The sequence below is a fragment of the Crocodylus siamensis genome, chromosome 1 (genome assembly GCF_052110815.1).
Source record: "Crocodylus siamensis isolate JL-2025a chromosome 1, ASM5211081v1, whole genome shotgun sequence".
Lineage (NCBI taxonomy): Eukaryota > Metazoa > Chordata > Crocodylia > Crocodylidae > Crocodylus > Crocodylus siamensis.
This window is the reverse complement of record NC_143395.1, coordinates 414,628,333-414,700,054: the sequence shown is the minus strand read 5'-3', so window position 1 is coordinate 414,700,054 and position 71,722 is coordinate 414,628,333. Positions and strand designations below refer to the sequence as shown.

Genomic DNA, 71,722 nt, shown 5'->3' with positions numbered 1-71,722 from the left:
CCTACTGGCAGGAAGTGTTTGATGACAGAGGACTGAATATGAGACAGGAACTAAGTCTCGGTAGCTGGCTCTTTCTCTCTCCTGCCTCATGCTTCAGCTCTGTCCACCACAGAGATCAGATCTGGAAGGAATGAGGTTGTGGTGCAGAGATTGTTGCAGCCGGGCAATGGCATCCTTGATACCCCGAGACAAGGGTTATTGGGTGAACTTCCCTGAACTCTCCCACTGCACAACAGCACTTTTGTCGTTGCTGTAGGGGGCAAGTTTTGGGCTAGTCCCATAGTGTCTGTCGGTCACCAAATCTTTGTATTTAAACTTCAAACTCTTTGCTCACTTGGTCAGAATGCAGTAGGGTGGAAAACGATGGTATACAATGACTTTACATCACCATGAATAACGCTCTTATTTTTTCCCCGGTCTGTTAGACTCAGGGGGGGAGCAGAGCAGACATCAGCTCAGCAAGCTGAGCTGTGGGTCTAACAGTAATGGAGCATAAAATGCATTTGGGAGTCACCTGTTGAGAAAGGACAGATAAAATCCCCCTTCAAAGATGTCGGATTTTACAAACAGCTAAATCCTTCCTGGCCAGGATACGTGAAGACATTCCCTCCCCCTGTTCCCCAGCATGAGGATTATGCAGCTGGGATTAGCTCCAGTGATAAATACTGTGCTACGAACATCCTTCTCTGCAGGGCGGTGTATGTTTTATCCACAAAAGGGACCGAGTCCAAGGTTTCCGTAAGTGACTGGTGATTTTGGATGTCCAGCTTTGAGACACTTGTCAGGGTCCCGGTTTTTGGAGGCTGGGAAAAAGATGTCTCAAACTTGGGCAACTGAAGAGAGTAGTTTTCTGAATCACTTGCTGCTTTTTGAAAATCTTGGCTCTGTTAACCTGAAGCAATGATTATGTCCAAGGGCATTTGGAATACGTTTCTTCATCTCAGCTGCTGGAAGAGTCCTGCTGCTTCCACAAGCTATGATGGTCCAATTTTGCTGTTAGGCCCAGGAGAATTTGCGTGAAACCCTGGCTCTTAGCAAAGTGATGGCAAGACTTTCACTGGTTTCAGTGGACCCAAGGATTTCCACCCCCCAAGATGTCCATTAGCTGCTGTGCCACTGATCTGCTATGGAGTTTGGGCAAGTCCCTTTGCCACAGCTTCACCTCCCTGCCCTTAGTGTCTCACCTGTAAGTCTTTGGGGCAAGGTGCTTGAACAGCAGTGGGCACCACGGGCCCCTGATCTTGGTGTCTGTAAAACTGATAGGGGGTTCCTCCCAAACCTCCCAAGCACAGATGCTCGCACTACGATGGGCATCTATGCTACTGGAGAAATGCAGCTACTCTTGTTCTCAGATGTACCAGATCATTAAAGAGGAAACTCTGGGTATGCCTGTGCTGCTCTCCAGCGTGCCAGGGGAGCATCTCTGTGAAGCTCATCCCACTCCTCTGTTCCTGTTTGCACATGTCAAACCAGAAATAAAGCAGGGAAGTCAGTCTGGAGACAGCCATTGTCACCACCCTTCACAGATCAAGGGCAAACTTTCCCGGGCAGTACTAAGTCAGTGCCTTGCAGCAGGGCAACACACTTGGGAAGGTTATAGTTTAGCTGTTATGCATGGTGCGGTACAAATTAGCAACCTGGGGATGAATATTACTTTTGTTCCCCACACCTCTGCTGTGCAAGTTACTTAAAAATGACAGTTCCACATTCACAGCCTTAGCAAAACCAGAGAAAGCTTTGTCAGTGTGACAAAGAGCTATGCTCCAAAACCTTGAACAGCAGCTAAAAGTACCCCAGCATTCGGTATTTCTGGGTGCACACACGTACATACACATGCATCTCTTCTTGAGCATGCCTGTACAAGACAAAGTCAAGAGGCGCTTTCTGAGTTAAGCCACTGACTATGGAAGACGAGGCCAACTTCCCTAGCCTTCCAGCCACCAGACCAGTCTGGTGAAACCAGCCTTATTTTTCCTGCTTTCTTGACTATTAACCCATGAATGAAAAAATAAAATAACTGGAATGGGCCAGTTTCTACTGTCCCAACTGGGCTGACTTAAGTGTTGCTCCATCTATTTAAACCACTTCCTACCAGTATAACTGCAAAGGGTGCATAGACCTCCACCGCTTCTCCTTTTGTTTCTAGCCCTTGAACATATGTGTAACCATTGGCAATGGGGGATGTCAGAAGTATAATAAGCAAATGGATGAAAGCTAGTAATAACGCAGGTGGGTGATGACACCCCATGTTCTGTGACCAAAGCCCTCCTTTACTTATTTCGGACAACGATAGTAATTTTTATTTATGGATAGGCAGTGTTCAAAAAGGACGAGGAACAATGAGGTCAGCTTGGGCTCTGATTCAGCTGTCTGGGGACAAAGGAATCCACGCTAAATGGGTTCCATCCCCACAACTGTTAGTGTAAATTAAGCAGTTTCTTGCTTAAGTGCCCTGAAATGCATCTGCTTGTCAGATACTAATAGTTTTAAATAAATGATGACCCCTGTATGACTGTGTAAGCTCTATCCAAACCCTAACATGTCTCAGAATCAGTCAGGCCTTGATCTAAGATCCACTAATTGGAATAGTCTTTCTGACAGACTAAATATTTGCAGATTCTCTTTCCCTGGCGTTGGAGTCAAACTCTGGAATCTGTAGCACTGACATCCTGCTGGCACTGTGTATTAGGTACAGTCCCCAGGGAAGGGGATATTGAACTTGGAAATTATTTGGAATTGATTAGCATCAGCCCTCTGGCTTCGATCCCAGCCTTTCTCTCCATATATCTTCTGTTCTCCCTCTTTTTATTTTTTAAATAAAAGGAATATTTTGACTAACATCAGATCGGGAGAGAGTGAAGCATGTCCGAAGCTGTTTGAACGCCGCAGGAGAGATGGTTGAGAGTAGTCCTTTTCCCTCCCCAGTTACACTTTGTTGGAGGTTTTCTTTCTTTCTTTTGCTTTTAAATGATGTTTCCATGATGTTAGTGCTAGTAAAGGCATCCGGCTGACAAACCTACCAGCTGAAGTTGTGTGTCCAGCAAAGGAAGGGTGATTTTGGTAGTAGCATGCTGGAATTAGACTCTGGAGAGCTGTTGAATCCCCAGCTTTTTCATAGCGTTCCTATGTGGCATTAAGCCAATCACATAGGCTCTCTATGCCTCAGTTCCCCAGTTCCAAAACTGTGCCAATACATCCTTTCCTCCAACCTTTTTTTGACTATTTACTGTGCACTCTTCACAGCAACTCCGCTTACCATGGATGTGTGAACTTCCCATCATCTGCTAGCCCCACCAAACCTCATTCAGTGGGAGCGATGTAGAAAATCATTTATCTTCCATGTCTGCTCTGCTGTCAATGAGATTGGAGACTGAGGCAACAGTTAGTGTCAGATATAATGCTATTTCAGAGGTGTGAAGACCCAGAGGAACTGGGTGGAGAAGATGCACAGTTTAGTTCAGTTCAATTTAATGAGGATTAAATGCCGTGGTGTGTACAAGCACCCAACAATGGCATTGGAAGAGAGCCATTCTCAGTTAGGACTCTCTTCAAATGCAGAAAGCCCTTGTGGCCATCATAAGGCCTCTGACTCCCCCAGGCTACATTTTGTGGGGCTGTGTCTAGCTTCTAGTAAAATAACTAAGGGCAAACAGTACCTGCAGCATATCAGCGAGACTCCAAAGTGGGGAAAAATGTATCTGTTCAGCTTCTACTTTCTTTGTCAGCCAAAGCAGCTCAGATGTGTGTCTCTGAAATCCTTCGTATCCCTCTATTCCGAGATGGTAAGGCTACAAGAAGGCTTTAGATCATCTAGTCTGACCTCTTCTCTCTAACACAGGCCATAAAATATCTCCTCCATACCCCTCTATTGAAGCCAGTAACTTCTGTCTGGCTCAAGCAACTCTTCCTGCAAGGCATCCAGCCTTCAAATAAAGACATAAGAAACCCACCACAGGGTCAGATTTTGATCTTTGTTACACCAGAGCCACAGATTCACAGAAGTTTAGGGCTGGAAGGGACCTCATGGGATCATTGGGTCCAGCCCCCCTGCTCTGGACAGCAAAGATGGCTAGGGTCAAATAACCCCAGCAAGGTCCAGTCTCCTTGTGAATCAGACTTCAAAAGGAGGAAGAAAAGGCTTTCTCTCTTTTCTGAGTGAGTTCCTGTTTATCTACGGTAGACAGCGCACAGACTGTAGCGAACACCGGGGATCTGTGGTGTTGGATGGTGGTCGGATGAGTTCTGAGACCGTTGTCTTTGCCCCTCCGCGTGATATACAGTATGTGGTTGCTGACTCTTCAGGAGCTCTGCTTGTCTACCTTATACATCACTTGACCTCCAGGGCCTGCACAGGGCTTTATCTTAGCTTGTGGTTTTATTAAGCGTGCCACTGAAATTTGTCCCCGTTCCCCAATCTCTGTAGCACACGCACTCGGAGCATCACCTAATGTCTGTAGGAAATTTTCCATCAGGGTCCTTGTGCATTTGGTTTTTGACAACATGCCTCACCTGCAATTTAGACACAGCATTTCTCTCAAGATGCCTTACATCCACCTCTTGCTGAAGGAGCGTGTGTTCCTGTTTCCAACTTACCAACACCTCCCTCAGCATTAACACTTTTTCCCTGTGTAATTTCAGCACTGACCAACCTGGCTGCATGATGGATGTTCCAGGGGCCTACCTACAGGTCTGTGCAATACCCGCACATGCACATATGCAGAGCCATGTGCACTGTCTGGCTCTGTGTCAACTAGCAGAAAATAAAAAGTGGGAACTTCTGGTCTTATCCTGGAGGGACAGGATTCCTGAATTAATAAGTCACCAGCATCTAATTCACTTCCCTGTCCTTAGGAGCAAATGTAACAATTCCCTCTTTGCCTCTAAGAAAATCAATAAAAAAAGGCCCTGAACAATGTATTTGCACTACTAAAACCAATAAGGCAAGGCACTTCCCTGCTCTTGACAATTAAAACAATCCAGGCTAACAATATGTCGAGATCTGCCCTGCTTCCTGGTGCAATTATTCCCAATGTTTGGCCCCAGATCAGAGGCAGCAGCAATCGCTGCAAATATGACAGTGGAACAGAGAGCGACTTCCAGCAGGAACGCCTCCCAAATCATGTCAGGAATTTATAAGCCTGAGATTGGGCCAAGATTGAAATATGGTCGGGATCAAATGGCAATGTCTAGGTGGCTCTGACGGGGTTTGGCAGCACTGGGCTGAAGGAGGACTCCTCCAGCTGGGATACTTATAGGTTTAAAAAGAAATAAAGATAAAAGTGACAAGGAAAAGGCATCCGGGCTTTAAAACTCCAGCTCTGACAGATGGGGCTAGTAAGGAAATAGCGTTAGCAAGCCTAGATCCCTTTCCTCCTTTTATGATTTGCCCGGCCAGAGACCCCAAAGCCCCCAGCTGACATCAGGACCTCATTGCACTGGGCACGTTGGAGGAGGCTCTGAAGTCTTTATTGTCAAAGCCAGGGGTGCTCAAACCCCAGCCGGCAGGCCAGCTGCTACCCACGGAGCCAGTGGGGCTCCCCCAGGTCTGGAAATTTGGCGGTGGGAGAGGGTGACAGCAATCGCTGCTCTGTTGCTGCCAAATTTCTAAACCTATGAGAAGCCTTGAGGGCTGGATATTGTAGCTACAGGATCCGGCTTGCAGGCTGAGACCACACCATTCATCCGGCCTGCAGGGCAGAGCACTACTGGTCCAAGCAGTAGCGTAACTCGACGTAGGTGACCAGGGCATCAGCACTAGGCGCTTATTTAGAGGGGACATAAAAAATAGCCACAGCCACTGCTGTTGGCTCAGCTGTTGGCCCCATCCCTGCCATAGCTGCCAGCCAGGACACAGAACCTGGTTGCAGGAGGGAAAACAGGGATGCAAAGCCTGTCGTCTCCCTTCATTTCTCGCAGCCCTTCTTTCAATTCAAGTTATAAACTCCTCTGCAGCAGCAGCTGCACTTGCTGGCTTTGAGAATCGTGACCCTGCCATGTCCCTGAGTGAGAAACAGGCTCAGAAATCAGGCTCCCCACTACCTCTCCCCTGCAAATCCCCTCCTCATTCAGGGCTTGGTTCTGTAGCCTCCCACCTCATTAGCCCGTAGCTGGAGGTTGACAGTGCTGTGAATGAGGGGGACCTGGTCCCCCACCTGTGACCTCTGCATGGTTTTAGTTTGCGAACGGCGCGGGTTGAGACAGACAGAGAGCAGATTCCCACCGCTGACAACTGCTGCCAGGAGCAACCTGTTAACATAAAACAGCAGCTGGCAGTTCAGAGCAACTCCTGCCCCGCAGCTCGTGCTGAGGTGGGGAGATGGTCAATGTAATACTAAGGTTGGAGGCTTCCTCTTAATGTGCCGGGGCCATTTCTGCAGCTCCCAGGTGCTACAAGAGACTGGTGAGCTGCCAGCCTGCTTTTTTTTTGCAGGGGTTGCAGTGAGGACTAAGAGCCAGACCCCGCAGCCTTTGCTCATTCAGGTCGTTCGGCAGATGTCAGCAGAGGGGAGTTGTTTTCACGCGTTTTGCCCTGGGCCAGGCTTCATCAAGCAAGGAAAAAGATCCCTGCAGTGACCTGATTTTCAGCAGTTTCTGCTTGTGTGCTCACTGCTCTCATCAGGCGCATGCACCACCATTGCTGCTTGTTGCACAAACTTATAAGCGTGCATGGTGAAGCGTTTGCATATGCAAATGTATCGCTTTCTTTTTTTTCTTCCCCCCCCCTGTACAATTATCTCTAAACAGATCATTACAGATAACAGGTCATCATTGGGGGGTTTTAAGATCTGGCTAGATAAAGTCTTGGTCGGGATGATGTAGTGGGGGCTGGTCCTGCTTTGAGCAGGGGGTTGGACTAGGTGTGACCTCCTGAGGTCCCTTCCAGCCCTCGTTGTCTATGATTCTATGATGCCTATTCATGCATTATGAATTTTTATGGCATTTTTATAGCCGTAATAATCGTCTTCACCACTATTATTATTAGCACGGTTATTATCATTTTTATTTTATTTTCATTGTTGGCATGTGGTGATGAATGACTAAGAATCATTTGGCCTAGAGTCCCCAGCCCAAATCATAGCAAGACACACAGCAGGACAGTGTCTCTGTGCCATGCCATAGATTTTACAATTTAAACCAGCCAAGCTGGAAACTCCTCACAGCGAGACAGCTGCAGCTTTGCAGAAGGGATCTAAGGCAGTTCTTGTTGGAGAGCTCTATTTGAAAGCCCTAAAAGAGGCCTGTCTTGCAGAATATTCTGAGCCACCATCTCCATCTCAGACTATCAGACCCCAATAAGGACAGCCTGACTGGGACTAAGGGCTGAATTTGGGCTGGTAGTTTTTCACTGGGCTCTGTTTTAAGTTGGAAACTCAAGTTGCACCCAAGTTTGGGATGAGGAGTGGTTTCTGCCTTCAGCCAGCTTCTCCAAGCCTTCCAGCCCAGTTCATTAGGAGTTAATCATGTTCTGTTGCATGGAGAGATGGATTAGCTTGAAGGCAAAACCATTGCCTGATCTCATACCTAAGTCAGTCCAGGCCAGTGGGGCTGCATAAGCAACTTATGCCTTCTCCAGGCCCTTCAGCATGCAAGCCACACACACTTAGATCCCTTGGCTAATGCTTCCCAGTGTATAACCAGGGCTGGCTCACAATTTTTTGGGGCCCCCTGCAAGAAATAGTTCTGGGACCCCCGATGCAAAGAACTGGGGGGTTGTGGGGGGTTGAGCAGCTGGACGTGAAGGCGGCGGCAGTGGTGGTGGCAGCAAGGTGGGAAGGTCGCGACCGGCTGGACATCATGAAGGCAGCACTGGCGGCATCAGCAGCAGGGGGCGGGGAGGGGAGCGGCTGGACACAGGGAGCCCCTTGGCCGTGGGGCCCTCTGCGGCCACAGGTATAGCAGTATAGGATGGGTCGGCCCTGCGTATAACTCCCACCTCTCTGGGCATCACCTCTGAAGCTGGTCCATCACCTTGCGAGCTTGTATCCCATTACTGAATTCCTGCCCTGTAATTCTTGGGGCTGTCCTTGACTTTTATCACCAGGCACGTTCTCCCTTGTGCTCCCATCTTTTTCCAATATTAGTCCAAGCAGTAATTTTATTTGTGGGCCCAGTACTCGGTGTGTAATGTTCTTCCCATATGTCTGCCAGGTAGATCTTTATTAGTTTTGTTACTGGAGTTAGATCACTGCTTGAACTGTTGCATGACTGAACCCTGGACAACATGATGATTTCAGGTGCTAGGTCATGTTTCAGTCATTTTTTTTCTAGCATTGAAAGTTCCTTAATTTAAAGGAAAAATAAATCAGCTGTTGCCTTGGGCTTGCAAACCTGTTTCATAGCATGATAATGCCTTTGACTTCAGATATTACAACCCATGCTCTGTAAGTTTTGTTAACTTTGACAATACTTTATTGCTGTTTCCTTCAACACTAGTCAATATTTGCATAATAAAGATTGCTTGATGCTGGAGGTCAGCCCATGCCTTGGAAAAGAGCCCTTATTCAGATAGGAATTCCTCATAGAATGAGAGAAGTATTTAAATTTCCTTAATTGGAGCAGGGATTTCCCATTCAGTAGTTTTGGCCAGGCCTAGTGGAACATGAGCCAGAGAAGATGCTGTGCCCTGGTATTTTATTCCCTGTCTTCATTCTTTATGCTAAGGGTCAAGGCTGTACAAGCTGCAGGCTTGCTAAACAGAGGGGAAAGCCTTGAGATAATTGCCATAGAGGAACAATGCAAGACTCATCTGGATTTGTGTCAGAGAAGCAACAGCAGGATTTGCTCTGAATGGATAGGATTTAGAGGGACTTCTCAAAGCCTGGGAGAGTGTGTGGCATTTCTAAGATACAGTATAGGCTAAGCATTCATTTGTGTTACAGTGGACGCATCTATATGTGCATTTGCACATGTGAGTAAATTACTTGCAAGTAAACAGTGCTGGGCAGGTGTCTACACGTGCAGGGAAGAGGGAGTATACTTGTTGCCAATTTGCTCCTGCTTCCCGGGGTCCTGCAAGGGGCCCCTGCTGCCACTGGGTGGAGCTCCAGGCTCCAGCTGCAGATGCCAGCAGCCACAGCTCCCTTCAAAAGCCAGCCCTGCTCCCTGGCCAGCCACTTCCCCAGGCCAGAAGCAGTGTGTGCAGCACAGGGACAGCATGCAGCAGCACTCTTCTTGCTGTTTATGCCTCCTCACGCTATGGCTGCTCCAGCCCCTGCCCTCGGCAGTGATAATCAATGTCCTGCACTCCTGCTGGCTGCCACGCTGGCCTTGCTGGCTCACTGTGCTGACTGCCTACTGGCCCATGGCTGTCTCGCCCCTCCCAGGTCCCCCACACATAGCATCTGCCTGCCATGCACCATCCCAGGGCCACCATCGTGCCAGGGGCCTGACATGGGACTCACAGCCACGTGACTGAGGCAATGACCCTACAGGCTCAGGGCAGGCTGCTGGGGGTGGGCCCTGGAAGCCAGAAGCTGCCTGCGGCTGGGCCTTGGGGCTGGCAGGCCTGGCTGGAGCCTGCAGCATGCTGCAGACCTGGATAGCACAGGCCTGGCAGCTGTGCAGCATTACAGTGCTAGGCAGCTGCGCCGGGGTGCAGGCAGGCTGGTGAGGCTAGTCTGCGGCTTGCCCAGGTGGAGCAGACCCCCTGGACCAAGGCTAGCCTGCCCGCCCTACAAGGCAGAGTTTGCTGGGTAGGTGCAAAGCATCCTGGGATGTTGGATGAATGTGAGTTAATGTGAATCTGGAGGGGATCTGGGACAGAAGTTCAATAAACCAATTTAGCCTAAATCAGTTAAGTCTGATACTACAAGTATGCAACTTTATCTTAAACCAGCTTCAGCCATTTTGAAAGCAGTTTATGTGCATTGAACTTCTGTTGTGCTGGTTTTGAACTTCTGATTTGAACTGGTTTCCAATCACTTATACCAGTTTATGTATAATTTCTGTCCCTAGTTGATGAGTTGGTGACTGATGACCTGTTTGAACACAGCCCCAAGAGAGAGATGCATGGAAGTATGTTCTTGTGCTTAAAGCAGTAGGCTAGGGCCTACTTCCTCCCATTGCTAGCAAAACCCTACCTGACTGGGAACACATTTCTCCCTGGAAGACCTATCCAGACTATTTACACCATAGGTATTTTGGGGCCTGGATAGTCTCATAAGAACTGCCATTTACTGGATCATTTATCTTGCCCAGTCTTCTATGTCACACGGTGGCAGGGAGTGGATGCTGAAAAGGAGATTGAATAGGGGATAACCAGGGCTTTTTTGCACTGTTCCTCTCTTACTTGCAATCTCCAACATTCAAGGTCTAGGGATTTCTGATTCAAAGGTGGTATCCTCAACTCCCATGTTCAACAGCTACTGATACCCCTTTCCTCCAAAAATGTGTCCAATCTCTTTTTAGTTTCCTGCTAAACATGCATACTGTAGGCCCTGGGGAGCTTCTGGGCACTGCTGCAATAAAAATAGCAATATCAGGGTATTCCTAGAAACTAAAAAATCCACTCATGGATTAAAAACAAAAGTAGGGCTTTCTGTCCCAAAGAGTGATCACCTTAGCAAGCCTTTCTCCCAAGAGACAGACTCCATCATTTTTCAGATATAGTTTCATAGTTTCTAGGGGACCTGAGCAGATCATCTAGTCCGACCCCCTGCCATGACAGGAAGTACTGGGGTCAAACGACCCCAGCAAGATGTTCATCCAACCTCCTCTTAAACACCCCCAGGGTAGGAGCCAGCACCACTTCTCTTGGAAGTTGGTTCCAGACCCTAGCCGCCCTGACCATGAAGTCGCGCCTCCTGATATCTAACCTAAACCTACCCTCTGCCAGCTTGTGACCTTTATTCCTGGTCACTCCTGGCGGTGCTCGGGGGAACAGGGACTCCCCCAATGCCTGCTGGTCCCCTCTGACTAGTTTATAACAGGCCACAAGATCCCCCCTCAGCCTTCTCTTGTGGAGGCTGAACAGGTTCAGGTCCCATCGCCTCTCCTCGTAGGGCCTGCCCTGTAGTCCCCAGATCATGCGAGTGGCCTCCTCTGGACCCTCTCCATGCTGTCCACATCCCTCCTGAAGTGCGGTGCCCAGAACTGGACGCAGTACTCCAGCTGCAGCCTGACCAGTGCCGCATAGAGGGGGAGGATCACCTCCTTGGACCTGCTCGAGATGCATCTGTGGATGCACGACAAGGTGCGGTTGGCCTTCCTGACTGCGTCCCCACACTGCCGGCCCACGTTCATCCTGGAGTCAATGATGACCCCCAGATCCCTTTCTGCCTCCGTGCTGACAAGAGGGGAGTTCCCCAGCCTGTAGGTATGGTGCCGGTTGTTCCTCCCCAGATGCATCACTTTGCACTGGTCTGTGTTGAAACCCATCCTATTCTCATCCACCCACCCCTGTAACCTGTCCAGGTCTAATTGTAGCCTGTTGCATCCTTCCAGTGTGCCCACGTCCCCCCACATCTTAGTGTCGTCAGCAAATTTGAACAGGTGCTTTTTACCCCCTCGTCTAAGTCACTGATGAAGATGTTGGACAGTGCAGGTCCGAGGACCGAGCCCTGGGGGACCCCACTGCCCACGTCCTGAAATATAAAGCAATTAACTGTATCACATGGTAGAAAATGATTCAGCGTAGTTAAACAAGGCTATGTGAGGATACCTGATTAAGTTGGTTCTTGGACATATCCATCGGTCCAGCACTAGTATTACATTCAGGGGCAAAGAGGAAGTTTTCCCTGGGGCATGTTGGCAGGGAGTTTCCCTTTGAATTGGAGAATCACCAGATACAGCCCTGATGATGGATGTCCTGTGATTGCTGTGGTATTGGTAAGTATTTGGTCTTTCTAGTCTTTTGTGGGCGTGTCAAAAATCCTCTTATCACTTCACACTTGGCCTGTCTCTTTGGGTCAACTTCAGCAAGACAACCGAAGAGAACCAAATCCAAGCCACAAAAGACAGTAGTAGGCCAGATATATCTCACATACTAATATGGCCCTCATCCCCCAGAGTGATGGGGTAATCCTGTGAGGTAGGGAAATGCTGTTATCTGCATTTTATAGATAGGCAACTGAAAGAGTGACAACCCAAATGATTTGCTTAAGGTCCTGCAAGAAGTCCATGGCATTGAATGGGAGTCTCCAGCTTGTACCCCAGCTCATACTGGGTTGCCCTTTGTATTTAAGAGCTGCCAATGGTGTGAGAACATTTTCTTAATAATCAACAGCAATTATCTTTATTATACACCAGATAATCTGGCCTCCGCTGTGGTTCAAAAGTGGACTAATATGTCTCATATATCCTGGCTTGTTCCTGACCATGTATCCATTAGCTGGCTAGTGAGCACTCAGACAAAGATTGTTAGTGAGCCCTTTGCCAGTTTTTTTTCAGACTCAGGCATTAAACAACCTTGTCCATCCAGATCATAAAAAGTTGTCTTCACCCTGCAGGCTGTTTAAAAGTGTGTCTGCAGAGATATACTGTCACATCTGGATAAGCCGAAGCTACCTTAATGACTGCAGCACAGATTTCATCATAAGACATGGAAATGAAGCTGCATTCAGCAAATCCTCTGCAAGCTATTCTGCATAAGGCAAACTGCCCTTGTTCTTCGGGGACTGTATGAGGGGGCTGTACAAAGCCTCTGGTGTTTGGCTGGAGTTGCAAATGGGTCTCTGGGGTTGGCACTGGATCAAGCTTGTTGACTTGCAGTGAGGTTTGGGATTTTGTGGCTCTCCTGCATTCCTGGAGCCCCCTCACTTCTTACCCCATCCTTTTCTTGGGCTCCTAAATGCCCTCAGACTTGCTATTGTCCTCAGTAGACTGAAGAATACTCTCCCCTCTGATAGTTGCTGAAGCTACCTGCTGATGGTTTTCTGGAGAAACCCCTGGCTGGACCACTGCCCTATAAACTAACAGAGATTGCCCGGCTGAGGAAACAGTTCTTGCGCGCACTCTTGGCAGTTCTTCCAAGGACTCTGCAATCCTTTGGGCTGAGATGCCCCACAATGCATTGTAAAGCCATGCCATTTCCTAGCTATCCTATGCTGGCATGATGTAAATGACTTCAAGGGAAGACCGTGGGGAGGAGGTTGTGGCGGGTCTAACAAGCTATAGGAGAGGTCCCCCACTCAAGGCTCAGTTTCGAATGTGTTCCAGGGGTACCTGCTCCCTTGATATGATAAGAGGTCTAGCACTCCAGAGTCAGTGGGATGGGGTGAGGAAAAGCCCTGTTGTTCCCCAGTATGGGTGCTGGGGGTCAGATGCCCTGGGAGATCAATTCTCAATTGCATTAGGGACACAACGGGGAACTTTATGGAAAGCTGAGGCTAGGCAGAGTCATCATCAGAGAAGGTGACTTACGATCTTGACTCCAGCCAGATGCCGCAGAGGGAAAAGCAGGCCACATGGCCAGTTGAAGCAGTCTGTGAAGTCCAACAAGGGAAAAGACCTCTTTACACGTGGTTGCTAAAACAAATGTGGGGCCAGAAGCTGCCCTCAGTTGCTTTGGTTCCCTGCAGACCTTCCCATCAGCCCGATCTGGAGTTAGACCCTTGATTAGTGCCTTGCTGTTCCAACGTGAGAGCAAAAGGCTGTGATGTAATTAGGCTGCTGGACATTGTCCAGAAAGGGCATCTTATGGAGCCATGGAGGGATCATCAGGAACAGTTTTGTCCCATTCCCAGCCTCTGCAACTGATGCCAATGCTACGACACAAAGGAAAGCATCCATCATCTACTGCAAGCCAAATTGCAGCCTGGGCCTCACCCTCTTTCTAATCTCAGAATCAGGGCTAGCAGAATAAGACCCTGTCTGGTGCGTCTAAGTAAGTTGTTAAGGGGAGCTTGTCGTCAAAGTATTTCCATTTTGTTATCCTTGCATGATTCATGTGTTTTGCAGCTTGAGGGCAGCCTTTTTCTTTTGCCAACTTTAAGCTTTACCTTTTGGTCCAACGCAGGCTCCCAGATTCTCTATCCAGGAGCAGGATAACAGTAATACTGGCTGTAAGGAAGACGGCAATTCACATATGTCTTTCTAGACAGTGTTTACTGTTAAGGAGATTGCAAGAGAAAGCTGGAAGCCTACACACAGTGTTTTAACCACACAGCGATGTGGTCCTTGAAGTATCCAGGGTTCGAAGCAGACACAGACACCTGGTGCCAGAGAAGTCAATTATATGCCTGGGCTGAGGTCTCATTGCAGAAGAATGTTAATACGAGATGAAAGTAGCCCTGTGATCTCTCCGTGTCGGGAGTCAGGATATGAGGTAGCAAATGGTATCTAGCAAAGCTACCTTTTCCACAGCTCCCAGGGACAGTACAAAAGATAGCAATGAGGAACCGTTTATGGGTTTCTTACTAATGATGCTATGGCTCTCCAGCCTGATTAACCTCGCAGTGGCTTTTTGGCTCTTCGGCTGCATCTGCCTTGCAGAGAGGGCCTTCTGTTACAAGCCTTTCAGCTGAGACTCAGCAAGTTGAGAATGGACCCGTGGGTGAAGGGATAATTGACCTCGTGGCATCCAAAAGAGAAGTCAACCAATTTTTCCAGCTGATACAAAGTCCATAGTTTTACTATTAGGTTAAACAAGTAGGACATAGTGGTTGCTAGAACCACAAGAGTGCCTCCTGGAGGGTTTTATTGTGGTATATACCAAGGCTCAAGCAAGAAGGGAAAAGTCTCTGTAGTATCCAACTTGTTTGCAGCAAGTTAAAGGAACGGGTGTTTGTACAGATCCGAACATCAAAGGTTCCCTGCAAGCACCACCCGTATTTCAGTCTTGCAAAGTCACAGAGCAGGATGATGGAACAGCTGTCTTCTCCTTGCAACGTTATGCACAGTGAATCTCTGCAGAAGGTGTTATGACATAATGGAAATGGACTGGAGAGCCTGGAAGGGCTGGGACTGTTCACCTGGAAAGAGAGGACTGAGGCAAAGGGTATAAGATCTTAAATGGCAAAGAAAAAGTGGACAGAGAATTGCTATTTACTGTCTCGTGACTCAAGAACCCAATGCAATGATTAGGCAGGTGGTTTAGCATAAACATAAGGAAGTATTTTTTTTTTTTTAATGCACATAATGAACCTGTGGGACTCATTGCCATAGGGTGCTGTAGGAGCCACTAGTATAAGTGGCTTCAAAAAGTCATCAGATGAATTTAGAGAGGGTTCATCCATCAGGGGTATTAAACACAATAGTCAGGGATGAAACCTGCTGTGTGGGCTGGGAGAGTCTGACGGGATGACTTTATACTTTTCCTCTAAGGCATCTTAGAGACGAAATGCTGGACTAGATAACCATAGTCCTTCTCATGGTGCCTATTCCCAGTCAGATGAGTTTTATTTGAAGTTGGAAGATTTTTCTCATAAGACTCAATATTTTACTTTCCATTCAGTGCAACATCCATTCAGGATGTAAATTCAAGGAGTATTCCTCCTTCAGTTATGTATCCCCATCCAGTTCATAGACCTGACAGTCTCCAGGCACCGCGGTCATGTCTTCTGTATTGAGACCTGGTAGACAGTAGCAAAGTCCATTTCCTTTCTTTTGACAGAAGTCTTCTTGCAATTTAATACCCATAGAAAGATGGAGGAGGTATTTATTTACATTACCTCACTTTGGATGAATAGATGTGTCAATTTGGAAAATCTGTCTATGAATAACTTATGAGTTCCAGTTTAATTTTATGAACTGTCTGTAGCTGTATGTCTGTCTTTTGGCTGACATCACACTTCTTGGGCTTCTTGGGTCTTACCCAGACAGAATAAAGAAGTGACTGCATCCTAAATAAAAGTAGTTTCCTCCTACTTCACTGCAGAGGGCTAGGGCTTGAAGACAGGGGGTTTCCTCAAGAAAAGGAGTAAAGAGGTGAGGTATTGGTACAATGTAAAAGCACATGGGTCCAGTGCTTGGACCTGACCCTAGCAGCCTGAGCATTCAGAAAGGCGAGTTTGACCAGAGCTGTAACACCATGTTTAAAGGCTGATTCTGCTTCCTACCTGGGAGGCACGCTCCTATGGATATATAATGGATCTGTGGACTTTCAAGTCAAGTCAGTCCCAAGGCCACTGCCACCATTGGGGCACCATAGATGCTATGCATCATTGGTGATTCTTCGGGCAAAATGACCTGGTGGCGCCCATCTTTTCTCCAGGTAGGGATGGCCATTGGCTTGCAGGAAGCTCATCCGCCCTTTGACAGGTCTTGTTTTTAGTCCTGCTGGGTGTCCTCACCCATGCTAGTCTAGGCGGGGGCACTAGTTTAGTTGCCGACAACCCAACTATGGAACAAGCTGTACTGGTTTACGCGGTCCCAGATAGCCGACCAAAAGAGGCCTGGCCTGACAGGATCCACGGACTTTAACATGAAGAAAAACAGGAAGCTTTATCTATGCTTACCTGAGAGCTTCCTTTCTTCATGTAATAAGGTCAACAAATCCAACCCATCCTAGAGACAAATGGACCACCATTCAGAGATAGAGACTGAAACGGAAGGGCTTGGGCTTGTTGTCCACACCTTGAGTACTGTGCCCGGTTTGGTCTCCACACCTCAAATAGGATATAGAAGAACAAGATAAGACACATAGAAAGGCAGCAAGGATGCTAGTGGTACAGAGGGGCTTTCATATAGACACTAGTGAGGCCTATTCAGTTTAGAGTGGGGCCATGACAAGGGTTTACAAAATACTAAGTGGTCAAGGGAAAGTGAATAGGGATTCATAATTTACTGTCTATCATAATACAAGAACTAGGGGTCATAACATGAAACTAGTAGGCAGGAAGTTTTAAATGAACAAAAACCAGGTTTTTTTCACCCACCATGTCATTACATTGTGGAACTCATTGCCACCAGACGCTGTGGAAATGAGCGTTTTGCCACGGTCAGAAAGGAGCTGGACAGATTTGTGAAGGAAAAGGGGCATCAGTAGCTATTGAGCATGGGGGTCAGGGACAGCCTCTGAATCACAGCTCCCTAGACCTTAAAAACTGGATGCTGCAAGTGGGAGAGGAACAGGGGTAAACCCTGGTACACCGTACCTTTCAGCATCCACTCTCTGCCACTCTGTGATACAAGATACTGGGCAAGATATGATGATGCAAGATACTGGGCATCCACTTTCTGCCACTCTGAATTATCCTGGCTGTGAGGGTTGTGCTGCAGCTGGAAGGCCCTTCAGGAGGTAGGGCATTGCCCCCCTCCCCAAAGTTGCAGACTATAGTACCTCTTTCAGTGGCTTTCTGGACATTATTATGCAACGAAAGCATGTTTTTAGGTTATCCCAGATCCATTTTTATCACCTCCACTCACTTGCAATTGATCTCTTCTCTGTACAGGCTAGCCTTCAGTGGTTAGAGCCTTTCTTTTTACGTCCTCCCACTTCATACAGTCACAAGAGGTTCTGGTGCTTCAGAGATGCCCCGAACTACCCCTGGCTGTCGTGGGAGCTGAGGACCCTTAAAGCCCCCTAAGAAATGTTTAGCACCACAGGGGTAAACCCTTTCCCATTCTCTATTAGGAAGTTTGAAGGAGTATCATCCAAGTCCCAAGCCAGTGTCTTACCCACAAGACCAAGCTTCCTGCCATGCTGTTTATCTCCATAAAGGATGGTGACTTACAGGGCGTACAGAGAGTGCTACACTAAATAAAATATATTGCTCTATTCCGTGTAGCTAATATAATACTGTGGTTTTAAAACCACAGAAAAACAGATCTTGAGCTCGTGAAAATCATCTCTGCTGATTTATGCCAGCTGAGGTTGAGGTCACTTGTGTCCTAATTAAAACAGCTTCCTTTGAACAAGAAAAAATCCCCACAAATCCTAAAGCACCGCTGTGGATAATTGTCCATCATTAGATTAAGTGTTTCCAAAAAAAAAAAAAAAAAGGAAAGAAAAGAAGGACTTAGATTGAATATAGGAGCTTGGTTTTTTTCATTTTTATACGGGCAGCGAAAACTAAATCACTCAGAACGATAACAGGGTGATACCCAGAGCAGTAAAGCTAATTTATTGGGCTGAGTTTATCTGATCCCAAGGAAAGCGAATATGGCCGAACGCAAAGCTGATTGCATGTGCCTGACAAGATACACAGTTCAAATGCAAAATTACATGAAGCAGATGTAGCCCATTAAGAAGCAGAGTCTGAAAATGTACTTTACCCTGTCATGGCAAATCCTAGTTGAAAACTTTGGCCTTCTAGAAAAAACATTGTGAGTAGATGTTCTATCTCTGTTTTTATTACTTTAATCTATTTTCCTGTCATTCCCAGTTATGGGGTGATGATAAATATCGGCTCACCTCAGCTGGATCACTAGGATATTGTAGATATGCTCCTCAGCCTTGGTATAGCTTATCATAAACCTATCATAAAGGCCAGGTGAAATTTGGTTTTGTCTGGTCTTAACTCCAGACCATATATCTTAGTAGGCATAAAGACAATAAAAAGGGCGGCTAATTCAAACCATACATATTACAAAATGAGTTGTAGTATATTTTTCAATACTGGATATCTCTGTGTGGGATACAGAAGCACAGGGCATGTGGCTCTGGCAAACAAGAGAGACAAAGCTGGGCCTAGAGTTGAGTAGCAGGTTGTTGGTAGTACAGAGTAGGGCCGTGCGAAGCTTTGGTCCCTGATTCGATTCGGCAGAGATTCAGCCCGATTTGGTGGCTGAATCTCCAAATCCGACTTGAATCAGCAGACCCTTTAATTTCTCCGACTTGAATCGGACCCTCCGAATTGATTCGGAGAGCTTTGGAAGGATTTGGCAATTCAGACACAGAGACAGCTTTAAATGCTTTTTCTACATACCCAGGGGCTTGTGAATGCTGCGATGCTGGGGAGGATGGGGTGTCCCACAGGAGTGCAGGGGGCTCCCCAGCACCCTCAGCAGCAGACCCAGAAGTGGACCAGAAACACTTCTGGTCCACTTCTGGGTCCACTGGGGAGCATGCTGGGCCCCCTCCCACACCCCTTAGCTCAGTGACTGGTGCCTTATGGGTCTGGGGGGTACCCGGGGTCCCCCTGCAGCTGATTGCCAAGTTGTGCCCTTCCCCCTCTCCCCCCCCTCCCCGCACACTCCCTGGCAGACCTGGACATGGACCGGAAGTACTTCCAGTCCACTTCTGGGTTTGCTGCTGAGCACATGGAGGGCCCCCCCACCCCCCCACACACTTCTATGGGATGCTCCATGCACTCCAGCACTGCAGCCTTCATGAGCCGTGCAGGTACCTCAAGGTATATAGAAAAAACATTTAAGCTGTGTCTGTGCCCAAATCGCTGATTCTCTGAATCAGCATCAAATCTTCAGATTTGGATTCGGCTGAATCAAATCAAGGGCAGTGATCTGAATCAACGAATCGAATCACTGTCCCTGTCTCAGGCTGAGTCCGAATCAAATAGGGCCTGTTTGCACACCCCAGTAGAGAATTGTTTCCCAGTCCTGCTTATGAAAGACTCTCATGCCATGTGCCATGGCATGTCGTCAGACATAAACCTGTGAAGGACCAAGTGCTCCTGACTATAAAGGGTAACATTTTCCAAAGCACTTAAAGCATTTAGGAGCCTAAACCCCAGTGACACTGGAACCCAGGCTCTTAACTCACTTTGGAAATGAATACCCCTTCCAGTGCCTAAGTTTGTTAGGGTTTCAACTCATCTTCTTTGTGATTCCTTGGCTCATGGCACCTGCATCAGCTGGTAAAAACAACAGTCAAAGGAGGAATGTAATTAGTATTTAAAAGCAGTAGAAAGATATAAGCAACAATAGAAATGTTCCCCCCCACCGAAGGAGCCTACTCAGTAGAACAAGGATAACATTGAGAAGAAGATAAAATGGTGATCTTATGTAGAGCCAATCTGTGAGGCTAGGGTTGGTGTCTTGCCATCGGGTGACTTCCGAGTAAGGCATGATGAAGCTACTGGTGGTTTTGCAGTAATGGCTGTCTGATACACATGGATCTGACTTTACCGCAGAACAACTGGGAAGCTACACAACAGACAAATGCAATGAGAGTGCTCCTGTCTGAACTAGAGTAGGTGAAGGAGGAAAGTTGCTCACTGACTCCTGGTGGGTCTGGTCAGATGCATGAGTGAAATTTTGGCTGTGTGAGGTCTGTAGTAGAGTTGAGAGTTCTGGGCCTCCCAAGGTAGTTACTAGGGACTGTAAATCTGGCCAAGCCATTAAGGTCCTGATTTCTTGTGTGTGAATATATTTTCTTTTTCCCCCAAATCAAATGATACTTGCAGGTCCCCATTCCTGATGGAACTTGGGAGGAAGGAACCTCTGCAAGGGCAGCAGAGAGATTTGATCCTGACTTTTCTGAGCCAGAGGATGGCTCTCAATAATTATGGATGGACCAGTGATTCTGAACCAGGGCACCTTGAGAACCTTTCAAGGGTGTCATGGGCGGCTACACAATGGGCATGTCTACACATGCTTTTGCACCTGCCTAAACCTAATGAGCACTTGCCTAATTTAGGCTCGCATCTACACATGCATGTGCTAAGGCACCTTAACGCAGTGTGTGGACTGACTTGGGACTGAAGTCAGTCCCAAGTCAGTCAACATACACAGTGTTAATGCAACTTAGTGCATCTACACGTGCATTAAGGCACTTTAGCTATTCCTGCCTAAATTTGATACCTGCTTTTGCAGGTATCAAATTTAGGTGTGAATAGCCTAAAATCGCCATTTTTAAGATGCATTAAGGCTGCACATGTGTAGCCTTAATGCGCCTGAAATTGGGCTAAAGAGCCTTAAATCGGCACGTACAGATGTGCCCAATGTCAGCACTGTTCAGTATGTAAACATGATTTACAAGATAAACCCAGAGATTTCAAATATAAATTCAATAGTTGTGGTCTTTCTGAGCAATTTGCAACAGAAAAACTGCTCTATTATTTTCCTTTAGCCTCCCCGCCCCCCAAAGAGTGAGAACAAAGAGCTGGCATTTTCCAAGGAGTGCCATAAGACTATCCAGGGGTGCCTCAAGTCTAAACAGGTTGTCTACACTGCTGTAGACGATGAACTATTGGGCAGATGAAGCCCATCCCTTGTTCACTCCCAGGGCTGTGGCCAGGGCTTGAGGAGCAGCAAGGAAACATAATCCTCTTGAACGTTTCTGTATTAGTCAGATGGCAGATTAGCTCCTGGCACCCTGGCACAGGAAATATCATTTATTTTATATCAGTATGAAGTAAAGATAGGCCTAGAACATGAAATTCCAGCACTGCCACAAACCTCCTAAACATTGAAGATGTTTGGCACTGGTAGGGAATTTTGCAAGTCAGATTTTATTATTATTATTAGTGCTTATCATCTGCAAGACGATAGGGCCTTGCCATGGACGAGCACAGAAAGGAAAGCAAGACGCTTTCTGCTCAAAGAGTTTACAAGCAAAGACAAGAAACAACAAATTGCTATAACCAGATGGCAGCACACAAGGAAGCAATGAAAATGAATGGGATGCCTAGTCTGGACACCCCTGCCCTCAGGAAATTCAAGGAGGATCTGAATCCGGATTGCAACTTGATTGGGGGCCTGACTGTAAGATACAGAAACCTGAAGCTAGAAGAGGTCTCCAATTTAAAAGCCAGTATTTGTCAGCAGTTACCACTTAGAGAGATCTGAGATATCAGTAATTTCCCTTTACAGTGTTCAGTGCTCCAAGGTTCCCAGCGCTTTGGCCCTGATCCAGCAAAACACTTATGCACATGTTTAACAGAAAGCATATGAGGAGTCCCATTTAGGCCAGTGCTGTAGTGTTAAAACCAACAGATTATAAAAGCAACCCAATCCACAACAAATCTAGTTATGAAGTGTGAAATTCATCCCAGCACAGGCAGCAGGACAAGGTCCTACGCACAAGGGTCCCAGCTCCCACAACTTTTATCATGACATTTGGTGACATTTGGTGTTGTTCATCAAGCCCCAGCTCTTGGAGTCATGGGATGAAGTGACCCATTTGCCGTCTCTTGAGTTTTAAGAATGTTTCCAGTCCTCATAGATATGGAAAAAGCCTGTAAATGTGAAAGGGTGAATAGCCAGAAGGAAACGGATATTTGAAGGCCAGAAAGGACCATTAGACCATCTACTGAGGTTCTTTATAAAGCAGGCCAAAGGATTACATCCATTTACACTTATAACAAGCCGAAATACAAGGCAAACCTATATTTAAAACAAACTCATGATTTTTAGCTGAACTCATGATTTGGGGCAGGGTCATGAGTGGTGGGTTTGGGCCAATACAAGATTTTTGAATTGTTGCAATTAGAAACATGGGGACCAGTCCGGTCCTTATGATGGACCTCAGGTGGTGCATATGTATTGCCTGGTGCTTCTCCTGAGCAGGGGATGACATTTACTCAAAATGAATAAAACACAGATCTGATGAGATGTTTAATCAACCTGTGTCTGAATGATGAACCTGTTCCTAGGGAAGAAACATGTCATATATGGTAAAGTCATTAATCCCACATGGACTGCAAGCTCCCTGCTCCTCCTCCTCCTGCTTTATTTTTTTTTCCCTAATTGGGTCCCTCTTTTTCTTTCTCTTTTTCGTCCCACTGTTGTACAGGTCAGTGTCTCAGAGCCGATGCTTCAGGAGAGCACAGTAAAAAGGGTGGCCATGCTGCTTTGTGACCCTCTTCCCAATCACCGACATGTAAATATAGAGTTGGAGGTGGGAGGGGACCAAACTAAGCCAACACAGGACTTTGTCACAGCCTTTTGTGATAAAGGAAAGTGCTTGGTGAGATTTTAGTCTGGAAAAAATGAATCCAGACAGCGGAGGATGGTTCCAAGGCACTAAGCCCCATTTCCTGCTTGGATTTTACTCGATGCCATGAATTATTCTATTAGAAACACATTTGCGACCAGCTCTGAGAGAAAGCAAAAGAGGAGGAGCAGCCGGTTCTGTCTCTGTTATGTAGTGCTGCTGCCGCTGTGTCTTTAAAAGGGAGAGAAAAGGCACATGGGTTGTAATAGAGAATTTCTTTCAGCAGTCACTGGGCAGCTACATACCTTTGGATCGCCTTTTCCTGGAACAGGTAGCAAAAGCAAAGAGGCTTTATGTGTTTATTTTACCCCAAACAAGCAACAAACAGTGGTTAATAGAGAGACCATTAGTGGTTGTCTTCAGGGATCTGTTTTCTAACAGGAAACAGAGATGTTCCCGCTGGGACTCTTTTATCACTTTCCTGACAAAGGCATTGTTAATTGTATTCAGATTTGGCCCCGTTTCCTCCCCCCCTTCCTCAAGCCCGCGTGTAGTTGTGTAATGAACACCCAAGCCCTGTCTGCTGAAACATGATTAAGGCACTTTCCATTTTGCAGTCTAAAATAAACAGTGTTGGGAGTTTTCTATAACGAATGTAATCCGTCTAGCCAAAGGGAGCAACCTAAATGATATAAGATGAGAAAAGGGCTTGGAAATACATCATGAAACACAAGGCCAGCTGGACGCCTGGAAAGATCTCCAGCCCGGGATTTGCGAAATAACATTAAGCACCACTCTTGAGATTAAATCTTGATTAGGATTTCAAATTAATAAATACAGTGAAGCCCCTGACATATTTTCTTTTTGAAATAGCTTTCTCCCCCCAGGGTCCCTCTCCCCCCGCATGTGCCCCACCAGGGGATAATGCTCTAACGTTTTGAAATGAAAACATTGGTGAGAATACATTGGCCTATATTTATAAAGAATGGGCCCTATCCCAGCGAGTTTAAATCAACATCAGGCCATAGCAGTAAAGCAGCTAGGCCAGTTTAGACCAGCTGTGAGGATATAAGTAAATTATTTATATGGGCATTGGTAGCACCACCTATAGTTAAAGTTGCCTATCGCTTTACATGAGCAGACCCCATTTTTAGCTGTTGATTACTTTGCCAAACTTCATCTGTTTGGGCTGAAGTTTCCTGCGCTCTGTATCGGTCTCAGGCAGATTCTTGTATTCCTTTTCCGCTCCGGCTAAAATGGTTCAGCCAATTATACAAGAAAGATAAGGAGAAAATAAGATTAGGGGATAATGTATTGTTTAATGTCACACAGCCCTTTTATTGAGTAGCTCTAGCACTTCCATCAAGGCTTGAAATAGGTGTGTGTGGGGGGGGGGGAACATCCTGGTGTCACAGAAGTGCCTTTGCTCCCATCCAAACATAGCAGAGGGAAGAAACTGCAAAACAAAAATATCTCATTTTAAGACATGATCGGAAACTGGTTTGTCTTAAAAATCCTCAGAAGGGTCTATCTGCACTGAGCATGCTCCATGCACCAGCTACACGCTCTGAGCTACTATAGCATCAAGTACCATGCGGAGACCTGGGCAAAAGTCTTTGATGGTTTCTCAGTACACCCTGGCAGCATGGAGGAGGAAGAGGAAACAGAGTGAGGTTGTAGGGGTGTAGAGGCCTTTACTAGCAGTAGGACGGTGGGGCAGGGCAGGCTTAACCAATGGGGTCCCACTTTATGGACATTTCTTTCTGTATGCTTTTTAAAAAAAATAGGAATTACATTCCTTCCCCACCCAACCCATGTCAAAAGGTCACAAAATCCTTAATGAATACCAGAATTAACACTGCCCGTGTAACTAATTCAGGCCCCCAGGTAAATGCATTCAGATACAGTCTTTACTGACATGATCCCATGCTACTGTTTTTTATCCTTTTGCGGTGCACAGGCTGGATGGGCCTTTGTGGATGAACCGAGATTAGCTAGCAGAAGAGGCTGGTGTTGGATACACAGCACCTTATTTGTTAAATGAGTCAGCAGGTGTGCTGAGAATAAGACAGGAGTTTCTGGGCATAAAAATTCATAGCTTTAATTTAAGCAAAGGCTAAACACAGACAGTGGTTTTGTGGCTCATTACAATTTACTTGATCTTTCTGCTACCCCCTTTTGTGCTTTGCAGGTAATTTCATAGATTTCATAGACATTAGGGCTGGAAGGGACCTCGGGAGATCATCGAGTCCAGCCCCGCACCCAAAGGGCAGGAAGTCAGCTGGGGTCATAGGATCCCAGCAAGATAAGCATCCAATTTACTCTTGAAGGTGTTCAATGTAGGTGCTTGAACCACCTCCGCTGGCAGACTGTTCCAGACCTTGGGGGCTCGGACAGTAAAGAAATTCTTCCTTATGTCCAGCCTGAAACGGTCTTGCAGGAGTTTGTGACCGTTCGACCTCGCCATCCCATGGGGCGCTCTGGTGAACAGATGTTGACAACCCTCTTCCCTTTTGAGTGGCTTGCTATTTTACAGAAGTAGGTTTCTCTGTTTCGATTGCCTTTACTTGGTCTGCAACTACTTCTGAGAAGGCAGGGTCGAGATGCCCCTTGATAAATCAGAGATACATAAGCTTTTGTGAACCTGAGCTCACTTCATTAGATGCTGCATCTGATTATCAGCATCTCAGCATCTGCTGAAGTGAGCTCAGGCTCATGCTTATGTATCTCTCTGATCTAGTTAGTCTATAAGGTCTCTCTACCCTGTCTTCTGCCTGACTTCAGACTAACATAGCGAACTCCTTCTCTCTACCTCTGAGTTTTCTTTGCTTCACGAGTCTGCTGCCCTGTCCCCCTTCTTCTGATGACTATTTTCATTGACATTGGGTGCATCAACATGTCTCCGTATGGTGATGTTGGAAGTACTAAAGCATGGCGCCGTAGCAATGTCGCCATACGGTGAGGTGTAGATACACCCAATGGAAACTAAAGCACGGCACAGTATGGGCAGTTATTACGCCAGCACAGTTAGATGTTGCTGCTGTATCACCATAGCAGTGCGCTATACCATGGGAGTATGCCACTACGGCAGTGTAGCTGGCGATCACGTGTAGACCTGTGTGACTGCTACGTCGCCATACGGTGATGTAGCGTGTTGCTATGTCACTGTAGGGTGCCATGTAGACACACCTGTTGTGAAGTTAAATACGAGCCATTGTTTTACCTAGTACTGAGTTTAGGCTGTGTCTCCTTCTTTCTCAGATCTGAGGAAGGGCACTTTGTGCCCCAAAGCTTCTTTAGCATCTCTCCCAATTATACAGTTAGTCCAATTAAAGATACTTTGCTAAACAAACCTTACTTCTAGGAAAAAGGGGTTTGGAAGAGGATGGGGCTAGGCTATTCTCAGTGGTGGCAGATGAAAGAACAAGGAGTCTTAAGTTGCAGCAAAGGCAGTTTAGGTTAGCTATTAGGAAGAACTTTCTCACCAGGAGGGTAGTAAAAACCTGGAACAGGTTACCCAGAGAGGTGGTGGAAACTCTTGGGGTGGGGGGCTTCAAAACCCAGGTAGACAAAGCCTTGGCTGGGATGATGTAGTTGGGGCTGGTCCTGCTTGGAGCAGGGGGTTGGACTAGATTTGACCTCCTGAGGTCCCTTCCACCCTCTTTTTCTCTGATTCTGTGATTACCAAAAAAACAGGGATTCACAGAAATGAGAGTGCTGAGCAGGAGCTGCCTCCACTAGCCAGAAGGAAACAAACAGCAGAGGACTGGGGCCTAAATCTGTCCCTCAAAGAGCATCCAACACCTTACTCCAGACTAGAAAGGCACTTCAGCCTACTTATCATTAAGAGCTGTGAATCCTGTTCCAGAAGTGGGCATGCAACCTGTCTGGCCTTTGTTTCTTGTGGAAGTACAGGATGAGGTGGTGATGGCAATATTACCTAGGATGGGGAGTGACCTGGCATGATCCAGCTCCAGAAATGTATGTCAGGTCTTAGGCATTCTGGCATGTGAGTGAAAATGGAGCCAAGCAAACAGAAATACAGCTTCTGAGCATGTCCAAAAAGGCCCCTATTTTGACTAAGACATATATTAATATCTGAACCTCCCTAACGCCATTTAGGATTCACATGCAAGGTGTCCCTGCTCCAAAGTGCCCCAAGATACATGATCTATTTGCCATCCCCAGATTGCCAAAAAATGGAAGAGGAGGTGGCATAACCCACCATTTGTCCATTAGCTTGGTGACTGCATGAAGCAGGGGATCTTTGCAAAGGATTGGATGCGACCATGTAATTAAAGGCTTTCGCAATGCGTAGCCACTGAAAGTGCTGGGAATCCCAAATCTGGTATTTTCTATCTTTTTTGGTGCTCAGCTTTTGTTTTAATGGATTTCTTTTGCATGTATGTAAAACAGAACCTGATGCCCCTCGAGTCCATTTTTATACCAGCATAACTCCCCTGAAACTTGGGAGTTGCACCAACTTCAAACAGGAGTAACAGGGTACGTCTACACATGAATATTAATGCAATGCAATGCAATAACCTCCAGCACAGTTCACACCAGACTTTATTGCTGCTAGGCAGGGCTTTTACACATGCGCTCCAGACCACAGCACATTGAGCCAGGGCAGTGCAGCCGTGGCTGGCAGGGAGTCCTGGGGGGGTCAGTATGCTAGCCCGGGGCTGCTCATGCCTGGCTTACTGTGCTGCAGAGAGGTCAGCAGGCAGTCCCACACTGTAGCACCATGTCCCAGCCACCCCTGCTCACTGTCTACATGTGTGTTGTGGCACAGTAAATAACTCCATCATAAAAGAGTACTTGTATTGGGCAGTACTATCCTATGGCAGAGTTAATTAGTTTACTCCAGCCCAATAGCACCATTCGTGTAGACAGTTAGCACATCTACACGTGAGAATTTACTGTGCAGTAACCAAAACTACTGCGCAGTACAAACACACATCTATGTGTGCACGCCTGTGCTGTGCAGTAAATATGGCGACTTACATCGACTTGAACATAAATTTGATACCTACATCAAGCAGGTATCAAACTTGTATCTGATTAGTTACTGCGCAGTAACGCACATGTAGATATCTTATTGAGCAGTAATACTATGTGTGTGTACTGACTAGGGACTAACTTTAGTCTCAAGTCGGTCCATACGTAGCATTAATGTGCTTTAATGCCTGGACATGTAGATGCCAGGCTATTCCCAAATACTGCACAGTAATTTACTGTGCAGTACATTTCAGCTGGTGTAAATGCACATGTAGACACTGCCAGGGATGCTTTACTGCAAAGCTAATTAGGCAACTCCGCAGTAAGCATCTCTTGTAGATGCACCCACAGATACAGGCCTGTAGTGAACGCTGATGTAAGGGGGCAAAATTCTCTTTGTCAACGCTGCTGCATCATCCTGCACTGGCAGGGGCCTTATTGCCTGTAGCAAGTGATCTCTTTGGGATACCTTAATAAAGCCAGGCTTGATTCTCCCCTCCAGTTTACAGTGGTATGGCTTAGTGTCATAGAACTGTTGTGGCGCAATGGAGAATCGGGGGGAACATAGAGTGGGTTGGCCAGTGCCTCAAAATGCCCAGCCTCTCTAACCTGATTATCTAGGACAGGGATGGGCAACCTATGGCCCGTGGAGCCACAGCTTTGTCAGCAGTCAGTGGCAGGAGCAATGCCTGCGCCGCACTGCAGCTGGGCAGTAGGGAGAAGAGGCTGCTGGATCCCAGGGTGGCCCATGTCAACCCTAAGCCAGATCGTTCCAGCTTACAGCCAGAAAACACTGCCAGCCCCTAGTCTAAGATGTTCTGCCAACAAAATATATTACTGAGAAATGAGCTGGATTGTACCTAAATCTACTGCAATGGTACCCATCCTTCTGAGACAAGAATTGCCTCTCTGAAATCCCCAGCTGAAGAACATACTTTGGCGTTCCCGGTGGTATCTGAGCTCCATGGGTGAACTTCACCCCGGTTAAGAACGCTTGTACAAGCCACTTTGCTGCCTAAAAAGGGGTCCCATCACCTCCGCAGTTACATTTCTGCTCAAATTCCTCCAGCACTGAGTGTTGAAAACTACTTAGTGGGGAAAAGCCATTCTTCTTCCTTCTCTCTGTTTACTTCGAGTATTTGACAGCACTTTGGGCATAGCTGGCCTCACCTGTCTACTCAGCTACTTCTTTGCTTGCTGAAAGACTCATATAAACATCAACAATGGAGCAGGGGGGAAAGTCTTGGTAGAAGGAAATCTAAATGAATATGTTTGTTTTCCTTAATCAGGAGGCTCTCTTTTTCCGAGCCCCGTGGGGGGCAAAGAAAAACAAAACAGGCTTGTTAAAAATTACTTTAAAAATTTCAATTCCACAGTGTCCCGTTCATGTTCAAATCAAGGGCTAAAGTTTGGCTCTGGTGGCTGCATCCAAATGAGTGCAGCTATGTGTTATGTGGTGCAGCAGACACATCTGCGGCACCACATACTGCATGTTCAGTTGTTTTCTGCGCTGCAAGGGAGCAGCGCAGGCCTGGATGTCCAGGGGTCAAAAAAACCCACAGCCAAAAAAGCGGACTAGTGCACACAGCGGTAGTGTGCACTGCCAAAAGCCAGAGCCTGGCCAGCTGGAGCTGCACTCCACTACCGTTCGGGCTCTGCATGGCAGGAGCGATGCAGCTGCAGCTCCGGGAGGACCCCAGATAAGGCTGCTGGGGCCATCCCAGTGCTGGCCCCAGACTCACCTACCCCATGTGGGGGAACTTGCCGCGCTCCAGAGCTCGCGTGGCATGGGCATTCCCCTGGGACTACTCATGGCATCACAAGGTATGCCGCCATTAGTTGTCCCCGGGGAACCAAACATCCATGCGCTTCTGGACATGGCCTGTGAGACACTGGGGAGACCTGCCCCAAGTTCCAGTGGGGTCACTTTTTGGCCCCACAGCTCAGCGTGGTTCCTAAAGGGTTATATAGGCTTTTCTCATTGAGGTGGGTGACAGCTGTTATCTACAGGCCTTTGTGGAGGGGTAACAAAGCCACCCATTGGGCAGCTTGGCAGACTGCCTTTTTTGCACTCTCACATCAAAACTTCAGGCTTCACCCATTGTTTCAGAAAACTCACGTGCGGGTAATGCATGCAGGATAAAGGCAGCACACAGCTCCCTTTGCAGCTTTAACCCTGAAGCCTTCTCATCCATAAGGCAGTGGTAGCCTTAGGGTTGTTGGGACCCTGGCCAAGACAGCCACTTGGGGCCCCTTAGAAGCTTAAATTTAATGACCTATAAGCAAGTCTGACATTTTTTATTTCAATTTCACTACAAGTCATAATAAACCTATTTTATTGACAGACATCTTATGAATAATACTGCAAAAACTTCACCCCCTCCAAAAAATAGTTGCAAAATTTTGGGGCCCCCTAAAGTGTGGGGCCCCAGGAGGTCACCTGGTTTGCCCTCCCCTAAGGCTGCTAGTGCCAAAGGGCTACTCTGAGTGAATCTAGCTGCAGTGACACCCAAGGGACTGCTATCCCAGTTGGAAATTGCTTTCCCCTCTCTGCTTGTCCACCACATAGACTCCCTGCATGCTTAGATGCTGCCAAGAAGGACAGGCATGCTGGCTGTACCCCAGCCAAGTGCAAAGAGACAGTAACAGTGACCACAATGTGGGCTGGGTCAATCTGTGCATTTCACAGTGCTGAGCATTCACCCGTTTTCCCAAAGACCTCCGTGTGTGGTATGAGTGGTATTTCCACAGCCTGTGAAATTCTGGGGGTTTTAGAAAGTGCATGCTTCTGGGTTGCAGTGTCTTCCAGAATCTGGTCTGTCATGAGAAATGCTGCTGTTTATGATTTGGGGACTTAGCTTGTTGGGTATTTACTGTAGATACCTGGGCAAAAAGCCACCAGCCCTTGGGAGATCCCTGCCCTCCCGAAACACCACAGCACGTCTCTGCAGTAACATGGCTTACTGAAAGCCCGTTTCCTCTGCTTGCTACACTGATTTCCCATAAAGCATTGAGTCAAGTTCAAGGTCTTGGTTCTTATCTTCAAGATGTGCTGATGCATGTACCTTTGTTAATAACTCGGCTCCTCTAGCTCTACCATCTGTACAGCTTATCTGTACAGGAGACCATAATTTCCCACTGACCGTTCAAATACCAGGGGATGAACTCCCATAGGATGAAGGACCAAGGACCTTGCCATGTTCCCCTCCATGTACACGATGCACTTCTTCAGTCTGGCCTTTTCTCCTATAAGGACATTAAAATGAATACGAAGCAAAACACAGCACGCACAACTCTTCCGCTGGGAGGGTGTGAGAGAAACAACCGCATATGGCAGAGTTAAGTCCTGTTTCCCAACATGGTATGTGAAGGCACTCAGAGATTACAGCGATGAAGATAGTATAAGAATCTAGGGAGAATGCAGAATGTCTTACTTTCTCAAGCAGATCTTGGCTAATTTTGTTTAAATTAACAGTATGGGGAGACAGGGAAAGGTGGAACATGCTGGCAAAACCCAGTAGCCAGATCCTATTCCACCTATTAAGCCCCCAGTCATACTCCTGTTCCACCCTAAACAAGTCCATAAAAAGTGGTTGATATGGCAGGTGGGTGGATCATCTTCCTCTTGCTGCTTTTTGTAGCTTCGTTTCAATGCTAAGATGACCACATGGTACAAAATGAGATGCATTCATGGAGTTTCAGTCTCAGCCAGGGTCAGAGACGATCACACTAAACCAGGAGTGGGCCTAATATGACCCGTGGACCAGTTCCATCCTGCCAAGCACTTTCATCTGGCCCATGGTACCCACCAACAAATTGTGCCCCGCTCAGCCCTTCTGCCCATGGGGGTGGAAGCGAGGTGCTCATGTATACACCCCCACCCCCAAACGTACCATACTGCTCCTTATTCCCACTCTTGTGGGCAGAAAGGCCCAGCCTGGCCAGCACACAGCTTCCAGGTGGAGCTGCTCCACCTCCCCAGTCGCCTGCTGGCTCCAGGAGGCAGGTAAGGGAGTGACAGGGGCACAGCTGCAGCTGGGTAGGAGCTCAGAGTGTGGGGCTGGGGCTGGTGGCAGTGCGGAGCCCATGCCCGGGGCAGCAGGCAGGGTACTCAGGGTATTCATGCCTGGCACAGCCTCTGCCAGGTCGTCTGTATTGCCAGCACTCCCCAGGCATGGGAGGGAAGCCCCAGATGCTGGAGCTGGCTGCCTTCCCTGCTGGGGCTGCATGGCAGGGGAGGGAAACCCCAGGCACCTTCCCCTGCGGGGTGGGGAAGACAGCTAGCTCCAGCATCTGGGGCTTCAGTCCTGTGCCCAGTGAATGCAAGGGGTGCCAGCAATGCAGCCCGCGTGGTGGAAGCTGCACCCCTCGCTGAGTTGCGTAGCACTGGCTAGAGCTGTGCCCCACCAGAAACCAGCACCCTAAGCACCCCGCCTCCTGCTGCTGTGCCATGGGGGGAGTGTGGAGGTCCCCACACCCCCAACTCTCCCTCACACCCCACAACCCCCCACGTATACACAAACCCCCATATACCCTGTGCCCCCCACACACAGCCACACCCCCTCACAACCCCCTCCACATACCCTCCCACACCCTCCCATACACCCCCCATATCCCCGATACACACACACACCCCACACCCCCTCATACACACACACACACACCTCCCACGATATACAAGACTAAGAATTTATTTTTGAGTTATTATGCAATCACCTCTATATAGACTACACAAACACAAATCATAACAAAATATTTTTTGTAATAAAATTAAAATATGTTACAGTAGGTGTTTGACTGTTACTGTATGATTTGGGTTTTTTTCTGGTTCTAAGATGGCAACCTCTTGCCCAAGAGGAGTATTTTCGGGGGGCAAGGGGAGGCAGCAAAGGTCAGGGGTTAGGGGTGGGACTTCCGGTCCCAAGATGGCGACCAGGGGGCGGGACATATATCATGGGGCAGGGCTACCCATGCGTCCCTCGACAGTTCACCAAAACTCATTAAGCAGCCCACCCCTGCACTATGTCTAAGTCTCACTGGCCCCATCCAATTCTCTAGAGGAGAAATGGCATACCTTTCCAAGCAAAAGCCAATGTTATCAATTTAAATATAGCAGTAATTCTACGATCTTTTCTTACAACCGGTGAGTAATTTCTGCATTTATTTCATACTATTGTTAAGCTCGTTTATAATAGATATTTATATATCAAGTAGAATAGAGAAAAGCATGAGATATATTTTATAAATATTTCTGTATGTTTGCATACAAAATAAAATATGTACATCCACAGATAGTGGTTCTATGCTGTTGGCATGGCAAGACCCTACGGTCCGGTCTGCTTATAGCTGGCTTCTCTCATCTGGAATTTCTGATGACGTACACACACCTCCTGCACTGCTGATGTCTCTGCAGTTTCTGGAGTCAAGACTTTATAGCTCTGTTGAAGAGGGGAGATGGTGCCATATTTACCTAAGAGGCTAGAGAGGACAAGGCAGCAAGAGCGACACTGAATTTAGACATTACCATCCAAAGGTCAGAGCGGGTGAGAAGAGATACACGAGTTGCCTTCTCCTTTGCCATTTTACCTTAATTCCACTACGTAGGTCATTGTATCTTACTGGTCACTGTGTCAAACAGGCCCCTGGCATTGTGCCCTGATCGTAACTTATTCAATAGATTACTGCAAATGGTTGAATTTCAAACCCTGGTAACCTACCCTAAAGCAGTGGAGCAGTAAGAGTCTCAGCCGTGGGCAAAAGCAAGGGTTACATGGATAGGTTTGTGCTTTGTTTCTGGGGTACCGCCACAAACCCTTCTAACTTCATCAGCATCCTGAGTGGATCTTCGGGTCTACAAATGAAGTCTTTGGGGGAAAAAAGGAAAGAAAAGCACAAATATTCCTGACAAGTTTGTAGTGCATCCCTTCAGCAGGGATTTTGCCCATTGGTGAATCTGTGCCCTGTGGGTTAGAAAGCGTAAGTGGATCCTAGCCTCTATCATTCTCAGTCACAGTTGCTTTTCTTCCCCCGGGGAAGTGTCTTTTCCTGTTTCTCTTGGTACTAAAGGCACTTAATAGCTGGATGTCATTGGCAAATGTTAGAAATGATATATTTGCAAGAAAGTATCATCCAGAATGTGGTTTGGTGTAAGCCTCCATCTTCTCAAAGGAAGAGTTTTATTGGTGGGGAAAACTTCTATGTTTTCTATTGAAAAGTACAAAAAGAAAAAAAAAAAGTGTTATTTTTACTGTCATAATTGCATTCTTCTTAAGTTGTCTTTCTCCAGATCCGTGTCTTTAATGATATCTGGTTGGGGAAAGGCTTCTTCTTCTGTAAACTGCGCTTTGGTGCCTTTAGCATCGCATCCCTTGGAGGTTTCATTTGCACACGTATCTTTCGACAGTCCTCTCACATTTTTTACAGGTCACATAGCAGCACCAGTGGTACTTGCAGTGGCACCGCTCCACCACTTTGTCCGTGTACGGGTTGTAGCCTCTGCCGCAGCACATCAGGTCACAGCTGTCGCTGCCATTGGAGGTCTTGTTGCATTGCCTGGAACAAAGGAAAAGTGGGGAGTGAGTGCATGAAATCGTGGAGCTTATTAGGAAATAAAGAAATGATCTGTTTTTACAATGATGCCTGGGCACAGCAGGAGAGATCGACCCCTGGGCCATACTGGTGTTCAAAGCAGCTGGGGATCTGCCTTCTGCATTTGCAGAGGAGCCAGAAAGAGTCTCAGTAACTGCATCTCCAGAATGGGATCCAAGGTGCATTTTAGTCAGTTGGGAGTGAGAATCCCTCCTCAGTGGGCACCTGCAGGGGACTGTAACCCCCAAAAAATCACTTGAAAGGCTGTAAGAATAATGAGGGAGGAGACTAGGTCAGTCCCATTGCACCACAGCCCAGTGTCCCTCCATCCCTGTGGTGGTCAAGGACACTGGAAGGCACCATGACCCCGCTAAACAAGGCGTATGACACCTGAGGCTGGGCAAGTCATTCCCACAGGTGGAGTCTAAATCTTGCCAGGACTGTGGCAGAGCTAATCACAACAGGACAATGCCTTGCAATTCTCCAAGGGCTTTCTTCCCAGGAGCTTTATGATCACAAGGCGGCTGGCTTTGCAGAATTCAGACACACCATCTATTATCATGCAGTGCCACAAATGCAGGGCAATATAGAGATTTTCTTTACATACTTTGGGAAGAAGGATGGTAAAGGTGAAGGCTGCAACCTGGGAGACTCAGGTTCACTTTCCTACCCTGCCCCTGACATCCTGTGTGACCCTAATCAAGTCATATAGGGCCAGATTTTATTCCATATATTGGGCATCTATGCGGACTTAGGCACTCAAGGGCCCTGGCAGACATTACATTTATGGCACCATCAATGAGTTAATCATGCCATAAATTGTCCTGTGCCGCATGTTCAGTCCAATATATGGCACAATAAAACAGCAAATCAGCCACAAAGGTGCTCCACATTATATTGCACCTTAAACTGAACATGTGGCAAGAGACCCAGGGCTGCCCCGTGCCCATCTGACTCTCAGTTGAATGCCAGGCTTGGCAGGGGAAGCCCCAGGTCTAAAAACTCACATGTGCAGCTGGGCTGTATGGCACACCATCATCTGAACCTTACAGCTATTTAAAAACCCATGGCACGGGGACCTGAGATGGGGAGACCTCTCCCTAAACCTGGTTTTCGGTGCTTCCAGCTTTTAAACACTGCATGTACAGCTGAGCTGGGCTACACCTGCAGTGATTTAAAAGCCTGGGGCACTAGGACCTGAGATTGGAGAGACTGTCCCTGATCTTGGGTCCTTGTGCCTCAGGCTTTTAAACAGCTGGGCTATGCGTACATGCCATTTTTACACCTACAGCTGCCCTGTGCTGGATCCCAAAACTCAGCTGAGCATCAGGATCAGAAAGGGGACAGCTCCAGCCATCCTCTGAATTGGATCTGGGGACTTTTACACTCTCCCGAACATGGCATATCCTGTCATGCACATGTAGAATGGCAGGATGCTCAGTTTTGGGCACAGGGTATACAATTTCTCCAGTCCTAATCACACCATTACTATAAAGTCTGCCAGGAACCTACGGACATTTTAACACGTGTTTCCAATGTGGCACCAGGCACTTTTAATTAGTGCACCAAGCTAATTAAAAGCACCCATGCGCCACATGTCTCAGCAGTGCAGCACGTCCCGCTGCTGAGAAAATGGAGGCAAGGCGCTTTGAATGAAAGCACAGCAAACGTGTTTTATTTCAAAGTGTAGCATTTCTATTTTCTCTGTTCGGAGATGCGCTGTGCCACCGATATGTGTGACGTGCGAAGCTGCTAGAGCACGTGAATTTATGTGCTCCAGCAGACGATTAATCGCGTCTGCTCTGACGCTTTGGATTTCCAGCGCATCAAAGCAGGCTCCCCGCGTGTGTGTAACTGCCCTAGGTGCAATCCTATTCCACCCTGGTCTAGTCCCTGAAAACCAATAATGCATCTACTTTCATAGCATCATCATCTGAACCTTATAACTGGGTCACAAAACAAAAAATAGCAAGAAGGACACATTGCATTAACAGCTTTTGAAGGGCTTGAGCAGGGTGGAAGAGAATCACACTTCGGTGCCCAATCAGTGATTCTCAACCTGGGTGCCGCCGCACCCTGGGGTGCTGTGAGATGCTTTTAAGTGTGCTGGGAGGTGCCAGGCAAATATTAGCACCGTTAGATGCGCAAACATCTACACATGAATCACAAGATACACCTGGAGATTTCAACTAGAAAGCCCTAGCATCAAAGCCAATCTGAGCTGTTGTGGGGCTTTCCGAGGTCTCAGCAACAGAAGAGTCACACTATTATTTTCCCATCGTCAAAACACGGGGGAAAGCTGAGTGCTGGCGTTTTCTGAAGGGGGTCTTGAGTCTAATGAGGATGCCGCGAGTCTAAAACGGCTGAGAATCACTGGCTTAAAGCGTTGACTCTTCAGCTCTCGGTGTGTCTCTATGTATTGAACCTGGCGCAATGGGGCTCTGACCTTTTCTGGGGCTGCTACACCCCATGGGAACAAAAGCAAGAGGCATATCTTTGGGAAGCTGCATGGCCATCTAGTCTAACTGACCTTTTCCTCTGACCGAAATATCTGAAGATGAAGGAGGAGAAAGGAGTGCAGGGAAGGCAAGTTGGACTCTCGTGCTGAGCGCTCCATTAATAGATGGAAACAAATCCAAGAGAGTTATAGGAATGCCCATGAGGTAATGCTTTACGAGAAGTTATGGGATTAATGAAGTGTTGCAATTTTGTTCTTGTTCTTCTCTTATTTATTCCTGATGGAGTGAGGCCTCATGTTTGCTATTCCTGCCTCGAATTCGTGCCCGCGTTCAGCTTTTAAAGGCCCGGCTCAAATTCTCCCGCTTGGGGAGCATGCGTAAATATTTACAAACCTTTGAATGTGTCACGAAAGCCCCCCTCATTACTGTTATGACCAACAGCCAAATCTCAAGCCATAACCAGGTTGCTTGTGTTAGCCTAATGTTGAACCAAAGGTGTTGCTATTACCCTCACGAGCCAGGGCCCCTGCTGCAGGAAACCTTGAAATGACTCCTCAGAAATGTATTAATCAATAAGTTAAATATTTAGAGCAAAGGTTCAAATATATAAATGTTGACATTGGGGAGGAGGGGGTCTTTAAAGGCTTAGTCAGCTTTGATAGAGGTTGGAAAGGTTGCTGCTGTTGGAGTCATTTTGCAAGGACTGGGAGTTAAAATCATAGTATTATAGTGTTTAGGGTCAGAAGGGACCTAAACAGATCATTAAGTCTGACCCTCTGCCCCAGGCAGGAACGGGTGCCGGCGTTATATCACCCCAGCCAAATATCTGTCCAGACTCCTCTTGAAGCCCCCCAAGGTAGGGGAGAGCACCACCTCCCTTGGGGGCCCAGTCTAGAGCCTGGAAGCCCTAACCGTAAAGTAATGTCTCTTGATGTCCAGCCTGAACCTGCTCTCTAACAACTTGTAGCCGTGTTCCTAGTAACTCCGCGTGGTCCCAAGGGGAACTCCCCCAATTCCCGCTGGTCCCCTCCGGTGAGTTTGCAAATGGCCACCAGATCCCCCCTCAGCCTTCTCTTGTGGAGGCTGAACAGGTTCAGGTCCCGCAGCCTCTCCTCGTGGGGCCTGCCCTGTTGTTCCCGGATCATGCGAGTGGCCTCCTCGGGACCGTCTCGATGCCAGGCACATCTCTTGAAGTGCGGTGCCCAGAACTGGACGCAGTACTCCAACTGCGGCCTGACCAGCGTCGCATACAGGGGAAGGATCACTTCCCTGGACTTGCTTGTGATGCACCTGTAGATGCACGACAAGGTGCGGTTGGCCTTACTGACTGCCTCCTCACATTGGCAGCTCATGTTCATCCTGGAGTCAACCATGACTCTAAGATCCCTTTCTGCCACTGTGTTGACAAGAAGGGTGTTCGCCAGCCTATAGGTGTGTTGCTGGTCCTTCCTCCCTAGATGTAGCACCTTGCACTTGTCTGCATTGAATTCCATCCTATTCTCACCCGCCCACCCCTGTCAGTCTCTTTGGGGGTATGATACAACTGTGCCATGGTCTAGAGTTGCCAACTCTGTTTGAATCTATTCCAGGAGGTTTCTGGAGCGGCAACGTGCCTGCGACACGCAAGGCGAATGTGCCTGCGTGCTTGCGGATATCAGTTACGGATTACGGTGTGTAGACTCTACATCTGGAAGGCAAATGCTCATGACCATTACATTTTAAAAACCTACTGGACTGTTGTATAAATTGGATTCAATATTGACTCTTTATTTTAATGAATGCCATATCATTTATCTCATAGGTGACTCTCCTGGAGATTTCTATCTAATTCCTGGAGACTCCAGGGCAATCCTGGAGGGTTGGCAACCCTCGTGCCACCCTGAGCTGAGAGCCTGGTGACCTGTATAAGCTAAACAGAGCTGGGCAGGGCTTTCCATGACATGTCTATCTGCTTCAGAAAGTGATGCATGTGACTCGTTGTCACTCTTTCCTCAGAGTCATAATGGAGCTAATACCTGAGTAGGAATATCTCCATATGTATCATGCCAATTGCAGTCAGAGTTACCGCCAGCAAGACGTGGAGCAAACCGGGTACCTTTTATTGGGTTCTGCCTCCCTTCCTACCCCATTTGCCTTCTGACATGTGGGTAAAATGGAGCCCAAATGTAAATTACCCCCAAGGTTTGGCTTCTCCAGAACCACACCCCACTGTCTTGTGGAGTGGTGGAAGAAATCCAACATCCTAGAAGAGAACCCCATACTCTCTTTACTTGTGTTGGTTTGGTCCAAATCTTACTTATTCTTTGGATGTAGAAAATAAAAAAACAGCCAGTTGGGTCTTAAAACGTCCCATTGAACACCTTTTCCGTCAAATCTTACCAAACAAAATCCTTTGTTCTCTTCTATAAATTTTAGGGTTTTTTCTCCACCCAGAAAGATACTGATATCTACAGCATTCCTTCTGTAACTGTGTACAAGAAGCTTACGGGCAAAGATGAACCAGCACAAGTATCAGCGAGTTTGTTCAGATCCACAGACAAACTACGCAGAAGCAGTGGGAGCCACTTTATTTCACACCTAGACACAATGCTTCATTGCGAGCTTGTTGAACTGCTATGCTTGCATGAATCTTCCCATACAGCAGAGGCAAAGGGAGGCCAAACTCACAGAGACTCCTTTGAACCCCTTGCTCTGAATTTTACAGTGATCTAAACTTGCTGAGGTTACAATATCTGAACCTTGGGATGCCCTCAGCGGAAAGAAGCCCTCAGCGGAAAGAAGCATGTAAAATGAAGACCAAGCACGCTACTTGGGCCGTCTCAAGAACTGGGCTGTCATATGCTCTCTACTGGTGTCCTTGGAAAAGGGCATTATTCTCCCTACAGAGAATGCCAGCTGGCCTAACCTATGGTAACTCACAGTCACATTTCCAAATGGAAAACCAACCATACAACAAAGGAACATGATATGGAAGGCAGTTGCTTCTAGCTCACGGGTGGGCAAAATACAGCCTGGGGCCTGGATCTGGCCTGCTAGACCATTCTATCTGGCCTGCAGGGCCCCTAAAAAATTTAGAAAATTAATATATATTTGCTCCTGACTGCCTGTCAAAGAAGACAGGAGCCAGGGGCAGTGGGACCCAGGGGAAGCCAGTGGCAGGACCGAGCAGCAAGGCCCACCCAGCACCCCCCCCAACCAGAAGTCTCTGCCTGGCAGAGGCTTCTGACCTAGGACCATGGGGCTGTTCCTGCTTTCTTGCACCAGAGAGGGAAATGTGGCCCTTGCCAAAACTTGGTAAGTGGCCCTCCACCCAAAATAATTGCCCGCCCCTGTTCTAGCTGCTTCCAAATCCAGCTACTTTCTCCCATTCTTATAAATCGATAGAGCTCTGATTGCTGAGTCAGGGGAAAGAGCTCATTTCGCATGAGCTCTCATCTTAGAGTGAGGGAACTTCCTTGTTAATGACAACTTACTACTCTCCATGCAGAGCTGTCCCTCGGGTAGGGCGAATCAGAGTGACTGCCCCAGGCCCTGCACTTTGGGGGGCCGAGCAGAGCCAGGTGCTGACTCGAAGGGGGCACCATTGGCAAGTGCCTAAGGGTGCCACCACTCTGCGCCCCTACTCTGCTGGCTTCACATCTGGCTGCTCTCCACCCCCTTTCACTCCCCACTCCACACTGAAGACTGCGTGCCATCTGGGGAGTGCAGGATCCATGCGCAGGGCGAGGGCAGGCTGCCGCTGCGAGCTGGACCCCAGACACCAAATTTCATTGCTATGGCACTGACTCAGCCCCACGCCGTGGAAGAAGCATGGTGACCACCCCACGCCGACACTGGGAAGACCCCAGCCCTTGCCCTGCCTTTGCAGGGGTCCCATGGCTCCGTGCAGTGTTAAAGGGGCTCCACACAGGCTGACTTGCCCCAGGCCCCACACCCCACTAGAGTCAACTCTGTCTCCGCATCACATTGACAGCATGTGCCCCAACATTTTCAAAGTACTTTGAAATGAAAGGTGTCATATAAATAACACCAAAAGAATAACACCTGCTATATAAGTAGCACCTGAAGACCGATACTTGCATTCAAAAACCTGTCTAATTCTATCTCAACTATGCAGTTGGTCCAATAAAATATATCACCCTAAGAAATCCTTGCCTCTCACATGCATTATACAAATACATTATTATTATTAATATTATTATATACTGGAGTAGGCAGAGCTTGACCACACTCTTCTAAGTAAAATTTTGTCACATCTTGTCTTACATCCCAACATTACTCATTCTGTGTCACTGCATTTAAAATACCTTTTCCAGAGCAGTCACGGCCTTTGCACATAACAAAAATCTGGTGTGTGCTGTATGATGGCTTCGTATCATGTGTCACATAGGAAACATGAAAGTTAGAATTATGTCACCATGTTTTAAAAATAATATCACTCCATATTCTCATGAGAGACCAGGGCAGCTGGTAAGAGCTATTCCAGTTTGCCATGCACTGAACATAATGCAGACTTTTATGACTGCAAAAAATAGTTATTTTATACATCAGGCCAAACTCACAGGTTGAAAGAGCAATAATATGAAAATTCTACAAGGCAGTTTGTTGCCCTCATGTTTTTATAAAGTTAAGACATCCAGGTGCCAAAACCTCCTAGGCAGCTTTGAAAAAGTCGGCTTTGGAGGAGAAACAGAATGGGAAAACACAGCAAGCTTCAACCTGCAGAAACAAGATATGCCACAATTTTAGTCATAAAAGTGTTCTTGTGAGTTTTCCCATTTATTTTCTCCCAGCACAATTCACATTTGTGCAGCCTGTAGTTATAAAGATAGATTTCTCGAGCCACTAACCCTAACAGATGGGATCCGAAAACCCAACCGGGCTCTCTCTAATTCTCGTATCATGCACCATCAGCAATTAGGTTGTCAGCAAAAATTGTGCTGGCAATAGAAATCCACTTGGGACTTTGCCATTTCTATTGATTTTGTATGGAAAGTGCTCATAAACTGTGGGCCTGGGTATCAGCATAAAACAAAGTGAGAGACGGAGAGAATTTCATTCATTCTCCTATAGTTTCGAAGGATTAAAAAAAATAGAGGCTGGTAAAAACTACAGGAAACCAAAAGTGGGGCAATACTCAAGAGTAAATTGGATGCTTATCTTGCTGGGATCCTATGACCCCAGCTGACTTCCTGCCCTTCGGGTAGGGGGCTGGACTCGATGATCTCCCGAGGTCCCTTCCAGCCCCAATGTCTATGAAATCTATGAAATACCTTGTTTGCATTTCAGGGCAGGTTTTTCTCTACTTCCATTTTTCCAAATCACCACTAACGCTTCTACAACTGTATTAAAAACCTGTACTCAAAGTGTTGGCTGCCAAACTCGGAGTACATGTTATAGGATTTCTACAGGGACCTGTCCTGCATTTAGTGCTATTTGATATTTTCGCGAATGGCTTGGAGGATAGAGTAGAGAGTACATTTCTGCAATGTGTGCGTGACACCAAACTAGGAGGAGTTGCAAGCATTTTGGAACAGCAGATTAAAATTCAGACATGGTCTGAGACCAGCGGGGTGGAATTCAAAAAAAGACAATGGAAAAGAGCCACACTTAGGAAGGTAAGATTAAGTGTGCAGATGCAAACCATGGAATAATTGGCTAGTAAAAACACAGCTGAAAGTTATAGTGGACCACAGATTAAATATGAGTCAATAGTCTGATACTGTTGCAAGAGGTAAATCTCTTGGATATATTAAGTGCCAGAAGTGAAGACATGGGGAAGTAATTATTCCAAGTCCACTCAGCGCTAGAAAGGCCTTAGCTAGAGTTGCGTGTCCAGTTTAGGGCACCGCACTTGAAATCATAGACACACTGGAGGTGCCCTGAGAAAAGAGGGAAAAAACAGAAAGAGAATTAGAAAACATGGCCCGTGAGGGAAAGGTGGAAGACCTGGGTTTATTTAATTTAGAGAAGAGAAAGCTTAAGATTTTCATAGATTTCATAGACATCAGGGCTGGAAGGGACCTCGGGAGCTCATCGAGTCCAGCCCCCTGCCCAAAGGGCAGGAAGTCAGCTGGGGTCATAGGATCCCAGCAAGATAAGCATCCAAGATGTGGGACATGATTACAGTGGTCCTGCATGGAAAAGGTCCTTCTAAAGAGGATGGCGACTAACTATTTTCCATACCCTCCCATGATTGGATGGGAAATAATTAGCTTCATTAGCAGCAAGCAAGATTCATGGGGGACATTAGGGAAAACATTTTAATTTGAAGGTTTGATAAGCACTGGAACTGGCAACCAAGGGAGGCTGTGGAGTCTTGCTCATTGGACATGTTTAACAACAGCTTAGATAAAACACCTGGCAGGGATGGCATGGGGGGTACTTGAACCTGACTCAGAACAGAGGGGTAGAATGGATGAGTTCCTGCCGGCTCCCCTTGTCCATGATTCATTTCTATTATTTTCCTTAACGAAAAAAGCCAATAACCATGCTACTGCTTAGACAGAGAGGAGCTGAATGGCGCCGGTCTAATCATTCTTTGCGAATAGATTTCATAGACATCAGGGCTGGAAGGGACCTCGGAAGATCACCGAGTCCAGCCCCCTGCCCAAAGGGATACAATGTCCAGTTCATTTTTTCTTTTTTGAACTTTTCCCCCCTTTCAGCAGTGGATGCGTTATTTAAAAATCTTTGCTGATCAGTTCATGGCAGAGTCCAAAAGGCATCCAAACCCCACTGGGTGGGATGCATCTAAAATCCCAGGAAAACCCACATGACCACCATCTGAACACCTGCACAAGCTACTGGGAGTAGTGTCTTAAGCGGGCAGTTTGGCATGCGGATGGAGTTCAGGAGAGTGCTGCCACTTTTATATGAGTCAGGACAGACCATACTTTTACACCAGCGTATCCTGTCCTCATGATATAAACTGGCGTAAAATAAATGGGGATCAGGAGCCGACAGACATGGAGCTCTCCTGGCAGCTGCACACCAATAGCAGCATTATGAAGCCTTGCCGCTAGGGCTAAGTCCAGACATTGAAAAAGCCTGAGTTGGAATCAATCTAAGTTACGCTGTTTTGTGTAAGTGGCCTAGTTTAGTTCGGTAGTGAACACGAACGCACGTTCACCCTTTGGGTGTGTGGGGGGGTGCAAATCTTAGACCAGGTTCTGCCATTTTTAAACCAGTCTATGTGTGCCAAACTTGTGTTCTGTTATGGGTATAGACCGGTCTTGCGCGCCTAACTTCTGTTATGTTACAGGTATAGACTCGTTTCCGCGCACTTATAGCAGTAAAAGTATCATGCCGGTACCTAGCCTAGGTGGTGAGGAGCCTTGAAGAAACAGGATGAACTGCAGACAGACAGACATCCCCTACATTGGTGTGCCTTACAACAGTGCAGTTTAGCCCCTGATTCCTTAGGGGCAAATCTCCATCAGACTGGGTGAAGTGATGCTGACGCTTCCTGGTTCTCTGTTTCACTAGTGTAAACATCACTTACACATGTCACCTATCCGGGCCCCTATTTTTCGACTTCACACTCAGGTTCACAGTAGTAAAACTGAAGCTTCTGGCATGTTTATAGAATAACTGTTCACTATTGCCAATTCCTGATGCATTGCCTCACCCTTTATATTAAGGTGCCGATGGTTTACCAAAGGTTACGAAATGATAATACAAGTTACTAGAACATCAAAGGCAAGGGTCGGGTAGCATGACCATTGCTTTTCTGTAATTAGTCAGTCCTCATTAGATTGTTTCCGTTTCTGGATTCATATTCAACGTGGCGATAACGAACGGCAACGACCAAACACCGCGGTTCCTACACAAACGCCTGCTCTGCCCACAAGCAAATGTAAGTGCTCGTGGTAAAAACAGCCATGGCCAAGCTTGTTTCCAGTAATATGTTAGGAGAGCGGGATGCTAAGAGGTGTGAACAGGCTCAAGCCAAAGAGCCAGTCATTCAGAATTTAAGAGAAGGCTCCTACTCTTCTCTCTCTTTAAGTGCCTTCCTCCAGCTGTCTTGTTTTAACCTATAGAAACCTGCAGACTGGCTTTTGCAGCCCCCAACCACTCGCCTTCAACATCAGGGGCAGGAGGAAGAGGAGGAGGAGCGATGGCATCTGCTTAGCTCCAAGCCGGCTCTGGGGAAGCTCAGTCATAAACAGCTCACTAATCTTTGCCGGGTCCAAGGATGCGGAGCCCCCCGCGCGCTCCACCAGACTTCCCTTTCGTGGGCTCTCTCGAAGGGGCTCAGAAACAATCGGTGAAATAGGACGCGCAGCGCCCTTCTGATAAAGATGGTTAAGTTGTTTGCCTCTTTTCACGCAGAATGCATCTCGGTTTCATAATTTGGCCCTATTCATCTTCCACTTGCAGCTGATAACCGGGTTTGCCAGGAAAAAGGAACTGAACAACCTCATTAAAAATAAGTTATAGACTGTTTTCATCCAAGAAAGCTCCGAAACCCGAACATAAACCATCTCTGTCTGCCGAGTTGTTCCATTTATCAACCATCGTAAATCCAGGGGGCTGCTTTGCTTATCAACTCCTTTCGGTGTCTCCCCCTCCCGAGACCATTTTTTTCTTATGCAAAAACGTGGCAGTGATAAATAAATTTGCGTACTCTGGCTTAAACGGACTAGCGCCCTGGTCTCTTTCAAGGCAGCCGTTAACAGGCGTGGGTTCAAACCGCGCCGTTCAGATCCTGCTCTGGATTTTGTATGCTTCAAAGCCTCAAATAGTGTTCAGATCCCAAGTTTCGGCATTTATACGCATACGTTTTCATGACGCGCTGGAGATCCGGCACGCCGGCGCACACTCGATTAATTGAGTCTGGTCTGTACGCGAGCTGGCGCGCACTGCGCTGTGTTGCGTCCAGTTGTATAAGTGGCAAAATGCGTGTCAGCGCACGGGAAATGGTGGCGGTGCACTTTTGAGTTAAAACACCTTCAACGTGTTTTAGTGCAAAAGGGTACCGCCGCCATTTTCTCAGCGCTGATGCGCCTATTTCTGCTTATACAACTGCATGCGTCACTTTTATTAAAAGCACCCGGCGCTGCGGCACAAGCACATATACAAGCGCCCTTTGAGTTTAGCCAGTCAGGCCTAAGCCTAATTGTGCGGGTGTAAATTTTGAGCCCTCCCCATTTTGAAATCACTTCTAATTTCAATGCCCAACTGTGTGATAGTCCAGAGGGACTTTAAAAACAATCCCAGGCTTATTCAAAAAGAGGCCCAGTATTTCCTTGAAAGCCTTTTTGACTGCCCCTGGTCCAAATGCCGCGTGAAAGTTTTCACTCAGCTCCGCTACAAAGTAACTCCATTCCCAGATACTCAGAAACGCACAATTCGGGTAAGCAATGGGAGGGATGATTAGACAAATGCTAGACGGCAGAGATAGGAAAGGCTGATTGGTTTCCCATCCACCTGCCAGTGCAAGACCATTTCCTATAGGGTAAAAATGAAGCCCAGTCTATTCAGAGCAACGGAAGTTTGCCAGGAGCCTCCTACTTTATCCCCAAACCCCATTTTACATCGTTTTAATTACCAGGATGTACACACACGTGTGTATGCGCGTGCGTGGGGGGCCGTATCCCATTTTGACACGATCCAAAAGAACGATCCTATTTTCCTTCTAATTCAAACTAATGGCCCAATTCTAAAAAGCAAGCCGTTCCTCAGAAACTGCACCACTTAATACCGGTGGTAGGAAAATTAGATTGTGTAAAAGGGCCTTACGTCATGAACCAGCTTATTCCCCACCTTTCGCTTGATTCCTTTTTGTGTTGCCGTATGAATTTCCCAAACCCCGCCGTCCGTTAGCAGCACTAATTAGCAAATAGCTCTTGGGTTAAGAGCCCGGGAATGAGCTCATAGTCCCGGCTCATGTAACACAACCTAAAATAACAAGATGGGACACACAATGCAGGGAGGCCTGGTTGCTGAGGGACCTGCAGCGTGTCCGTCTCCTCCCTGCGCTTTTAAACGGAGCCAAAGAGCTGCAAAATTATCTGCCAAGCTCTGCTCGTGGTTGGGAAGGGGGTGCAATGTGCTCACGGGCTCTGTGTTACGTAGGGGTGCAGAGGAGAGGCAAAGATAAGGGCGCACGGAGAGCAAGCCCCAGCGTCCAACGCCTCCTGTGCGCCGCTGGCAGCGCTGCCAAGGACAAACACGTTTCTCCGCCGAGTGGCCAAAAAATGAGAGCGAGTGGGTGGGTGCAGGGTGAAAAGAGAAACAGGCTGTGGGACTTCTTTGGAAACTCCTTTTCACTGCATTGGCTTTAGAGCTCCTAAAAAAAAAAAAGGCAGGCTTGAGAGAAACAGCTATGTCTCCTGAATGCGAAAAGGAATAAAATATTAAGAGGCCTTTGGGACTCTACTTATAAAATCAAACCTGTATGGAATATTTCCACGTGAACATTAAATATCTCTGTGTAAGAAGTGTGAACCATATATTTTTTCCCCCCCTCTACATAACAGCACTCTTCTGTGCCTCTCTGCCATGACACCCTACCGCTCTGTTACCTGCCAGGCTAGAACGGGGCCGCTGCATTTAAAAGGTATTACATGTGCTCTCCGAAAGAAAAAAAAATAGTGGTGGGGGTGGAAAAAAAAGCATCCGCCGGAGAGTGAAGAGGCTTGGATTAGCTACTACGAAGCCCGTCGGGGAGCACAGATGGATCAGGAGACGTATTGTGTGGATTTTACACCTATTTCCTTTGCTAATTCAGTACAGAAACCGTGCTGCGAGGGCAAAGCTTGCATTACATGGTACTTTGCAGACTCCTGTTCTGGGATGCTGGACATCTTCCGGACAAGCAGACCACGAACAACTGTGCAAATTAATTTACAGACATAGCACCTGGCTTCTAAGGCTACTAGGCAAGTGGGGAAATCACCGCAGCATTTTATCTCTGCCATCCTCCCCGCTGCTTCTGTCAGCTGTCTCTGGCCCCACATTGTCCGAAAAACATCTCTTTAAGAAACTCCCTTCAAAAATCACCACCTCCAATGTCACCATCTTGAGCCCCTGATGCTCCCACCATCTGTCTCATGTCCAGGGGACCCTTCTCTACCAGCCGCACATCACCACTAGCCCCAGGATGGTGACAGAGCTGGCATCCTTCTCGTGCCCAACCAGGCTGAAAAGCCCAATTTAAAACACCCCCGGACAAAACTTATTGAGAAAATGAAATGCCATACAAGATTCATGCTGGTTCAACCTGAACATCCCATTCAGACACATGTAAAATATCTAGTTTTAATGTGGACACCTTTTTATTTTTTTTAAATGAATGTGCCATAAAATGCAAAGTAAAAAGTCATTCTGAAACCAAAAACCAAAGGCTTTTGTGAAATAAAGTCAACTTTTTCTAGCAATTATTTGCAAACAAAATGTTGTCAAACTGGATACGATTCCTTGAAAAGTTTTGAGTTCATCTAAATGGGGGGTTTTCCCCACCCGAAACCTGTCCCAGACAGCTGGACTGACTACAGATGTTGCCTGACTCTTCTTTGTTTGCTTAGCATGATCCCACCATCAGCCAGAGGAGCAAAAGATGCCTAGCCCTCAGCTTAGGACAAGGTGGTAAGCACCAGTTCCTGACGGCTTCAGGAAAGTAACCCTTCCATAGCTCTCCAGAGCAGTCCAACCAGTCGTGGTCATCGCTTTTAGTCCCAGTTGGCAAAGTGAAAATCTAGTTGCCCCACAACATCAGAGACTCCTGAGCCACCCTACGACGTGTGCCACCCATGCACCATCTCCTTCTAGTCGGCTCGATCAGGCCAGAATCCTTCTGAGAAGTATCTCGGTTCTGGAGAAGGGAGTGCTTTCCACACCCCAGAAGCGAGGTTTCATGGGATCGTAGGGAAGCAGGACTGGAAGGGCCCTCAGGAAGTCATCTAGTCCAGCCCCTGCTCAAGCCAGGATGGTCCATGACTAGCTCATCCCAGCCAAGTGTCCAGCCTGCTCTTGAAAACTGCCCAGGATGGAGACTGCACGTCTCTCTCCAGCCTTTTCCAATGCTCGACCTTGCTCACAGTCAGAAAGCTCCTCCTAATCTCCAGCCTAAATTTCCCCGGCTGCAGGTTGAAGCCGTTGCTCCTATTCCTGCCCCCCAAAGCCACAAAGAAAAGCCCATCTCCATCCTCTCTGTAAGCACCTTTCATGTATTTGAAGACTGATGGTTTGGTAGTATTGGATCAATTATAATAGTGCAGGCCACAAATTAGCCCCACACCCTCCCCAAGGACCACTTTGATCCCCTTCCTCTGCCTGATCTGCTACTCTTGATTTCTGCTCCCTGTCTGATCTCCTGCTCTGCTTTCTGCTTCCTGCCCCACCTGCTGCTGTGCTGCCTGTCCCCTCCCTGCTCTGCCACACGTCACATACGTGACCTATGTGGCCTTTTGCCACAGATGGACCACTTCAAACTATATAATGGGCAGAGATATTAGGTTTGGGGGCACAAAATGCTCTGCCTCAGGTCTGTCCTAATCCCCAGATCTACGTTTCCCCCATCAACACCCCCTATTTCAATATCATATTTATGTACTGAACCAAAGCACATAGCCTCGATCACTAATGGGCCTATATCATTTATTAAAAATCTTTTTGCTACAGCGGAGCTTTGTCCGAGGCAGGGGAGAGTGAATCAAGGCAAGACTAAAGGACTCGATGATCCCAGAGGTATCTTCACTCCTTACAGTCCCTCTAGCATTGCAATGATGGGATCATATAACACAAGGTTGATGCTCACACACTGTGTCCTCTCCTTTCCCCTCATGAGGCTTGTCCCAGACACTTGTCACAAGCCCCAGAGGTGTTTGCCTAAATTAAACCAATGGCAGCGGTCTCCAGCTTCAAGAAGGAGATGACACCTGCAAGTAGGCAGTGTAGGTGCTGCTGTCTTATCCCAGCCTCGTGCATGGAGAGAAGCTGAACCTGAACTGGGAGGTACCCTTGACATCTCTGATCTCGCTGGGGCACTGCACGTTCAGCTCAGTACCTGCCACTGGCTGCTCCTGTGTGTATATTGAAGGGTGGGGGGAGTCACAGGCTGTGTTACGTATGTGTAGTGTGTAACACACTGACCCTCTCCAGTGGGACACGCCACTTCAACTGGGACACGTCCCTGCCACGTGGCAGCGGGAAACCCGAGAGTACAACCACAAGCTGCCCCTTGAGTTGTTACCTGTCTTGTGTCCCGTGAGATCCCACTTTTTCATTCTTCATGCAGAAGTCAGGTGAGCTCTGCAGGTAAATCAGCTCCGTCTCTTTAACCGGCCTGATGTCGATATCCTTTGGCACCAGATACTTGCGAGTTCCCATGGGTCTGTGCACCACTTTGGTGGCCGACAAGTACTTGTTTTTGAGATCCTGAGCAATGTCCCTCAATTCTTGAAGACCCTTCCAGCAGGTCTTGATAGAACAGGACCCAGATACTCCATGGCACTTACATTTCATCTCCAGAGAGGCCTTGAGGACCTGGGAAAAAGAAGCAGAGGGTTACAAAGTGACCTCCTCCTCACTAAGAACTTCCCAGGAGATGATCAAGGAGTCAATGTCTTAAACATAATCCTTAAGAATATAAGGACAGAAGATGTGCCAGACTGGGTCAGACCACTTGTCCCTCTAGCCCAGTTTCCTGTCTCCAACAGTGACAGAAGTGGATACTCGAGGGACAGCACTAAACGAGATAGATTTAGAGTGATCTATCCCCTATCCATTATCCTCCCTGGCATCTACCACTATTGGTGTAGAGATGCCAGAGGAAGCACTCCAGCCACTCAGTTCAGCAGCTGCTAACAGATCTATCAATCGACATGAAATCTGTGCCTCCGACATGCCGCCAGAGCTCAGATTTATCCAGATCCCAGGTGAGCCATAGCAAAGAACTGCTATATTACACATGAAAACATTGACTTTGCTTTTGCTGTTTGCATTATTCCCAGAATACAACAAGAGGGATCTCTGGACCCTGAACAGAGCCGTGCCCCTTGACGCCAGTCAAAAGGGTTAGCCCCAAATTGGATCCAAGACGTTCAGGAGCAAGCATGAAAAGAGATGTGGTGCTGTGGTCAGAGCACAGGAGGTAGGGACTTCCTCTGCGGCCATGGACAAGACTCTCGGCGCTCTGCGTTATGACTCGCACCTGGGGCATTTGGCAAGTGGGCAGGGGAACGGCAGCGAACAGCTACGGAGGTGCCCTACAGGGGCTATTCCAGCCCCGTGCCTGGAGCAGCATACTCAGGCGCCCACGGGAGACAGAGAGGACCACGGCATTATATGGGCTACCCTCCTTCCCACACCCTTCGGCTCCAGGCGAGCGGAGCTGTGCACCATGCAGTGTCTGTGCAGGCCGAGTGACGCGGGCATCCAGCTCCACTCGTGCAGAGGAACGCACTGAAAGGGAACCTCAAAAAAAGCCTCTGCAGCCCCAGAGGGAGGAGGAGATTTCACCCCCTCCTTCCTGCAACTCCGTCTCCTTGCTGGCGGAGGGCTGCTCGTGCAGGCAAAGTGCCAGCATTAATTTGGAAATGAAGTGCATTTGAGAAGCAGAGCCAGACGCCAGGCTCTGTCAGGCACCTCCAGAAGTGCTCCCATGATTGGGGAATCAGCACTACTGACCCCCACAAGCTGCTGCGAGGCAGCTGCTGCTCTGCTCCTTTCACACAACGGGCCCGAGCATTTGTTGTGGGTGCAAAGCACTTGGCTAGTGTTAACTTGTTGCTCCACACAGTGAGGAGCATGGGGAAAGCATGGGGAAACTGAGGTAGGGCAGTGAAATGACCCATACTATATCACACAAGGAGTCAGGGCCAGAGTCGAAATAGGGATTCAGGACCCAGCACCTGATGCTGTGTTCAGGCCTCCGAACCACTAAGAAACGTGTATTTATGTGCCATAGCTTGCAAAGGAAGAGGAAGCAGTCCAGGCAACTGCCAAGACCTTGAGGGTCCTGAAGTCAAGTCCGTACCCTGCCACAGACTTCCTGCGTGGCCTGGGGCAAGTTTCTTAGCCTCCGTTTCCTCTCTGGAACATGGGATCACAGTGTTACCCTTCCTCACGGATATGTTGCCCACACACTGCGGTAACAGAGGCCAGAGGAGTAGCTTAGTCCATGCCAGAAGGGAGACTTGAATCAAGGAGTTCCTGGTGCCCAGCCCAGGCTACATGACCACATCTCTTTCCTGGTTTTATGAACATGAGCGTACACAGGCATTATTCTCCCAGAGGCTGCATTAGCATTTCTGCAATGCTTATGCAGGCCGACAGAGTTCAGAGTGCTCTGGGAAAAAGGCCTGTGTCGGTCACTAGCTGGCAGAGACACTGAACATCACAAAGCCACCAAGCACTACAGATGATGGTACAATGACAATAACTCTCTTGGATGGTTACCTGTCTCCCTACTTCACTGTTGTGCAGATGCATCAGCTTATTGGCTTGTGATCCTGATTTTTTCATCTTCATGGGAGCATCTGAAAATTTGGACCCCATGATAAGACCATAGTTGAGGTTGTCAGCACATCCTCCCCATCGATACCCAGGTCCAGGTGTCTCACCTGGGATGGGACCACAGGAACAGCCAGGGAGGTCCCCCGTGGTGCAGGCCCTGGCAATAGTGTGGCTGATGGCAGCAGCGGAGAGGGCATATACAAATGCTGACTCCCTTGTGCCTGCAAGACAAGAAAATTGCAAGTCAGCCGGCAATGCTAATGTGCTGCACTACCCAGCCCTTGCCCCTGCCCCATTCCCAGCCCCTGCTCCTGCCCTAGAAAGTGGGCCTCTATCACAGACAAAGTGGAGAAGCAAAACAGGATTGTTTTCCCCCCTATAACCAAAGAACGGGGCTGTCATAGGCACTTGGGGCTTCAGTACTATCAGCAAGCAACCCAGGCAGTTGTCTGGGTGGGCGACACTGCAGGCATTTAAGTAGCAGGCAGGTGTGGGATAGGGATGAAGCCAATTCTCAGACGTATCAGCCCTATTTGAGAATGGGGACACGCAGCACAGTTACAGCCAACTCTATTTCACTTGGTCCTGGAACAATTTGCTGCTACGGTTTAATTCACCGCTGTCCTGCTTCTCTGCCAGTGTGCGTCCGTCCCCACCTCTGCACTGTCAACTCCTTGCAGGTGGTCCCCACTGGATAAAGCCACCATGACTTGCATTCCCCTTGGAGCGGCGAGCTCACCAGAGTTAATGTGCGGTGCAGTAATTTGTCCCCGGTTTTACTGTGCAGTAAATGTGTGCTGTAGTGAGGAGGAGACACCCAACCCGCTCTCCCAATCCGAGTCTGCAGCAGGCACTGTGATAGCACTGGCCACGAGGTGGCAGGAGAGTCTGCTTGCATTGCTCAGCGAGGGGCGTGCACACATGACCGCTGCATCAGTGTAACTTTCCCCAGGGTAAGTCTTCCTCCGCACTCTCCAGGGGATAAGGACCCCAAAACGGACTGGCTTCCACCAGCACGATGGTGTCCGCTCCAGTTTTACCGTGGAGTAACATCAAAGTACTCCGGAGTAAATGCATTACGTGTGTGCCCCCTGAGAGTGATACGGCAGCCGAGTACAGTGTCAGGCCCAATTCAGAATGGGACAGAGATGTACAGTCCCTTCCCCATTTGCAGTGAGGTCCCCATGACCTCCTTCATTGCTTAGGGCTCTTGTTCCCACACCTACACGCACACCCCAGCTGCCCCCCTGACCCTTGGCCACCTCTTAATGCCCAGCAAATCCTGGAGGGTAGCTCTGCCTTTTACCTCTCTCTAAATCCAGCAGGTAGTTAGGGGCCAGCTCAATGGAGGAGCAGTTCCAGCGCATGTCAGAAAACGTTTTGCGGCATGTCTTTATCACTTCTCGCGCCGCCTGGATGATGGTTTGCATGAGCTCTAGGTTGCTGCGGCACAGCTGCACTTGGGACATTACCAGGCCTTCCAGCTGTTTGCAATGCTGGGTCTGATTCAGGGCAAGGACCGGGGGAGTCTTGGATAACGCTCTGAGAACAAAAAAAAAAAACACCCACCACCACCAAAGCCATTAGAAAGTGATCCATCAGTCCAGCCTTAGCTTCACTCTGTGATATGCCTCCCATCCACCTGCAGACCGTTTGTCTTGAACGTAACATCCCCTCCCCCTTCCTGTCTATAGCAAACATTTCAATCTATTTAAAGGTTGCCAAAAAGCAGGCTGAGAAAGCATGCCGATTCTTCAGGAAGGCCATCAGCTGGGAGAGGAAGACGACAGGCCTCCCCAAAGACAGAAAAATGACCCATCAGTTGCATGATAATATATAGCTGGATCTCCCAAGGCTGCAGTCTTAAGAAAGCAAGCAATGTAGGCGTTATCAGTTTTCTGCATTCAGAATCCATCTTGCACACCCCTCAAAGGATTACGCGAAATGTCAAGGCATGAATCATGGAGAAAATCCCCTGCTAGGGCTGGAAGAAAAAGCAATTGAGTTTCCAAAAAAACAAACAAACCCACCCTCATGCTCTGTCTTTGAATCCAAGCAAACCACTTCCCCTGTTCTACTGCCATTGCACTGAGATACAGGTAGATCCCGACAAAACCCACGGCAAAAGTCGAATGATAGCACTGGGGAGAGAGTAGCCTGGGCCAAGTCGAGAGTTATTCCAAAACACCAGGGCCTGTTACCGTGAAGCAATGCAAGACCCTACCTTATACCATGGGCATGGGCTCATCTATTTTGGGATTCTTTCCACACCAGCAACTGCTCAACAGCGGTGCAAGCTATTTGTGGGATGCAGCCCCGTAGGCGCGCAGTGCTTTCCCAGGCACCCACAGGCCACTGATTGGAGCCCAGAGCCAAATGTCTCTGGTGTCTTTATGATCCAGCTAGGAAGGCCATAAGTGTTACTGATTCTCATAAAAAATGACTTTATAACTCACAGCATCAGGAGCTGGTGAATGGCCCTGCTCAGATCAGCAAAGGAGCAGCCCAAAATCCTGCTTCCTTCTACCTGCGTTATAGGAGCTGCGTGCTAGCCTCATCCCATACCCAGCCGCGTCTGCTAGGCGAATTGTGCCGATGAACGGACGCATTCATGGGCAGATTTTATTTCCAGCGGCAGCAGCGACGTGCTTCGCTCTCTGCAAAGCAGAACTAGAAAGGGGCCCCAACCCTTTACCTTTTTTGCTCATCCCCACCCTTGGAGCATTCCCATCCACATCTGGATGTCGCACAGCTGGACCTTCTCTCAGCCACCGGCTGAACGCAGTGCTCACACCCCAACAGGGTATGGATTTCAAGGCCAATTCCCCACCCCCTGTCCACGGCTGCATGTGTCTGTCACTCTCCACTCCCTCCCCACCAGCCTGTGTAGCAGAAAAGCGCCATTGCTTGCTAGAGCCGAGCAAATTCTCAATGACAAATGGCCCCGGGCAGATAGAATTGGCACTTCCGGAGTCAGAAAAACGTTTGCAGACGTGGAGGGGGAAAGGGAACCCCTCTGGCTACACATGTGGCCCATGTGATTGTGTCCATTAAGTGCACATGGCCAAGGCACACTGGGAATTAGGCCAGTGAATTCCTAAGAAGTAGAAAGCAGGTGACACATTTGCTCTGGAGTGCAATTCTGCTCTTCCCCCCCCACTTCTGTTCTTCATGCATCCAGGCCCCAAATCATTTGCAGCTAGGCAAAGAAGACTGAAGCAAATTCATCATGATGCACACCAGCCCCTTGCTCTGATGAGCCGCCAAAGTGAGAAAGCCCCACATTTGAGAGGCTTCATGGATTTGGGCCCTAGAGAGTTTTGGCCTTGGAAACCAGCAGGCTTCTTCCCTCAGCTATTGTAATGGAGCACAGGCCAAGAGGAGACTTCTTAAGTTAGAAAGGTCCCAGCCACTAAGGGCATAAGCAGCTCCTGCAATTCCTATGTATAAACAAATGCATGTCCAGGGAGAGCTCTGGGTTCGGGTCTCAGCCCAGCCCAGCAAGGAGAACAGCAGAGAAAGGATGCATGGCCCAGGAATCAGGCAACTAATCTAGAAGCCATGGGCACAAAGCCCTGTTTTCCCGAAAGTATCTTCGGCCAGTCGTTGGCCTGTCTGGGGAACCCTTCCCCAGCTTTGAAACGGGGGTGAAAGATCTCTGTCCTTCCATTTAAGAGTGCGGTGCAGATAGATTGGATTGCTAGGAGCCGAGAGCCTCTGCTAATGAGGGTCAGACATCCTGCATTGGTTGCAGCTTCTGGCTTTCAAAGGCAAGCGCTAAGCAAAGCACGCTGCAGAAACGCCTGCTCGGTCTTTCCCCTGCTCTTCATGACCAAGCTTTCTCCCTCGAGGTCTCCTCTTGTGTATCTGGAGCTATATGACGGTCGCCATCATGGGCTGGGCAGAGGAAGCACTCCCTGCCAGCTCTGTGTCATGCTGAGTGAGATGGGACTCGATTAGTACAGGCTGACACAACTTGGTACTCAGTGGGCACATGTACACGCCGCATTTTTTCAGAGACTCATAGATGTTAGGGTCGGAAAGGACCTCAGTAGCTCATCGAGTCCGACCCCCTGCCCTGGCCTGGAAAGAGCGCTGGGGTCAGACGACCCCAGCTAGGTGCTTGTCCAGTCCTTTTGCCCTTTCATCCCAGCTTGGCAGCTGAGAAGATATTGCATCTCCTCATTGTAGGTGTCTGGACACCTGCTGAGGAGGAGCTGGCCTGTGTAAAACTGAGACAGGGAGAAGTGAAGCCAATGAGAGCTGCTCCATAGATCAGAAAAGCAGGCCTTCAGGAGACAGCCATCTCCTTGTGGCTTAAGTTCAGCGACTAGGCTGGAAATCTGATCCTGAAAATGCATTGGCACCTCTCAGGGACCCACTGAAGAGCTAGTCGGGCAAGTGGCCCATGCCAGCATGAGAATCAGGCCCCAAAGATGGGGGCTGCTAGGGGAACAGCAAATGAATAGACATCGACGGGGCTGCTCAAGTGATATTGCCTCGTTAGTTGGGCTCTGGGTAACGAAGGATTGCCCCGTTACCCCTAGAGAAGCCAGATACAGAGGACTGGAATCATCTGAGGAGCACGTGGGTGGGTGAGGAACAAGGATGCTCAGGCTGGGACTGTTGTGCGATAGGGCTGTGAAAACAGAAGACCATGAAAGAAGACTGCTGAAATATGGGCAGCGCCACAGATGCACTGAGACTATCACAGGGGCAAGGAAGTTTAGTGGTATCTTTGCCTGGACCAATCGTATAGGTGGGAGAACTATTGGACCAGCTTCTAGGCATCACATGCCCTTCCTCAGGTCTAAGTTATCCAACACCTCTCCCAAAGATGCCACTCAACATCCTTGCCCCTCAGACATTTCCTGGACCATCCTGGCCACAGCAAGACTCCAATTCTACAGCATGGGAAATGATCATAGGCAGGGAAGGAGCTGAATGAGCAACTACAGTGACAGCAGGGAATAAGGCAAGGTGTGTGTTAGCGGAGGAAGCTGGGATGTTTCATGGCTCAAGCCAGGAGAAATTGAAGACATTTGGAGAAAGAAAACACTGCAGCCAGGAAGACCCAGGAGGGAAAGGTGGCTGGAAACCATCACAGCTTGGGTCAATGTTAATGGAGCAGGGAGGAGTGTTATTATGAACAGCAATATCAAAGCAAAATGTGCTGCAAAGACTCTTGCATATATCGAGAGCGACTTTTATGGATGAGATCTTCTAGACTCTAGAGCAACTTTGCAGGGGATAAGAAAATGGATTCATGGAAGGAGACCGAAGGCGAAGGATTTACAGTGAAGTCAGAAAAAAGAAAGGGGGGTGCATTCGAAATTTAAGCAGAGGAATTCGGTAATTGGTGGCAATTGCTGTTTCTCATTGAGCCAGCCGTGCTCTGGGGAGCCAATAGTGAATAAAACGCAGGATGCAGAAATGGATCTTCTGAACATCTCTCAGGCCTGAGCTTCGTGCCGGGGCTTACGAGAATTTATAATTGGAAACATCTCCGAGCATCAGGAGGCAAATGAAGAGGGTAATGGAAATGGAAAAGAAAACTCATCTTTATTGGAGTTGCTTTCAAGGAGTGAAATGCAGATTTATAAATCACAGATCAGGAATGCAAGGGACCCATGAGGTCATCTAGTCTGTGCCCCTGACGGTCCAGGCCTGGTCTCTCTTGGCTGTGAATTAGCTTGTGTATAGTCCTCACCTAAGTTTGATTCTTAGTAGCCCCCGTGACAACCCAGCCGCACCTTCCAGAGAGAGGATACACGACAGCAGGGGTATCAAACAGACCGAAAACCATAAACCTAAGCACAAGCAAGGCTGATGCATTCATCATCATGACACTTGTTGACTCTTTCAATTATCTCAGACAGTTAATAAATTCATTTGAAAATATGAATGAGCTGCAGTATTTAATCTACCGGGCGGAATCAGCCTGATCCAGCAAACCCAGGCACCGCCTGCACAAGAAAGGACTGTTCAGATGTGTAAGGGCTGTGAAGGCTCACATCACACATAAGGGTCTAGTTCAAATCTAGACGAACTTCAGAAACGAAAAGAACTGAGTCAGTGTCTGAGAGGGTGAGAGGATCATGAGGGAGGTTGACCCCCACCAGAAACCCCCCGCCTTGACTTGAATGCTTCAGGACTGAGTCCAATGTGTCTAAAGAAAAAAAAAAAAAAGCACCTGAAAACATCACACGATTCCACCCCAGGTCACCCCTGGAAAACGTTTTCCCCTTCCCCACTTGTGTGATACAAGGTGAGAAGCCGTGGCTTGGCCATGGCCAAGACTGTTGACTAAAACCAAACCAAAAGCTTTTGCTCAGGGAAACGCTTTCCAGGGGTGACCTGGAATACAATCCTGTGATGCTTGGACGTGGGGTTTTATTTTTAAAGCATTCAAGTCAAGGGGAGTTTCTGGTGGGGTCAACCTCCCTCATGATCCTCTCAGACACTGATGTATACACACACACACACACACACACACACACAGAGATATACATAAATATGTATTTTGTATATACATATACATATATACACATACATATACATATATACACACACACACGTATTTTATATATATGTATATATACACAGATATACATACATATGTATGTATGTATGTATGTATGTATATCTGTGTGTGTATACATATATGTATTTTATATATAGTATACACACAGATATACATACATGTATTTTATATACATGTATACACACACAGATATACATATGTATTATATATACACATATACATATATACACATATACACACACACACACAGATATACATACATATGTATTTTATATATATATGTATACACATGCACACAGATATATGTATACTTACACATATATGTATGTATGTTTGTCTGTGTATGGAACCAATGGTGTATGTGCATATAAACATATATGTATGTATGTACGTATATGTATATATGTTTGTGTATGGCGCCAATGATGTATGTGTGTATACATACATAGTACACACACCCCTCATTGGCTCCATGCACACACATGCACACTCCCACACACATACACAGATACATGTGTATGTGGGGGGGGGGGGTGCAAGACTTGGAATTCAGGTATAATCCAAAGAACAAACTCTAAGCAAAATGCCATCGGAGGGAGGGAGGCAGCGCTGCGTGCAGCACACGGTCATGGTAAGAGAATAGAGATTTTGCACTGGACAACCTTTAAAAAAAAAAATGTCAGGTAAAGAAACCCAAATGCATAAACTGTGTTCATATAAGGGCCTGATAGGACCACTGTAATCATCTGGTCTGACCTCCTGCCTACCACAGGCCAAAGAACCTCACCCAATAATTTAATCAAGCCCATCATTTGCGTGCGAGTGAGACCCGCTCTTTCAGAACAATATCCAACCTTGACTTCAGGACTGGAAGTGGTGAGGAATTAAACGCCTCTCTTTGTACGTTGTTGCTGTGGTTGAATTAGCACCCAAGCCTTTTCAAACAGAAAAGGGGCGTTTGTGCAGTAATGCTAAAATAAAGGCGGTGGGGGGGATGGGGACCCTTTAAAGTAAGCCGTTAAAAAAAACCCAGCCAGGCTTGCTTTGAGATACAGAGCCAAATTCGCCACTGGCCTGAATGGGCTTGAGTCCGCTCACTGCGGGTCCAAGTTCCCAGTGAAGTCGGTGCCAGCAGTGAGTTGACTCACCTCCTTAGAGACAGGCCAGAGCGCTCACGTAGCTTTGTCAAAGTCGGTTTAGCTGCCAGGGAGCAAAAGGAGAAGAGCACGCTTCAAAGCAGAAGCCCGATCCTTTCCTTTGCAACTCGCCTGCTGGTCCTCCTCTCTCTCGCACACGGTATTCTCCCCCCGATCTCTCCCAGAGTAAAGGGACAACTGGGTCTGTGCACAGGCAGGACAAAGCCGTCTCTCAGAAGAGACATTTTGAGCCATCAATAAATGGAATAAGCCCACCCGTCTGCTGCCAACACATCCTGGAAACCAACGGGGACGGTTTGCAGCTGACTTGGACAGGGGCAGGATTTGATCCCGGGGGTTTTGAAGGAGTCGGAGGGACTCAGCAGGCTGAGACCCGAAGGAGCGAGATGTTAAATATGTCACAAGATCTGAGATACTGGGACACTCCAGTGAGGAGAGCTGGAGGACAGATCTCCCAAAGAGAAAGCGCGGGAGGTTGCAATGCGGACAAACCTGCAGGGACCAGACGGGACCTCCTGGTCCTGGGATTCAGGCCTCGGATGTTGCAACGAGACACAGCCCTGACTCCTGTGTCAGGGTCCATCTTAAAGATAGGTAGGTGTTTTGCCCCATATCCTTATACCACAAAGTGATTACCTGGGCCTGAATCTACTGTCCTTCTCGCTAGCTTTGATTTCTATGGGAGTTTCACCTGCAACTCCCCTCTCCCCCCCCCAAGAGCTACTGTTGGGGTCTACAGATCACAGTGAGGGTGACACGTTATCTCCCGGCACACAATATGAGGCTTAGGCAACACTCAATTCCCACCCAAGAGTAAATGTTACCCTTAGGAAAGGCAAGTGATGTTTTCCTACTCTTTGTCGCAGATCCTGGGCACTTCCACGTGTCTGGGAGCATCCAGGGTGTTACGCCTGTAAAACAGCAGCTCTCATTTTTTCCTCCTAATCACCAAGCAGTAGCTTGATTCCCTGTTTAGCTGTCAAATAATCACTCTCTAGGCAATTCTCACACCCCCTTGCAAAGCACCCCCACAAGCTGTGCAGAACAGGACCTGTTTGCATGCACGGGGTGCCAGGCCACCCTTCGGGTACCATCTGGCAAAACCAGCAGCTGTGATGGGACTGGGATGGTGCCCACAACACCTCTCATTTCTGGGGGGGGGGGATCTCTCTCCAAAGAGCTTACGTGAGATTGCAAATTCAAAACCACAGCCTCTACCCGCGGGTGTGTAACCCCTGCAGGGATGAGGAGCCCCTGCCAGAGGTAAAGCCCCAGTCCTGTAAAGACTCAGGCATGAGGTGGATTTCCGTGCAACGCAGTTTCTCATGTGACAAACTGCTCACAAGATCTGGGCCTCCAGACATCCTGAGCCTGGAGAAAACTGCTCCGCAGAGTCGCGACCAGCAAAAACCCAAGGGCTCGACCCCTTGTCGAATCACCCCACTGCCCCGTCCTGTTCTCCTGCTTGCACCTCGTGCTTTGGGAATGGAAAGAGGAGAGCAAAGTAACAGAGATGTCTTGAACAACGACTGCACTGAAAGGGCACAATTCGCTTTCCCTTCTCTGGTCCCGTCTACCAGCAAAATGCACCACCAACACCCAAATTGCCAAGCCAGCCCCACTGTGCCAGTCTCCACTGCCCACGTCTGGCGCTCGCAGACCAGCTCCTTCCTGCTTTCTCCACCCCCAAGGTGCCTTTCCCCTCCCTGCACATCTGCAAAGGCGCCTCATCCTCCTTCAAAGCCTTCCTCAAAACTCTCCTTTGCCAGGACACCATAAAAAAAACTTTGACAGCCCTTCGGTTCGTGGTGTGCTATGACCCCTGCCGGTTACTGATGTGATGAACATCATCTCATTGTTCCCTGGTGCTCCCCTGTCTGCATCCATCTGTGGCCTCTCGTCTTATACCCAGGCTGCTCCCTGGGGCAGGGAGGATCATTTTGTTCGGCCCTTGTGCAACACTCAGCACAACGGGGTCCTCAGCTGTGACTCGATCGTGTCAGGGCTACAGGAATAGTAATAAGCAGCAGCAATCAATGTAACGTAGGGGTCCACTCTGCAATCGCAATTCAGGCAAAGATCAGACTGGGAATTTTACCCCAGTGAGTTATAGAAACAGTCCCTTCAGCCAAATACCATGTTATCAATAAGGGGGCGGGGTGTAAATCAGGAGTAACTCCACTGAGCTTGCTGGTGTAACTGAGAAACGCTCAGCCCAGAGCTGCAGAGAGGAGGAAAGGGGAAAAAAAGAGAAAGCGCAGAGAAACTAAACTCGAATGGAAAAAATATATAGATCGTTCTTTATCCGATCCTAGCTGGCAGCCTTCCAGGTATGAAAAGTGCCCTCAGACAGTGAGTGCAGCTATCTACCCGGTTTTAAGCAGGTGTGACTGGGGCCCAGCGGTGCATCTGGATGTAGTTCATACTTCAAATGCCACTTTAATCTGCACTTTCATCTGCCACACTCCGTTTCAGATAGGAGGCACGCTTGGTGGGGGGAACAGCCATTCCTTCCCTTGCTCTTGTCAAGTATCAAGTAAAAGTTTAACCACTTCAGGGCTTCAGGCTTTTCTTCCCCCAGCAGAGCTATTTCAAAGCCCTTTTGCCTCCAGTCCTTTCAGCAGGTCTTGCTATAGTAAGTGGATGGATGGTCTTTCCGAGGGCTCATTCTTGGCACTAATTGAAAGGCCATTTCTTAGGCAACCTTTGCAATAGCACCAAAGCAAAGGGTGCAGCCCAGCACTCCCCGGTTCACTGCTTACTGAAGCCTGTGCTTTAAACTGAATCAGGGCCATAGTAAGCAGTGAGCCCGGGTCCATTGAATGAGTTTAAAAATGTCACTTCAATATTAAACATGTATTGCTGCACCCCTGAATTATTACATATTGTTTTTTTTACAATAACCCCCAAAGAGGCTTGGGAATCCACACTGGTGGGTGGTATAAATACACATCGCAAGAGACAGTGAACTCTTCTGGTTAGAGGCTGTCTCAATAGATGAGACAAAGGGACGGGTGACAAGGGGGTTATTCCATCATTGTCCAGGTTGGATGCAGAGATGCAGCGACTCGCTCTCAGTCCCAGAGGGAGGGAAATGCAACCAGATCTTCCCCGTGCAAATCCAGTGCCCAACCACGAGATTCCCCACCTCAAAGAGCTCGCTTTCCAAACACATTTTGCTGCCTGACAACAATCACACTGTGCTTTATTTTTGCCAGGGCTTCTACAAAAAAAAAAGTGGGGGGGAGATCATTTGGGACTAACCCACAAGATTTACTCTCAGCCACATGAAAACAAAAGCTCCTTCCCAACCCCAGAAAAGGATGAAACCAGCTGGGTGATCTAGAGGCCTGCTTGTTTGTTTTGCAATAATCAACTAATTGCTTGCTTGCTTAGGCAGCAGAATAGGGCAGTGATCTTAGGCTGTGTGTTTGCAAACTGTGCGGGGCTGCTACAATGGGAGAAACCCAATCCTGACTTTACAGCGGGGCTCTCCCCTCCAAAACCGAAGGGGCAAAGGGCTCACAAAAAAGCATGCTCTCTGTCAAGCATCCCCTGTGGTTGAAGATTGGCAGCGTTATCTTAACCTAGGGCTTCACAAATCTGTGTCCTTTCCCCCAGCATGGAAGAAGCAGGTAGTAAAAGCTGGATTACATGGCTAGAGTTTGGGACCAGCTCTTCCTTCAGTGTAAACCAAGGACCCAAAGAAGGTGCCTTTTGGAAAGGAAGTGTGTACGCATTGTTAAACCGACCCCGTGAATCAGTGGGAGCTTGGGTAGCCGAAGGAATGCAGGATCGGTCTTTTAAAGCCATTGCGACTCGGCCAGTCATTAGCGCGGCGCTTGAAACTATAGGCCACTGTCGCGCGGCAGCAAGAATGTGTCAGTGCAAACAGAGGAAGAGAAAGAGCAATACTTACAGCCATTTTATTCCATGGCAAATCCCCGGCTGCAAAATGAGAGACAGAAAAGCTGCTAGCAAAAAACGTCGGCTCGGCTTCATCTTTCCAGAGTCACCTCGTCCAGGAGGAAATCAACTCTTAAAAAAATTTTTAAAAAAATAAAAAAAAAAAAGATCTTCCCAATCTTTCCCCAAAGCCGGTTTCCTTGCGTTTCAGACGGCGCTCCTTTTCTGGGGGCACAAGAGCCTAAAGTCAGGGAGAAAGAACAAGGTAACGTTTGCGCCCGAGCCGCGCGAATCCTCCGATCCGCTGTCCGGATTGCCCAAGGAGTGGTTTATGAATCATAAAAAAAGTTCAAACCCCCCCTCCCCAACTCTTGATACAACCTTTATAGTCAACAGACAGACAAACCGTATGGCTTGAATTAGGGTTTGAGTTATGGTCTGATTGTGTGTTTCCATTTAACCCTGCATATGGCAGGACTTCATTCCCCGTTGCAATTCTACCCCCCCCACAAGTTTGGTATATCTGCTTGGGAAGAGGGGGGAAAAAGGCAAATCTTAGATCCTTCTTTGGTTTTGTAGAGGCCAAGATCTTCCACTAACCCTCTTCCTTTTCGTTTAAAGATTAAAACAAACCCACCCCACTTCCAGAGAAGACGAATGACACGCACGTGTATGGGCTAACGGAGGTGCCCTTGCCCTGCAGATGCGGCTGCCTGGCTCATCTGTTACAACAAGTGAGTTTTGTTCCTTCCCTTCTGCTTTCGTTCTCACCCCATTAACTTTGCTTCTTGCTCCTCTCCAAATACACCAACACCTGGAGCTCAAGGAAGAGGCCGTAATGCCGAGGAAACACACCGTCAAAACGCCCGCCCCAGGGGAGCCGCCAGCAGGAGACAAAAGATCTCAATAATCCTCCTTTAAGGGGGGTTTTCAGCACCCAAGGGACAGGACTCCTGAAGTCTCACCAATGTTCCCCTAACCTCACAGAAGAGCTAGCCCTGCCCGCTGCGTCCGTCCAAGAAAATGAATGGGAACCTCTTCGCTCACTCTTAAGACATCCCCAAGGGCCTTTTCCTTCCTTGTTCATTTCCAGCGACCCGCAGCCGTGCCACATGATACGGCCAGATTCTGCCCCTGGTTAAAACCGACGGCCGAGATTTCAAGAGGCACCTAGCAAGTCTGCGGCTAAAGCCAGCTTAAACTGAAAATGCCTAGAAGGGCCCCTATATTCTGCAATTGCCGCGTCTCAGTCAAAAACCCAGCCTGGATTTAAGGGGTCTCAAATACGAGACCCCAAAACGGAAGCACCCGCCGTCCCCAGGCACTCCTGAAAACTCGGCTGATGCCTTGCACTTGACTAACAGGAAAGCTCTGGCTCTTAAGGGGTCGAATAGGTGCCCATGCTTGAAACCCTCCTCCAGGCTTCACTATTTTTAATGCCCTGTGGGAGCTGTTTGATGGACGCGTTTCCCCCAGCATGCTTTCTGCAATCTGCCGGGCACTTCACTTCTGCAGGCACTGGCTGCGCAGGGCAAGGGAGCAGGGTCGCTGCTCTTTTACCCCCACGAAATCCCGGCTGCCCTGAAGCCAGAGACAAAAAAAGCCTCTCACCATTTCACCCAATTTTTCACTGTCCCTCTTATTTTGCCTTGCTGCATCTTGCAGCGAGGCATCCCAGCCCCACCGCTTTGCATCCGCGCATGGAGATATTTCTGTGCTTTTTATCTTTTTTTTAAAAAAAAACAAGGGCACACTTGAAACCTTCACCCTTTAATGCTGTCCATGCACTCTCTTAGCAGGGGGGCTATTTTAGACCCCTTATCTATCTCCCATGACGGCACTTAACAACACAGACTTCAGAGTCAACTTTCCTTACAGACCGGAGACATGTTCACAGCTAAAACTCTCCCCACTTCTTGTTCCCCGGGCTGCAAATTTTACAGCTCTTCAGAAGGGGGAAATCTAGGGCTGTTTTAAAAAGTTTCCTTTCAGCGGGACAAGGGCTGGTTGGGAGTGGAGTTGGGGACACCTCCATGATCATGATCCTTTCCACAGACTCGCTCCAAAAGAGCTTATACTTACAAATCACCCCCCTAAATTCATAAGGGAGGGAGGGAGTCACGCAAGCAGACGTGCCGCTTGCCCGGGTGAAGGGCTCTGGGGTCACAGTTCAAGCCAGCAGCAAGTGCCTGGTTGTCCCTTATAGACCAGATCCAGTTGATCCTACAAGTCCTGTGTTGTTTAAGAGCAGATTTCTGTAGGCAATGTGCTCCACAAATCCCTCTCCACAGGAGGAAAAAAAAACCCCCAACCTGGGACCTGATCCTAAACAGGCTTTAGAGGAAAAACCCAGTCTCTTCCTTGGCTAACCCTCCCGTCACAGCTTCCCAGAAGGAGGAAAAGAAAAGCACCTTATTCATCGCTGTCCTATAGATCGCTCCATTAACTCCAGCCAGAGACTTGAGGGAGATCCCCGCGGTGAGAGGGGTAATGGCTTATGCAGCCCACACACCCACTGCCGCGCGCCCCGAGACGGCGAGGAGCTCGCAGCAAGGCTGGAGAGCCCTGCAGCCAGGGGCAGGGGGCTGGGCTGCCTCCCTCCCTCCCGGTGCATTTCCAGTCACTGCCCCATTCAAACGGGGGGAGTCAAGCACGGCCCCTCCCCTGCACCCCGGCTTTTGCATCCTTACATTTCTCCGGGGCTCTCACTCCCACATCCGCAGACTCTGGATCTCTCTCTCATCCCTCTGGCAGGCTCCCTGCCTTGCAGTGCTCCCCCACCCCACCCCATCCCTGCCTTGCAGTGCCCCCCGACCCCATCCCTGCCTTGCAGTGCCCCCCCCCGACCCCATCCACCAGGAGCCCAGGTGGACTGGCATCACTGTCAGCTGTGCCCAGCTAGCACTTGCAGGGGTTTCTGCAGCACTGAGGCTGCTCCTGGAGACTTTTCTTCAGCCCTTGAAGAAGAGCAAATGAGGCTCGTCGGGTCGCGGTGATCTCTTTTATTAAACCAACTGAGTCGGAACAAAGTTCTTTGCATCTTCGGGCACAACAGAGATCACATCCACCCCCCAAACCCTGCCTGCCTACATCCTCAAACCAACACCCCCCAAAACCCTGCAACAAGGCACAGGGGAGCAGCAGCTTTGCAGTCATCCGCCCCCAAACCTGCCTGCCTATATCCCTAAACCAACACCCCCCAAAACCCTGCAACAAGGGCAGGGGGAAAACAGCAACTTCGCAATCATCCACCCCCAAATCTTGCCTGCTTACATCCTCAAACCAACACCCCCAAACCCCTGCAACAAGGGGGGGGAGCAGCAACTTTGCAATCATCCCCCCCCAAACTTGCCTGCCTATATCCCTAAACCAACACCCCCCCCAAAACCCTGCAACAAGGTGGGCACGGGGGAGCAGCAACTTTTGCAATCATCCCCCCCCCCAAACTTGCCTGCTTATATCCCTAAACCAACACCCCCCAAACCCCTGCAACAAGGGGGGGGGAGCAGCAACTTTGCAATCATCCCCCCCAAACTTGCCTGCCTATATCCCTAAACCAACACCCCCAAACCCCTGCAACAAGGGGGGGAGCAGCAACTTTTGCAATCATCCCCCCCCAAACTTGCCTGCCTATATCCCTAAACCAACACCCCCCAAAACCCTGCAACAAGGTGGGCGCGGGGGAGCAGCAACTTTTGCAATCATCCCCCCCCCCAAACTTGCCTGCTTATATCCCTAAACCAACACCCCCCAAACCCCTGCAACAAGGGGGGGAGCAGCAACTTTGCAATCATCCCCCCCAAACTTGCCTGCCTATATCCCTAAACCAACACCCCCCAAACCCCTGCAACAAGGGGGGGGGAGCAGCAACTTTGCAATCATCCCCCCCCCAAACTTGCCTGCTTATATCCCTAAACCAACACCCCCAAACCCCTGCAACAAGGGCAACAAGGGGGGGGGGAAGCAGCAACTTTGCAATCATCCCCCCCAAACCCTGCCTATACCCTCCAACCAAGACAGCCAAACCCCTGCCGGTTTTTTTGCAGCAACTTTTGCAAAAAAAGCCCCGTGCCTGCCTCCATCTCCGGGGGGGGCAGCGCCCCGCCAGCCGCTCCCGCGCGGGAAGCCTCGGGCGGCTTCAGCTACCGCGGGGGGGGGGGGGAGCAACCTTGCCACCAGTGCCAAGACCCCCCGGCCCCCGGCCCGGTACCTGCGTGCGCGGCCGCGGCAGGTCGCGGAGCTGCTCGCCCGCCTGCGCCGGCGCCGCAGCGGCCGCGCTTATATGCGGTGCGGGCGCTTGGATGCGCGCGGTGATGTCAGCGGCATTAGCGTAACAAAGCGCCCCCCCCGCGCCCCCTCCCCCTGCCCCTCCCGCCCCGGCCGGCACAGAGCCAGCCCGGGGGTACTGCCCCCCCCCCGGCAAGGCGGCTGGGACCCCCACGCTTGCAGAGCCCGCCCCGCCCCCTGCGCACCCCTCTGGGCAGGGACCGGCTGCGGGGGGGGGGGGGGGGGAGCGGAGCAGGAGCACTCTGCGCCTCGTTTCGGCCGCGGCGTTTCCACGAGCTCGGCTTTTCCCCGCCCTGGTGCGGTTTAAGGCAGGAAAAAAGCCTGGGCGCAATCGCCGACGTGTGGCTGCCGCCACCGAAAGCGCCGAGCGGGCTGTCGCTTCAGTTGTCACGTCTAGATGCTCTTGCAAAGCTTCGAAGTCCATTTCCCCGCGGGAAGATTGGGCGTGCGGGGCTTTTCACTTCTGCTGGGTGTGTTTTTTTGTGCTTATTTTATCTTCCGTTGGCGGTCCTCTGTTTGTTTGAACGCCGCCCAGACGGAGAAAACACGGTCTAACAGACCCACGCGTCTATTTATTTTAATGCCACATAGACAGAGCAAACGCCCGTGATATCCTGTTCATTAGTCCTTTGTGCCTTCCCCGCATCTTGTCTTTGAGGATCTCCTTGTCCGAGGGCGCCCAGCGACAAGCCTATGCTATACTTGCATGATATTATTCAAATGACAAGTTAATGATTAGCAAAAAGAAGCCGTTCGTATTGTCACCGGAAACCTTACACGTTACCATTGCCAAGGGTGGCTATTACGGGGACTTGCTGTGCTCCATGGGCGGCTGCCCAAATAAAGCGCAACAATATTGTTCGTTGGGTTGCTCCGGACAAGTCTGTCAAACCGGCTTTCCTGCTCTTCTGCTAACGTTACGAATCTAAAATTTGACAGTTGCAAGGCGAAAGTCAAGTATATCCCTGTTTTATTGAAAGGCACCGTCAGCCTTTGGTTTCCACGAGGCTCAGTTTATGTGATCTGCCTTTAATCAATGGGGAGTGCCTTTCTGACTTCTCATTTCTTCCTTTCATGCCAGTCTCAGTGGTTAGGGATTTAGGATGATTGCATGCCTCAAAAGGAGCTCAGCTGACTATTGAACATGACAAATCTGGATTTAAGAGCCCTGAATACAGAACAAATTAGTACAAAGGGCTTTAAGCTGCTATAATAACCGGGCCATTTTGCTGTCAGAGTCACAGCCGGTTTGGGGAGGGTAAATGAGAAGGGGTAGGATCAGTGAACAATGAATGGACCAAAACTTTGCAATCTGAAGTACATTTGTTAAGAATATCCTAGAGGTCCACTTGGGAAACAGCAATTGTATGCAATCATGCTTTTATCAAGGGTTACCTCATACCACGTCGCTGCTATTTTGGGGGGCTATTTACAGTATCCAACCCCCTGATCCTGAGACCCAACATGTCAAGAGTAGCCGTGTTATTCATTTAAAAGGAAATTCTGTAACCGACTTTCCCCAGACTGTCTCACGTTGCTTGTCCACACCTTACATGAAGGCGAGCTCTTGGACTGCCTGGGGCTCCCAAGGTGTTTCTAACCTCCTTGCAGGCTGGTGTCCTCCAAAAACGCATGCCTCTCCAGACCTAATTATCAGCAGCCTTTTTTTCCCCAAGGGGTCTCCATAAAAGGAACAGAGGGCAGGTCTTCATTGGAGATGCTAGCTGGGTTATCTGCCTAGCTTACTGCGTAGACAGACTTATTGGAGAATGCGTGACTTTTTCCAGTTTTAATTTGGGACAAAGCACATTATTATTATTATTACTATTTCTAATGTCGCTATGCAAAAAGATAAGTCCCCGTCCCAGCAAACGTCCGATCTAAGTATCAGAGAAAAGGCTATAGATAGCTGAGGGGGGCACAAAGAAACAGAGAGACGGCACTGGTCAGGGTGACAGGCAATGATCTCGGCGCACAGCAGTGTTACCGTGCTCAAGTTTTTTTGTGGGTGTTATGTTCACTGCGATGTTTGAGAAGGGATTACATCTGTGTTTGTTTTTCGGGAGTGTGAGGGAGAGAAGGATGGGAGAAGAATGGAGGTGCTTGTTTGAAAATCTAATAAGTAGGTGATAGAGGCTGATTACATAGGCTGATCAGAGGCAAAACTCAAGGCTGAACATTGCTGAATGAAAACCAGTTGATAGGATGAGACTAGGAGATTACAGAAGGTGTACATTGCATTTGTAAAGGGTGCGATTCAAGAATAGCTAGGAAAATCATACATTCACACCTCACTTTAATCTGGAATAAACTCCCTGGGTAGACAGGCCCGTGACCCCCAATTCTGCAAAGCATTTAAGATGTCTAATTCCCACCCAACTCCACAAGACTCACGCTTCAGTGTTTTGCAGGATCAGGCTCATAATTACCCAAATATGGAAGTTCTTGGTATCACACTGCTCTCAGGTAAATCTGGACTTGGTTTGGGCTAGCCTGGTTGCAATGAAATAGCATGGATGCCCCTCAAATGAAGAGGCAGTTGGCAGTTTATCTATAAATGTTGGCAATTTACCTATAAACGTGTGGTTTCATTAATGTCTTCAAGCTGGACCAGTGGTTTAAATGTAGCCTGGCAGAATTGGGGCTATCATGAGGAACTGTGACCCTTTCTGGAAACACATAGAGTTGAAGCCTGGAAAGGTGCTCAAATGATTATCCAAGTTAACCACTATGAACAGTAACAATAATATTTCAATCTGGGAAGGAAGTTTGATTCAACATTTCTCATAGTTTTTCCCCCCCGCCCTGTATAGAGCTAACATATAGACAACGAACAGGAGACATCTAACGTTGTTGGAGAAGTACCATCAACGATGCCTGTGGAGGATCCTCCGAATCCAGCGGGAAGACAGATGCACCAAGGTTAGTGTCCTTCCCATGAGTATTGTGGCAATGAGCATCCAACATCAACTTCGTTGGGTTGGCCATGTCATGCAGAAGTCCGACTCCAGACTCCCAAAGCAAGTTTTATTCTCCCAGCTCAGCCAAGGTGCATGTTGAAGAGGAGGGAAGAGAAAGCCATTCAGGGACTTCCTCAAGGCCAACTTAAAAAAATGCAACATCCAATGTCGACGTGTGGGAGACTATTGCTCAGCGCTGGCCCATATGGAGGAAGAGTCTACTGCAGGATCTCACGACTTTGAAACCTCACAACAGCAACAACAACAACAGGAGTTGGAAAAGCGGGAGCAGCAGAAACAGCGCGTTGTGGACCAAATCAAGAACCCAGCACCACCCACCCCCCAGGGAAACACCCGTCCGAGCTGCAGTAGAGTCTGTCGATCCCAGATAGGCCTCATCAGCCATCTTCAGACACATGACTAACACAGTCATCCTCGACTATGGGGGACTGCCAAAGAAAGATTATCTGGATTGCATTTCCTGGTAAATGCATATGCCAGGTGGCTGTGTAGCTCTTTGATTTAGGGTTGTGGTGCTAATAATACCAAGGCAGGTTTGATCCTTGGTTAACTTGGATAATCATTTGAGCACCTTTCCAGGTTTCAACTCTATGTGGCTTTCTGTGACACAAAGAGTTGTTTGG

General features: G+C 48.3%; 1 protein-coding gene across 4 annotated transcripts; it reads right to left on the bottom strand.

Moving 5' to 3' along the window:
* Positions 1–32,385: 32,385 nt before the first annotated feature.
* Positions 32,386–68,182, bottom strand: WNT11 (Wnt family member 11). 4 transcript variants are annotated; one of them, XM_090030750.1, is made up of 7 exons: positions 68,042–68,178; positions 63,845–64,072; positions 53,531–53,766; positions 52,332–52,445; positions 52,168–52,247; positions 49,961–50,253; positions 32,386–34,267 (listed from the first exon to the last, which is right to left on the bottom strand). In XM_090030750.1, exons 2-7 carry the CDS (start codon positions 63,925–63,927, stop codon positions 34,093–34,095), a joined length of 981 nt encoding a protein of 326 aa, XP_089886876.1. In that variant the 5' UTR covers positions 63,928–64,072; positions 68,042–68,178; the 3' UTR covers positions 32,386–34,092. The 4 variants fall into 4 exon arrangements, with proteins under 4 accessions (XP_089886876.1, XP_089886875.1, XP_089886872.1 ...); XM_090030749.1 differs by having other exon boundaries at positions 52,168–52,445; positions 63,845–64,056; positions 68,042–68,182; XM_090030746.1 differs by having other exon boundaries at positions 52,168–52,445.
* Positions 68,183–71,722: the final 3,540 nt, after the last annotated feature.

Coding starts and splice junctions, on each gene's coding strand:
- WNT11 (XM_090030749.1), bottom strand. CDS start 63,927: ATGAAGCCGAGCCGACGTTTTTTGCTAGCAGCTTTTCTGTCTCTCATT. Junction 53,767..63,844: donor TGCCATGGAATAAAATGGCT/GTAAGTATTGCT, acceptor TTTTGTTCTCAG/AGCGTTATCCAAGACTCCCC. Junction 50,254..52,167: donor ACAGTGAAGTAGGGAGACAG/GTAACCATCCAA, acceptor TCTTTTTCCCAG/GTCCTCAAGGCCTCTCTGGA.